The sequence below is a fragment of the Saimiri boliviensis genome, chromosome 4, assembly GCF_048565385.1.
Source record: "Saimiri boliviensis isolate mSaiBol1 chromosome 4, mSaiBol1.pri, whole genome shotgun sequence".
Lineage (NCBI taxonomy): Eukaryota > Metazoa > Chordata > Mammalia > Primates > Cebidae > Saimiri > Saimiri boliviensis.
Window position 1 is genome coordinate 164,443,206 of NC_133452.1, and position 69,479 is coordinate 164,512,684.

The window sequence follows — 69,479 nt, forward strand, 5'->3', positions numbered from 1 at the left end:
AGAAGAAACACTTGAACCTGCGAGTCAGAGGTTGCAGTGAGCCAAGATCATGCCTGGGCAACAGAGGGAGACTCCATCTCAAAAAAAAAAAAAAAAAAGAGGGCACAGAATATTCTGGAAGAGGGAAGACAAGCTCTGCTATCTGGAGGCCTGAGAGGCATTGTGGGTGGAGGTAACCACACCCATTCCAGATCAGCCTGTGGGTGGGCAGGCAGGGAAGGAGAAAAGGAAGGGAGAAAAGGCCCATGGAAGGAGGCAGGGAGACTGCCAGAGTATTTTCTTGACCAGATCAAGCTAGACCTATAGCATACTCGTAACCAGATTAAGGTGCCTAAATTGGATGCTGAAGTCACTAGGGAGACCTTGAAGGATTTTTTTTTTTTTGAGACAGAGTTTTGCTCTTGTTACCCAGGCTGGAGTGCAATGGCGCGATCTCGGCTCACCGCCACCTCCACCTCCTGGGTTCAGGCAATTCTCCTGCCTCAGCCTCCTGAGTAGCTGGGATTACAGGCACACACCACCATGCCCAGCTAATTTTTTGTATTTTTAGTAGAGACGGTGTTTCACCATGTTGACCAGGATGGTTTCAATCTCTTGACCTTGTGATCCACCCGCCTCGGCCTCCCAAAGTGCTGGGATTACAGGCTTGAGCCACCGTGCCCGGCCAGCCTTGAAGGATTTTTAAGCAAAAAGCAGTATAATCAGATTTGCATTTGGGAAAGGTCATTCTCCTGGCTGTCTGGTGGGTAAACTGGAGTAATTGTGTTTTGTCTTAATAATAATTCCAACTCAAAGATAAATAACAAAACTGGGAAGAATGTTTGTTACAAATATAATACAGGGTGTGTGTGTGTGTGTGTGTCTGTGTGTGTGATGGAGTCTTGGTCTTGCTCCGTCACCCCGGCTGCAGTGCAGTGGAGCAATCTTGGTTCACTGTAACCTCCCCTTCCCGGGTTGAAGAGATTCTCCTGCCTCAGCCTCCCGAGTAGCTGGGATAACAGGCATGCGCTACCAAGCCCAGCTAATTTTTTTATTTTTAGTAAAGATGGGGTTTCACTGTGTTAGCCAGAATGGTCTCCTTCTCCTGACCTTGTGATCCACTCTCTTCTGCCTCCCAAAGTGCTGGGATTACAGGTGTGTGCCATCATGCCTGGCCCAGGATTAGTATTTTTCAGTTGTTAAAAGTTTATACGGGGCCAGGCGCGGTGGCTCAAGCCTGTAATCCCAGCACTTTGGGAGGCCGAGGCGGGTGGATCACAAGGTCGAGAGATCAAGACCATCCTGGTCAACATGGTGAAACCCCGTCTCTACTAAAAATACAAAAAACTAGCTGGGCGTGGTGGCGCGTGCCTGTAATCCCAGCTACTCAGGAGGCTGAGGCAGGAGAATTGCCTGAACCCAGGAGGCGGAGGTTGCGGTGAGCCGAGATCGCACCATTGCACTCCAGCCTGGGTAACGAGCGAAACTCCGTCTCAAAAAAAAAAAAAAAAAGTTTATACAGATTGCTAAGAACTAGCATCAGTACCAGTCTTGAAAACAATGGGCAACTGGCCTGAAAAGCTGATATCTAGAATGTATTAAATATTAAATGTCAAATTAACACATAAAAAATATCCAGGCTCACTATCACATGAAGGCATAAGAAAATAATTTGACTAACTTGACCCATCCCAATTGTAAAGATGTGAAATGACAACTCTCATTGCTAACAGGGATTAGGTGAGGGCACTTTTTTTTTTTTCTTTTTTGTCTCGCTCTGTTGTCAGGCTGGAGTGCAGTGGCACAATCTCAGCTCACTGCAACCTCCCTCTCCCAGGTTCAAACAATTCTCCTGCCTCAGCCTTCCCAGTAGCTGGGACTACAGGCGAGTGCCACCATGCTTAGCTCATTTTTTAATTTTTAGTAGAGACGGGGTTTCACCATGCTGGCCAAGATAGTCTTGAACTCTTGATCTTGTTATCCGCCCACCTTGGCCTCCCAAAGTGCTGGGATTACAGGTGTGAGCCATTGAAGGTGTGATGGGTTCAACGTTTCAGGAAGGGACTTTAGAAATATGCTCATACCAGGCCAGACACAGTGGCTCATGCCTGTAATCTCAGCAATTTGGGAGGCAAAGGCAGGCAGATCACTTGAGATCAGAGGTTTGAGACCAGCCTGGCCAACATGATGAAACGCTATTTCCACTAAAATACAAAAATTAGCTGGGCATGGTGGCATGCCTGTAGTCCCAGCTACTAAGGAGGCTGAGTTAGGAGGAGAATCCCTTGAAGCCAGGAGGCGGAGGTTGCAGTGAGCCAAGATCTTGCCGCTGCACTCCAGCCTGGGCAACAGACTGAGACTCTCAAAAAAAAAAAAAAAAAAAAGGAATATGCTCATCATTTGATCTGATGACTCTATTTCTGAAAAATTATCAAACAGTTTTTCCAACTTGTAAATAAAGACATATATAAAGTGTATTATTTATAATAGGAAAAAAAGCAGGGTGCAGTGGCTTACACTTGTAATCCCAGCACTTTGGGAGGCCAAGGCTGGCAGATCAGGGGGTCACAAGATCCAGACCATCCTGGCCAAAATGGTGAAACCCCCATCTCTACTAAAAAATACAAAAATTAGTTGGGCGTGGTGGTGTGCGCCTGTAGTCCCAGCTACTCAGGAGGCTGAGGCAGGAGAATCACTTGAACCCAGGAGGCAGAGGTTGCAGTGAGCCGAGATCGCATCACTGCACTCCAGCCTGGTGACAGAGCAAGACTTCGTCTCAAAATAAATAAATAAATAAAATTTTTAAAAATAAAATTCAAATGTCCCACAACCATGGCAATTATATAACTATTAGCAATGTTTTGCGCTACACAAAAAGTCTAATTAATTATTTTTATGACATACATAAGCATAAAATAAATCTTGGAAGGAAATACGGCAAAATGTGAATTGAGGCTATCATTAGTTTGTAGATTAGTGTGACTTCCATTTAATAAAAATATTTTTCTATATTTTTTAATGTTTTCATAACAATGAGAGGTAGGTTTAGTATAAAATAAGGAATAGTAGGCCTCATGATGAGTTGCCTCAAGAGAAATAACTGTCAGGGAGGCAACTTTGGGGCCCTGTAAACAGAATTACACTTCATCAGCTACCCCATTCACAGCCTACCCTTAAGACTGGCATTTAATGGAATTGTGCCAACAGACACAGCACTTTCAGTGGATGCCCCAATAACGAAAAGAGCTATAGCCAGAGGCTACTGCTACCTTGGCCCCTGGGCTTTCATTTTTCAACCCACAGAAACGATAATAACAGTTTATCATCTGCTGAGTTCCTACTATGGGCTAAGCACTTTACCTGCTTAATCTCATTTAAGTCACCCAACGAAGGCATGATCAATATATATTACCGCTTTAGAGATCAGAGAACTGAGGCTTGGGGAGAGAAAATAACTGGCTGAAGCTCTCACATTTCATTTGTGTGTTTTCTTGCCTCTCTTCTTTCTTTCTCTTCTTCCCCTTTCATTTAGTCCAGCTCATTGATTTCTGAGCTGAAGACCGCAAACCCAGGTTCGCCTCTCTCTGAAAACCTTTTCTTAGGCCGGGCGCGGTGGCTCAAGCCTGTAATCCCAGCACTTTGGGAGGCCGAGGCGGGTGGATCACAAGGTCAAGAGATCGAGACCATCCCGGTCAACATGGCGAAACCCTGTCTCTACTAAAAATACAAAAAATTAGCTGGGCATGGTGGCGCGTGCCTGTAATCCCAGCTACTCAGGAGGCTGAGGCAGGAGAATTGCCTGAACCCAGGAGGCGGAGGTTGCGGTGAGCCGAGATCGCGCCATTGCACTCCGGCCTGGGTAACAAGAGCGAAACTCCGTCTCAAAAAAAAAAAAAAAAAAAAAAAAAAAACATTTCTTTCTTAAAGTGAAGATACCAGGCTTTCCTGAGAGCACTTCCCTCTTCCTTTTCCTTTTAACTTTTGCCCCTGGGGCCACAACCAGCTTTCTCACTTGGTAGCAGTGGCCTCTTGAGCCTTTTTCTCCCAGATCACCCAGGTCAGTATGTGTGGTTACTCTCAGCTCCCTGAGCAAGCGAGCAGCCAGGAGGGCAGAACACAGTTCTCTCCCTCCAGCTCCTTTCCCTTGTCCTAGGCCCGCTAGTCTTCAATCCCTTTTGCTTGATTCCGCTCCTTCTTCTTGATCCACCTCTTCCCACGTTTTCTCCTTCTCCAATTCATTTCCTTGGACTCCATTTCTCCTCTTTCCCCTTACCTTTATTATCATTGCCAAAAGCAAATACCAGATTCTTGTATTTGAAAGAAGACTTTTTTTTAGCGCAGTGATTTCAAGATTTGTTCATCTTATATGCAGCCAACTAATGAGTGTGACGCCTCACAGCAACCTTCTCCTAAGGTGTTGGAGTTAGGGTGGTGGGTGGAAAGGTGATGACCGCAGTGTCGACTGAAAATCCACACTAGGGAAGGAGGCTGAGAGGAGGTTTCAGGTGCAGATGACCAGAACGCTCCCTGCTGGAAAGCACCGCAAGAGGACTTTGGAAAGCAGAACGTTGCCAGAGCCAATAGTTGCCTCCTGTGCATTTGTCTCCTAGGCTGAAGCTCCCGAGGGGCTCACACCAGTTATCTTGCTGCCCCAGAAAGATCGGAGATGGCAGGTTTCCCAAACTGCGGCTTCCCCAGATGTCTGCTCACCCTCATTCTCCTCCAGCTGCCCCAGCTGGATTCAGGTAGGTCTCTCTCTCTCTCTGACCTGCATAATGGATACATCTCTATAAATGTAAAATAAACAGTCTCACTCGGCTCTCCCTGGAGGCCTCCACTGGATCCAGACAACCTCAGCTGTCAAAGGAGTGAGAGAGCGCAGGGCACTGCGCTTTGGCGGGAACCTGGCCCGTGTTTGTCCGCAGCTCCCACCTGCACGTCCTGGCTGACCCCGCTCGTTTTTTCGGCAGTTCCCTTTGACGTGATTGGACCCCCAGAGCCCATCCTGGCCGCGGTGGGTGAGGACGCCGAGCTGCCCTGCCGCCTGTCCCCGAACGCGAGCGCCGAGTCCCTGGAGGTGCGCTGGTTCCGGAGGACGGTGTCGCCGGCCGTGCTGGTGTACAGGGACGGGCGTGAGCAGGAGGCCGAGCAGATGCCTGAGTACCGTGGGCGCGCCGCGCTGGTGCAGGACGGCCTCGCCGAGGGGCGCGTGGCCTTGCGGATCCGCAGCGTCAGGGTCTCCGACGACGGGGAATACACATGCTTTTTCAGGGAGGACGGAAGCTACCAAGAAGCCCTGGTGCGTCTGCAGGTGGCTGGTGAGTAGACGGGTCGCGACTCGCCTGCTGTGTATACTTTTGTGTAGATCAGTTACTTTGGAAACCATCAGACTCATTCTCAACACCTCTTTCAGGTTGGTGTCGCTGGGGAGGGACAACTATCTGGGCCGGAGGCGCGGTGGGAGAAAGAATTTACCAAGATAGATTAAAAAAAGACAGATTTACTTTTAAAAGTATGAAACTACTTCGCGAAGAGGCGAAGGGCAGGATCAGCAAAAGAGAAGCTGACTGCCAGAAAACAAAGGCTGGCTGGAGAATATAGAATGGTTTTTATGCTGTCCGTAGAAGAGGGCTTTGTGCAGTGCCTGTAAGGCAAAAGTGGCCGTGAGCTAACTTGCAGGTGTTTGGTGGTAGCTGGACCCAGCAAGGGAGACTGTGAGTTATCTGCACGGAAGGACTGTGTCCTGGACCGTGAAGAAAAAGGACGACTTGTAGCTTATCTGCCTCACCTCTTTGCTTTCTCCTGATTAGGACTCCACAGCTACAAAGTACTGAGGGCCTACGGTAGGAGATCACTGGGAAAGGGTTTTGAGTGGAACATGGAGAGAGCAGTGCAATGTCTTTATGTAGAACTTTATTTCAATTATCTCCAACCCTTTTTCTATAATAGGGTAGGCATTTCCTCATGAAATAATACATGGAAAAGCTATGTAACATGCTTTTTATACCCGTACGCCATAATTTACTTCATCGAGTCCCAGAATTGTACATTTAAATTGTGAGTACTTTTCTTTTTTCTTTTTTTTTTTCCTTTTTTTGAGATGAAGTTTTGTTCTTGTTGCCGAGGCTGGAGTGCAATGGGACAATCTCGGCTCACCTCAACCTCTGCCTCCCAGGTTCAAGCAATTTTCCTGTCTCAGCCTCCCAAGTAGCTGGGATTACAGGCATGCACCACCATGCCCAGCTAATTTTGTATTTTTAGTAGAGACGGATGTTCTCCATGTTGGTCAGGCTAGTCTCGAACTCCAGACCTCAGGTGATCTGCCTGCCTCTGCCTCCCAAAGTACTGGGATCACAGGCATGAGCCACCATGCCCGGCAAAATCGTATTTTTCACCACTACACACTTGATGGCTCTGGTGAGCATACCACACACTTTAAGGCTGCTTCATGGATTAGTTTCTAAGGACTGACATCCTAAGTTTAGAGAGCATGGTCCTTTGTCACATTCCTGATTCATACAGAAAAGATTCTGCTCTTGTTTTCGTTTTTGTTTTAAGCCAGAATTCAAAGGGATTGAAAATAATACGCTTTTAGGAGAAAAATATGCGTTTAGGTCTGACTTTCTCACTTCCTAGTGAATGACATCAAGCAAATGAGTTCTGAGTTTTACTGTAAAACTGAGGAAGTGGCCGGGCGCGGTGGCTCAAGCCTGTAATCCCAGCACTTTGGGAGGCCGAGGCAGGTGGATCATGAGGTTGAGAGATCGAGACCATCCTGGTCAACATGGTGAAACCCCGTCTCTATTAAAAATACAAAAAATTAGCTGGGCATGGTGGCACGTGCCTGTAATCCCAGCTACTCAGGAGGCTGAGGCAGGAGAATTGCCTGAACCCAGGAGGCGGAGGTTGCGGTGAGGCGAGATCGCGCCATTGCATTCCAACCTGGGTAACAAGAGCAAAACTCCGTTTCAAAAAAAAAAAAAAAACTGAGGAAGTTTTTATCTAAGATGATTTTTCAAGAATAAAATAGGCTGGGAGCAGTGGCTTGCTCCTATAATCCAAGCGCTTTGGGAAGCAGAGGCAGAAGTTCCTGAGCCAAGAAGTTCAAGGTTACAGTGAGCTGATGGCTGCCACTGCACTCCAGCCGGGACAATAGAGCGAAACTCTGTCTTCAAAACAAAAAATAAAGGTGGGGTGTGGTGGCTCACACGTGTAATCCTAGCATTTTGGAGTGGATCACTTGAGATCGGGATATTCAAGACTGGCCAACATGGCAAAACCCGATCTCTATTAAAAACTTAGCTGGGTCATGCCTGTAATCCCAGCTACTCAGAGAAAATCTCTTGAACCTGGGAGGTGGAAGTTGCAGTGAGCCGAGATTGTGCCACTGCACTCCAACAGAGTGAGACTCGTCTCAAAAAAAAAAAAAAAAAAAAGAATAAAATAAAATTAGACAACACATGAGAAATAACCTTGCCAATTTTAAAAACATTATAGAGGCTGAGTGCAGTGGCTCAAACCTGTAATCCCAACACTTTGGGAGGCCAAGGCAGGTGGATCACGAGGTCAGGAGATAAAGACCATCTTGGCCAACATGGGGAAACCCCGTCTCCAGTAAAAATACAAAAATTAGCTGGATGTGGTGGCACATGCCTGTAGTCCCAGCTACTCTGCAGACTGAGGCAGGATAATCACTTGAATCCGGGAGGCAGAGGTTGCAGTAAGCTGAGATCGCACCACTGCACTACAGCCTGTCAACAGAGTAAGGCTCGGTGTCAAAATAAAAACACATTATAGACTTATTAGATACTATACTGTGCCTTAAACTGATCTAAAACATATAATATACGAACAAATTGCCTTTCTCATATAAATACATCATATATACATATTTTATATAATATCGATATACATAGGTATATATTCAGGTAAACATGAACTTTGAAAGATACTTGGATGAAATGTGGGTCCCTCTGCTTCACAATAGGGTCCCTGCTGTTACAGCATCATGTACAATTCAAATTTCGACATTTTCTCTTTAGGGGAGAAGTTATCTTAAAGGTAAAAACCTGGAGATTTGATGGCATAAAATTTGTCACCTTTTATGAGTGACAGACACCGCTGAGAATCTCCTGCAAGTGGCAACTCCTTCCATGAAAAGAATATACATTCTCATATATATACATACATTCTTGGACTATGGATTTCAACCCGTGGTTGTGGAAATGTCCTTAAGAACTCTTCTAGTCAGCTCAGTGTTTTTGTGTACCATGTGGAATTAGAGAAAAAAGTAGGCTGAACATACAGGAAAAACAGTATGTTTACTCACATTAGACCACAGTTTTGTGAAAAAAGATGAAGTTGAGACCACTTAAGAGAATTTCTGATTCACTTAAGTGGTCTCAAGTGAGTGGGTGCGGTGGCTCACGCCTGTAATCCCAGCACTTTGGGAGGCTGAGGCAGGCGGATCACCTGAGGTCAGAAGTTTGAGACCAGTCTGGCCAACATGGTGAAACCCTGTCTCGAAAAAAAAAAAAAAAAAAGGAAGCTTAAATTGTCAACTATAATCTCAGGGCAAAGAACTTCCAATCCTCAAGGATAATCCTCTGTTCATCCTTTAATACCCAGTCTTAGTTCTCCTCCTCCCCACCAAAGCTTTCTCATAGTGCTTTCAACCACAGAGCTATCGGCCAGCTCTGGGACTCTCAGCCTAGACCACTAACCAGCCTCTGAGTTACTGCTCTTAGTGTTCTTGCTGCCTGGACAAGCACCCTCATGTCTGCCCACCAAACTGTTTCAAACATTTCAAAGGCTTGATCCCAACAAGGCATCCCTTTCTGATAAGGTATATGAAATTCCTTTTATTGGTACTTCCATTTCCTTAAAAAAATTTTTTTATAAAAACAGCATCTGACTCTGTCACCCAGGCTGGAGTACAGTGTTGCCATCACAGGTCACCACACCCTTGAACTGCTGAACTCAAGCAGTCCTCCTGCCTCAGCCTTCCAGGTAGCTAGGAATACAGGCATGAACCACCATGCCGGAGGAGTTGGGGTCTCGTTAGGTTGCCCAGGCTGGTCTGGATCTTCTTGGACTCAAGCAATCCTGCCTTGGCCTCCCAAAGTGCTGACATTGCAGGCATAAACCACTGTGCCTGGTCCTCAGTTTCCTTGTGTATTGAAATGTGGAGATTAGGCCGGGCGCGGTGGCTCAAGCCTGTAATCCCGGCACTTTGGGAGGCCGAGGCGGGTGGATCACAAGGTCGAGAGATCGAGACCATCCTGGTCAACATGGTGAAACCCCGTCTCTACTAAAAATACAAAAAAATTAGCTGGGCATGGTGGCACGTACCTGTAATCCCAGCTACTCAGGAGGCTGAGGCAGGAGAATTGCCTGAACCCAGGAGGCGGAGGTTGCGGTGAGCCGAGATTGTGCCATTGCACTCCAGCCTGGGTAACAAGAGCGAAACTCCGTCTCAAAAAAAAAAAAAAAAAAAAAAAAAAAAAAAAAAGAAATGTGGAGATTAGTTCCTCCCACTACCAGTCCACTTGTGCCTTTCTCTCTCTCTCTCTTTCTCAAACTGTGTATCTCTACAGTTATAAGGCTCCCAACAGGTATCCACTAAAACATTAAGTTCAGATTCTTTCTCCATAGCTGTGGGCTCTGACCCTCACATCACTATGCAAGTTCAAGAGAATGGAGAAATCCAGCTGGAGTGCACCTCGGTGGGATGGTACCCAGAGCCCCAGGTGCAGTGGAGAAATTCCAAGGGAGAGAAGTTTCCATCTACATCAGAGTCCAGGAATCCTGATGAAGAAGGTTTGTTCACTGTGGCTGCTTCGGTGATCATCAGAGACACTTCTGTGAAAAATGTGTCCTGCTGCATCCAGAATCTCCTTCTCGGCCAGGAGAAGGAAGTAGAGATATCCATACCAGGTTAGTGAAACCAATGCTGAACTCCTATGTTGACACAGCTTCAGAGCCACACCACCTGGGACACCTGCCCAGATGCGACCTCATGGCAGAGTTGTCTGCTTTCCCCACCTACGATCTTGTCCACTGACTTGAGGGAGCCCCACCAACTTTATTAGAATTTCTTAGGCCGGGCATGGCGGCTCATGCCTGTAATCCCAGCACTTCGGGAGGCCAAGGCAGGCAGATCACGAGGTCAGGAGTTTGAAACCAGCCTGACCAACATGGTGAAATCCCGTCTCTACTGAAAATACAAAAATCAGCCAGGCGTGGTAGTGGGCACCTGTAATCCCAGCTACTTGGAAGGCTAAGGCGGGAGAATTGCTTGAACCTGAAGGTGGAGGTTGCAGTGAGCCAAAATGGAACCACTGCACTCCAGCCTGGGCGACAGAGCGAGACACCATCTCAAAAAAAATGGCTGGGCGTGGTGCCTCATGTCTGTAATCCAAGCAGTTTGGAGGCCAAGGCGGGTGGATCACCTGAGGTCGGGAGTTCAAGACCAGCCTGACCAACATGGTGAAACCCTGTCTTTAAAAAAATTTTTTTTTGGCTGGGCGCGGTGGCTCAAGCTTGTAATCCCAGCACTTTGGGAGGCTGAGGCGGGTGGATCACGAGGTCGAGAGATCGAGACCATCCTGGTCAACATGGTGAAACCCCGTCTCTACTAAAAAATACAAAAAATTAGCTGGGCATGGTGGCGCGTGCCTGTAATCCCAGCTACTCAGGAGGCTGAGGCAGGAGAATTGCCTGAACCCAGGAGGCGGAGGTTGCGGTGAGCCGAGATCGCGCCATTGCACTCCAGCCTGGCTAACAAGAGCGAAACTCCGTCTCAAAAAAATATATATATATTTTTTAAAATAAAAATTCTGAAGATACGAACCTACTGGGATCTCACATTTCAGATTATTTATTTATTTATTTTTTAGACAGAGTCTTGCTATGTTGCCCAAGCTGGAGTGTAGCGGCAGAATGATCTCAGCTCATAGCAACTTCCGCTTCTCAGGTTCAAACGATTCTCCTGCCTCAGCCTCCAGAGTAGCCGGGACTATAGATGTACATCACCATGCCCAGCTAATTTTTTGTATTTTTACCAAAGACGGGGTTTCACCAGGTCCCTCAGGCTGGTCTTGAGCAATCTGGACTCAAGCAATCTGCCTGCCTCAGCTTCCCAAAGTGCTGGGATTACAAGCCCAGCCAAATTCCAGATTTTCCATTTTAGGAGATCTCAGTGAGAAGAGAAGCTTTGTCGCTGGAGGCTTTCCTGATCCAGAGCCTTCTCTCCTCAAATAAACAAAAAGACTAAGTTATTTTTCTACTTTTGCCATTTCCACCTATAACCACTTCTCCCTCCCATCCCATGCTAGAGCTCTGTCTAGGTTTCCAGGGTCCTCAGGGTGGCAAATCCTCTCATTATTCCCCAGATACTGTCTCTGGTTTAGGCAGGAAGCTTTCCTTATTCTTTGGTCAGTGAGTCCCATTCTGTTACATACAGAGGCACAACTCTCCTTTATTTAACTCCTTCAACCTCTTGGTTCCCATTCTGCACTGATAGTTAAGGAGGAATTTCCATAATGACATAAATTGGTCCATTATATTTATTATTTCACAGGTCCTGTCCCAAAATGACTCTTCATTTCTCTCTTTCTCTGGCATCTCCAGCTCAAAGTCATTTTTTTCCTGAAAAGTTTAGAGTGACACAGGAGTGACTATTTTTTGCTCTACAAGGGATGAGAGGGGTCCAGGCTATCACCTCTTCTGCCCTCCTTTGGAATCTGGAGAGAAGGTGGACTTGCTCAGAGTTTCTCAACTAATGTCCTTCTTGGGGATTTTGTTTTAGCTTCCTCTCTCCCAAAGCTAACTCCCTGGATAGCAGCTGTGGCTGTCATCCTGATGGTTCTGGGACTTCTCACCATTGGGTCCATATTTTTCACTTGGAGACTATACAAGGAAAGATCCAGAGAGAAGAATGAATTCAGCTCTAAAGGTAAATCATAGTATCTACAAGGACTGCATGTCAGAAGTGCTTCAGAGGCAGGCTGGACCCAAGTCCTTTAGGATGACAGGAAGATACTCGAGGCTGGGCGTGGTGGCTCAAGCCTGTAATCCCAGCACTTTGGGAGGCCAAGGTGAGTGGATCACCTGAGGTCAGGAGTTCGAAATCAGTCTGGCCAACATGGTGAAACCCCATCTCTACTAAAAATACAAAAATTAGCAGAGCATGGTAGTGGGTGCCTGTAATCCCAGCTACTTGGGAGGTTGAGCAGGAGAATCACTTGAATCCGGGAGGTGGAGGTTGCAGTGAACCAAGATTGCACCATTGCGCTCTAGCCTGGGTGAAAGATAAAAAAGAAGATACTTGATTCTAGAAATCTGAAAATTAGAAGGAATCATAAGGCTCCTGAAGTCACAGATATCCAGTATGAAGAAGCACAGAGGGCATAGGCAGAGTCTAATCAAGATATCTGACCTGTTGTTTACTCACTACCCACCCTCAGACCCTACTCCGACTTTTACCTCAGTTACCCAGCACCAATCTTATTTTTTATTTATTTATGTTTTTGAGACTGAGTTTCATACTGTCACCTGGCTGGAGTGCAGTGGCGCCATCTCAGCTCACTGCAACCTCCACCTCCCAGGATCAAGCGATTCTCCTACCTCAGCCTCCCACGTAGCTGGGATTACAGGCGCCCACCACCTCGCCCGGCTAATGTTTTGTATTTTTGGTAGAGATGGAGTTTCACTATGTTGGCCAGGCTGGTCTCCCAACTCCTAACTTTGTGGTCTGCCCACCTCGGTCTCCCAAAGTGCTGGGATTACAGGTGTGAGCCACCACGCCCTGCTACCAATCTTATTATTAAAGATGTGAAGCTGGGCACAGTGGCTTATGCCTGTAATCCCAGCACTTTGGGAGGCCAAGGTAGGTGGATCACATGAGGTCAGGAGTTCAAGATTAGACTGGACAACATGGTGAATCCCCGTCTCTACTAAAAATATTAAAAAATTAGCCAGGGTGGTGATGCGCACCTGTAGTCCATCTACTCAGGAGGCTGAGGCAGGGGAATTGCTTGAATCTGGGAGGCAGAGGTTACAGTGAGCCAAGATTGCACCACTGCACTCCATCCAGACTGGGCGACAGAGAGAGATTCCATCTCAAAAAAAGAAAAAAAGAAAAAAAAGATCTGATCCCAAGCCAGTTCCAGCATGTAGGAACTTCCTGCATCATTCTTTGAAAACAAAGCAAAACAAAATCCCTGTTCTTGATTTATTGGCAGTGTTTCAATATGAATCAAACAGGTCCTCCTTTGTGTGTTTCGCACGCAAGTTTTGTCCCCTCCTTTGTGTCTACTGTGGAAAACCACTGAGACATTTTTGTTTGTTTTTCAGAGAAACTCTTGGAAGAACTCAGTAAGTTCTGTCTTCTTGTCGTTATTTCACCCACAGAGCTTTTTCTCTCTTATTACATAGCCTGTCAGTGACTATCTTTCTCTTTTGTTGCAGAATGGAAAAAGGCTACGTTGCATGCAGGTCAGTGGCTCTGAACTTCTGGGGCTCTATCTCCTAGGAATTCAAAGTGCTATGATACTTGCCAGTGTATCACTAACACAGTTTAGTGATGAGGACAGGAAGGGAAACGGTGATGACGAGTGGCCTCAACAGTTTCTGTGAGTCACGTAGAGAACCCTCAGAAGATGGCCAGGAGAAATCCCCTTCCGGCAGGGTTCCTTTAGGCTCTAGGCACAATCAGCCCTTACATCACCCTCTGGCTGCTGGTCAGTGTAGACCCCTGAGCAGACCAAACATCCCCTACCTCCAGGAGTCCTATCAACTCCAACAACAGTGCTCTGTTTCTTGGGAAAGGAAAGATAGTCCTGCAATCTGTAACGTTCACTGATGTCAGATCTGCTGTTGATCTCTCTGCAGTTGATGTGACTCTGGACCCAGACACAGCCCATCCCCACCTCTTCATTTATGAGGACTCAAAATCTGTTCGACTAGAAGATTCACATCAGAAATTGCCTGAGAAACCAGAGAGATTTGACTCCTGGCCCTGTGTGTTGGGCCGGGAGGCCTTCACGTCAGGAAGGCATTACTGGGAGGTGGAGGTGGGAGACAGGACTGACTGGGCCATCGGCGTGTGCAGGGAGAACGTGATGAAGAAAGGGTTCGACCCCATGACTCCTGAGAATGGGTTCTGGGCTGTGGAGTTGTATGGAAATGGGTACTGGGCCCTCACCCCTCTCCGGACCCCTCTGCCATTGGCAGGCCACCCCCGCCAGGTTGGGATTTTCCTGGACTATGAATCAGGAGACATCTCCTTCTACAGTATGAATGATGGCTCTCATATCTACACTTTCGACAATGTCTCTTTCTCCGGCCCACTCCGGCCCTTCTTTTGCCTGTGGTCCTGTGGTAAAAAGCCCCTGACCATCTGCCCAGTTGCCGATGGGCCTGAAGGGGTCACAGTCATTGCTAATGCTCCGGAGCTTTCTAAGGAGATCCCGTTGTCCCCCATGGGGGAGGACTCTGCCTCCGGGGATGCAGACACTCTGCATTCTAAGCTCATCCCTACCCAGCCCAGCCAAGGGACATCTTAAAAAAAATCCCAGCTCATCTGTTTTCCTTTGCTCTTCTAACCCCTCTCCTCCGCAGTCTTCTGAAGCTTCCCCTGCCAGCTTCACCCAGCCTGTTTCTTCCTGTTGGGTGGTGGTGAATTAATCCTGTGAAGGTTGTCTTGCTGCTGCTATAGAGGAAGAGGATTGCACCTTCCTAATCTGTTTCTGTACCAATATTCGGGGGATGGAGGGGTAGATGACTCAAAGTGCTTCCAGTGTTCTCCTCATCCCTTAAGGATAGAACCTATAGTAAACTACTTGGAGCAAACTCAAAGGACAGTTTAGGGATTGAGATGGCGTCAGGTTAGCTTGGGGCTGTGGTTGAAATGTCTTGGTATCCAGGATAAGGATATGTGGAAAAACGGGCTTTAGGCAAGTGGAAAACTCAAAATGTGCATCGGAAGGACAGTGTTAGGCTGAAGTCCCGCAGAGGACCTTGGAGGAAACTTGATGCAGGGAAGTGATGAACATGATGAACACCCACCCACGGAGTTTTTACAGCCTGTGTCTCAAACTTTCTAAGCCATATCCTAGAGGATAGAAGAGACTGGCCCTACTTCTATGGGTGCTAAGCTGTGGAAAAGGGGGAGCAGAGAGGAACAGACGAGCAGGGATGAAGGGTCAGGCAGAAGTGTGATAGACGAATTTCTGACAAAACTCAAAAGCTGTTTGCACAGCTGTCCCTGTGTCCCTTTCCTTTCCCCGCACCCTCCTGTTGCTCCCTTGCCTGGAGGTCATTCCACCCTCAGTCTGTTGACTCCGCAAGTTTCCAGTTGCCCTCTTCTTTTTGATACAGATCTCTGCATTTCAAAGGCATTCCTAGGAATCATTCTTCAGTGACACCATCACTTGATCAGCCACCATCTCAGCCTTATGCCCCCTCAGCCTTCATCCCAATGCCCGAACCCCTTACACACACCTTCGGTTAGCTTCAACCGCCTCCAGTTCCACTCCTTGCCACCTTTCACCCCATCTGGCTCTCCTACATGCTGCCTCTCCTCGGGGTCCCCTGAATGCTACATCATTGTGCTCAGCACAGCTGGACTGATTGCACCTCCGTATTTGTCCCTGAGCATGTTCCTGTATACACGTGGCTTTTCTTGCCAGTGGACTCTAGGCTCACACCTTCCGTTTCCATCATATTCTCCAGTCTCCAGGGTAGATATTGCTCATTGTCTTTACCTAATAAATAAGTCTATCTGACTGCTGAAAGCAGCGTCTGCACCTTTCTTTTTTTATCCCAACTGAAACAAAATAAAACATAGGGAAAGAAACCGGCATGGGAATGCAGCCGTCCAAAGCTTTTGCCATTGAATGTGGTCTAAGACCCGTCTCTAGGCCCGACAGCAGTGGGCTCACCAGGGCAGGTGCACATGGGAGCTGATGCCTCATAAGGGAGCAACTACCTACTGAAAGGCCACCGTGCCAGTGGCTACCTACCCTGTGCCCTTGTTTGAGCGGTGACCCCATTTCTACTACTGTAAAGGTAACCTGGGCAATGGTGTAAGTGAAGCCACCTCTTTAAATTAACAGTACTTTTCCAAGAGGAGAAAATATTTGGGACATCTTTGATGGTAATGCCTTATAATTAAAAGAAAAAATGGGGTGGGTGATCTTTGGAAATTATTTGATACAGTTTGGGTCTGTGTCCCCACCCAAATCCCATATTCAGTTGTAATCCCTAACGTTGGAGGTGCGTCCTGGTGGGAGGTAATTAGCTCATAGGGGCAGTTTCTCATGAATGGTTTTGCAGCATCCCCTCAGTGCTATTTTTTATTTTTTTGGAGGTGGAGTCTCGCTCTATCACCCAGGCTGGAGTGCAGTGAGTGGTGCGATCTCAGCTCCCTGCAACCTCCACCTCCCAGGTTCAAGCGATTCTCCTCCTTCATCCTCCAGAGTAGCTGGGACTACAGGCATGAGCTACCATGCCGGACGAATTTTTTTGGTATTTTTAGTTGAGACAGGGTTTCACCTTCTTAGCCAGGCTGGTCTTGAACTCCTAAGCTCAGGTGATCTGCCTCCCTTGTGTTGGGATTATAGGTGTGAGCCACCACACCCAGCCAGTGCTATTTTTGTTATAGTGAATGAGTGAGTAATTATGAGATCTGATTGTTTAAAAGTGTTTAGCACATCCCACCCTCTGCTGTCTTCCACCATGGCACATAAGACGTGCCTGCCTGTTTATCTCATGATTAAGCTAAAAAATAAATTTTCTACCTACCTGCAACCCTGACAGAGAATTATGAAAAAGGGAGAACTAATCATTCTCTCTTAGGCAAAAATTCTGAACACCAAACAAGTCTGTTATCACATTTACTATAATTTCAGCAAAACGTGAACCACCATCTACTCCATTGCCCACTTTCTGTCATTGTCCCTCTCAGGCCCCACATCCATTTATGTCTTCATTCTGGTTTTAGTGTCTTCCTACTGACTTAGGTTTAATAGTCATGTAACAATGCTTGTATAATTACATTTCCATAGGTGTATTACAAGATTATTTTAAAATAAACCTGTGGTCGTCATGGTGGCTCACGTCTGTAATCCCAGCACTTTGGGAGGCCGAGGCAGGTGGATTACCTGAGGTCAAGTTTGAAAGCAGCCTGACCAACATGGTGAAACCCCCTCTCTACTAAAAATACAAAAAGTAGCCGGGCATGGTGGTGCGTGCCTGTAATCCCAGCTACTTGGGAGCCTGAAGCAGGAAAATTGCTTGAACCCAGGAGGCAGAGGTTGCAGTGAGCCAAGATCGTGTTGTTGCACTCTAGCCTGGGGCAACAAGAGTGAAACTCTGTCACAAAATAAAAAAAATAAGCCTACATACAGGCTTGTAAATCAGGAGATCATAGCGGTTTTACTCTGGGAAGGAGCTGAAAGAAAAACGTAATGAAACTTTAGGGTGACTTTTGACATTTACTCCTGTCCCCTCCTTTCAGAGATGAGGAAACTGAAGTCAAGATACGTAATGTGACTTGGTTAAAGGCACATGGAATCTGGGCAAGTAAGTATCCAAGGGCAAGTGTCCTTGCCATAGGTGTTCAAGATGTCATTTACTGAGCAAAATCGCAATTGGGTAGGAGGAGAGATTAAGTTAATCTAGGGGGCTGGAGCTTCAGAAAACTCTTTAGAGTTATCACCAACGTAGAATCCATTGGCTCAAGAGACTTTTAGGCATAGGGAAAGACAGGAGAAGAAAAAAGCAATTTAGCGTGCCACCTTCTACTGAACCAAGGGATTGCACCTGGAGAAGCAGCCAAAAATAACTTCTTCCTCCATCATTTAATGGATCCCCTGTACCCAGTGTCCTCCTCTCCTTGACCCCTCCTCAAACACTACCTAGTCCACACTGCTCATCCCACATTCTGCTCCTGGGAGGGGAATATTATTTATCCCTGCTTCTAAACTGTTTATTTGTATCCAAATTGTACTTTAAGAAACTAAAAAAGAAAATGCAGTTCAAACTTCTTTTAAAAATACTTAAAGGAGCTCTTGGATAGCTATGTGAGCACTTCTTTCCTGCTTTACCACTGACTGAGCCATCATCATTTCTTACCTGGATTTTCGATATAGCATCTTCTTCAATCCTTGCCTCTATGGTCAGCTACCCACAATGACCAGAGTATTGTTTTGTTTTGTTGTGGTGTTTTGTTTTGAAATAGAGTCTCACCGTCAGGCCTGTAATCCCAACACTTTGGGAGACCGAGGCGGGTGGATAACGAGGTCAAGAGATGGAGACCAGCCTGGCCAACATGATGAAACCCTGTCTCTACTAAAAATACAAAATTTAGCTCAGCTTATAGGATTGCACCACTGCACTCCAGTCTGGTGACAGAATGAGACACTGTCTCAAAAAAAGAAAGAAAGAAAAAGAAATAGAGGCTCGCTCTGTCGCCCAGGCTGGAGTGCAGTGGTGGGATCTTGTCTCACTGCAACCTCCGCCTCCACCTCCTGGGCTCTAGACTCCCACCTCAGCGTCCTGAGTATCTGGGACCACAGGTGGCTATTTTTTTTTTTCCGGAGACAGGGTCTTCCTATGTTGCTCAGGATGGTCTCAAACCCCTGAGCTCAAGTGATCTGCCCTTCTAGGGCTTCCAAAGTGTCCAGCGTGCTGGGATTACAGGTGTGAGCCACCACACCCTGCCCAGAGTATTGTTTTGAAAGACAAGTCAAGCAGGACGGTGGCCATGGAAGCTGGAATCCGCTAAGCAGTTAACAACTCACCTGCCGAAAACATAAAAAATAAATAATAAATAAAGACAAATCAGATTGTGTTATTAAAATTCTCCAATGACTTCCCAATGCAGTCAGGATTAAATGCAGGCCCTACTAACACTATCTGGCCTTGGCTATTTCTGCAATCTCGTGTCTTTCATTCTCTTATACTTGCTCTCCAGACACAAAAGGCTTTTGCTGCTCCCCCGGTTCTTTGCCCTTGCTGTGCCCTCTGCGTGTCCCCTGAATATGTGTGTGTAACACCCCTCATTTCATTATTCAGGTTTCTGCTCGAATGATGTCTCTCATCACCGTCTGTCAAAGAGCACCCCAATCCCAATCCCGCTTTTCTACTTTCTGACCCTTCACCCTGCACTACTTTTCTTTTGGGAAAACTGCGCAATTTAGTAGAAACGGGGTTTCACCTGGGAGCGACTCGGGGTTCACAGGGGAGACGCTGCTCTGTGGCCGCGGCAACCCGGTCCTGTGCAGCGCGTCAACCCCAGGTCGCCGTCCGAGGCCGTTCGCGGAGCGGCGGCTTAGGTTTTAACATGGAAATGCCCCTATCCTGAGAAAAAGAGAAACAAGCCGGGCGGGGTGGGCGGGGAACTAGCAGCGTTCAGGTGCAGAGAGAAGTAAGCTCTGAGCGAACACGGCGACGAGCTGGTCAGGATGGCCGAGCGGTCTAAGGCGCTGCGTTCAGGTCGCAGTCTCCCCTGGAGGCGTGGGTTCGAATCCCACTCCTGACAGTTGATGCTTTTTCTCGCTCCCAAATCGCGAGCTATGCTACATTTTCCTACCTGTTCTTTGTGGCATGGCCTTTCTTTTTTTTTTTTTTTTAAATAAATGTTCCGAGTTCTGGAATGAAAGTTCTGGGGCGCCCTTTTACAGACAGTGTTTAGAGACATCATTTGAGCAGAAACCTGAATGAAATGAGGGATGTTACACACACATATTCAGGAGACACGCAGAGGGCACAGCAAGGGCAAAGCACCTGGGGAGAGAGTGAAGGGAGTTCTCTTTGTTTTCATTAGCCACTCCAAGGACAGCAGAAAGTACTCTGTACTCAGAAAATAATTTCAGAACCTACCGGTGTTTTGAAATCTCATCTCCTTTCTCTGTTTCTCCTTTGTCTCTAGTTCTTTCCCTCTCCCTCATTCACACGCAGAGTTAAATGCAGGTTATTCTTCAGCTCATTATCATTACTGCAGAGCTCCTTTTTATTTAGTTACAGATTTCCTTCTAATCCCCTTTCCTCAGTCTCATTCCCCAGTAAGAAATCACTGGAAAATGCATCCGTTTCTTCCGTTTGTTCTACAAAATATGCTTTTGTAGAACAGGTATGATTGGTTTAGGTGAATGTGTTTTTAATTTACATAAGTGACACTGTATCATCGATCTCATTCTTATTCCATTGGCACCGCAGTTTTGAGCTATGTTGCTGTGTGCGCATCTAAACCAATTGTTTTAATTGCCGCATCGAGGTCTGCAATGTGAAGTCACCTACTCTCCCAAGGATGGTTCTCAGACTGGGTTCAATGCTTTGCCACTACAAATAAGGGTTCCATCAGTGAACATCTTCCTACACTTTCAGTTACGAGGCTGTGTAAGATTTTCCTTGAGATACAGCAGGAACACATTGCAGGTCATGAGATCTGACAATCTACTAATTTTGCAGTACAGAACAGGACCTGGGACCCAGGGAGGATGATGCAGACACACCAAAGTTCATGTTTAACGACATCTCCAGAATATTCCTCAAATTCAAGTTTCCTGGTGTCTGGCCTGATCCTCTTGAGCATTAATAGCTATAGTTACAAACATGAATAGGCAGCGTTTCTATTTTGAGCTTGTAATGTACTGCAAAGCCCCAATTAACCAGAAATCTCAGATGACTGGAATTTTCTCCTCATCATTCCTTTTTAAAAAAGAAATTCAGTCCAATTAACAAGTTACCAAAGCAGAATACAGAGTGAATCTGTTTTATGATCATTTATATTCAAAAATTTCCTGCCCTCTTTCTCTCCCAAAATTCTCAAAATTCACAAAAAGATTCATGGATGCACTGAAAGGAAAATGAATTGATGTGTGTTAGAAAGGTCATCATCAGCAAGGCTAGAAAATCACAAAGTTTCCCCTTATTGCCCAAGTATTCACTCCACATACTCACTCCATTTCTGCCTACCCTGACATTCTGATCAAACACGGCTTTGAGTTCCTCCTTCAGAGGTGGCACCCTAAGATAAAGGAGGAAATGGCAAATAGGTGCACCCCCTAGGGTAGTAGAAAAAACACGTAGAGGTGCTTGGAAGGCCAAGAGATTGGTTGAATTCAATTCAGGCCCTTCTATTTACAATGGAGCGAAGAATTACACCTTTCCTCATAACTATGCAGTAAGGATTGCATAACTTGGAATATACAAAAACCTTAGAAGAGTGCCTGGCAAATGATAAATGCCTGATACGTTGTCTTTTTCTTTTCATAATTGAGTACCTGCTTGTATTAGTCAGGGTCCTTCAGAAATACCAAACTAATAGTCTATCTAGCTATCTATGTATCTATCTGTCTATCTATGTCTGTCTGTTGAGAGAGAGACAGTAATTTACCATAATAAATTGGCTCACACAATTATGGAGGCTGAGAAGTCCCGCAGCCTGCCGTCTGCTAGCTGGAGCCCCAAAAAAGCAGGTGGTATAATTTAGTCTGGGTCTGAAGGCCTGAAAGCCCTGGGAATCAGCAATGTAAACCCCAGTCCAAGAGCGGGAGTTAAAAAAGGAGACGACTGAGTTGGGGGAGAAGAGGTGAATTCCTCCTTCCTTACCCTTTGTTCTATTAAAGCCTTCGACGAATGGGAGGATGCTCGACCATACCGACCATACCGGGGAGGACAATCTACTTGACTGAGTCCCTGATTCAAATGATGATCCCATCTGGAAACACCCTGAGATAAGGTCTCGCTGTCACCTAAGCTGGAGTGCAGCGGCGCGACCAGGGCTCACTGCAGCCTCGATCTTCTGGGTTCAAGCACTCCTCCCACCTCGATCACGTGAGTAGCTGGGACTACAGGTGCGTACAACCACACTTGGCTAATTTTTAATTTTTTAAAAAAATTCTCTTCCTCGCCGGGCGCGGTGGCTCAAGCCTGTAATCCCAGCACTTTGGGAGGCCGAGGCGGGTGGATCACAGGGTCAAGAGATCGAGACCATCCTGGTCAACATGGTGAAACCCCGTCTCTACTAAAAATACAAAAAAGTAGCTGGGCATGGTGGCACCTGCCTGTAATCCGACGTACTCAGAAGGCTGAGGCAGGAGAATTGCCTGAACCCAGGAGGCGGAGGTTGCGGTGAGCCGAGATGGCGCCATTGCACTCCAGCCTGGGTAACAAGAGTGAAACTCCGTCTCAAAAAAAAAAAAAAAAAAAAAAATTCTCTTCCTCACTTTTAGTTACACATTCTTCCGTTTGCCCAGAGCATCTATTCCACTCCTTCCCCACGTCTACCCTCTGGCCTTGATAAGTTCTACATCTCCCTCATGGCTCAGTTGGGGTGTCACTTTTTCCATGAAGTCTTCCTTTCACCTTTGTCCAATCAGGATTTTTGTTTGTTTGTTTTCTATTTTGTTTTGTTTTTTTCAGTCTCGACCGCCTAGGCTCAAGAGATCCTTCCGCCTCAGCCTCCCGAGTAGCTAGGGCTGCAGGTACACACCATTATGCCAGATTAATTTCTTTTATTTTATGTAGAGACGGGGTCTCGCTACAGACTATGTTGCCCAAGCTGGTGTTGAGCTACTGGCTTCAAGTGATCTTCTCACCTTGGCATTCCAAAGTGCTGAGATTACAGAGGTGGTCCACTGCATCCAGCCCCACACAGACAGGCTTGTTCCCCAATGTAGCTGCAGGCCTGCGCAGTGGCCCATGCCTGTAATCCCAACACTTTGGAAGACCTAGGCCAGAGTATGGCTGGACACTGGGAGTTCAAGAACACCCTAGACAATATTATGAAACCCTGTCTCTACAAACAAAACACAAAAATCACCTGGATGTGGTGACACACACTGGTAGGCCTAGCTACTCAGGAGGCTGACACAGGAGGATTGCTTGAGGCACGAGTTCAAGACTGCAGTGAGTTAGGATTGTGCTACTGCACCACAGCCTGGGCAACTGAGCCAGACCCGGTCCCTAAAAAAAATAAATAAATAAAATAAAAATTAATAAATAAGCAAAGTGGGGCCAAGTGTGGTGGCTCACATCTGTAATCCCAGCACTTCGGGAAGCCGAGGCAGGCAGATCACTTGAGGTCAGGAGTTTGAGTCCTGCCTGGCCAACATGGTGAAATCCGTGTCTACTAAAAGTACAAATATTAGCTGAGCGTGGTGGGCACCTGTAATCCCAGCTACTCTGGAGGCTGAGGCAGAGAATTGCTTTAACCCGAGAGGCAGAGGTTACAGTGAGCTGAGATTTCACCATTGCACTCCAGCCTGGGTAACAGAGTGAGACTCCATCTCTAAATACATAAATAAGCAAGCAAATGTGGCTCTAAGCACCCTGTACTCCCAATGGTATTATATGTCACTGTAACTGTTTTCCCCTCCCATCAGCCTCTTCACCCGTGTGTGATTAGCATGGTAACTGCCACATAATAATGGGCCATTGACTAGACAAACAAGCATCTGATTGCAAACCATTTCCACTTTTACACCAAATTATTTTCATAATTTGTCCATATATGGAAAGCTGGGAAGACATAGGCTTTTGGGAAAGATAATGAGACTTATCACCTGGAATATTCTATAGCTTCAGTAGCCAGTATCACTACCACCACCTTAGTAGTATAGACCATGCATCTGTTGGGGGCCACTTGGCTAGAAGCATCCTATAAAGGTATTTCTGAAGCTGATGGATCAGGAGAGCAGAGATGAGGCAGGTTTGGGAAGGGGAGGAAGCAGCGATTTGGTGTTGACATCTGTACCAGTGACCCAGCCTGTCTCATGGTTTGAAGGAAGTTAGTATCTGGGACTAGAGAAAAAGAACAGAAGATGGAAGGCTCTAGAGAAAAAAAAAAAAAAAAAAAAAAAAAAGGATCTGCCTTTCCATCGCTGCCTGATGTTTATCCGGAAAAGTGGGGAATTAAGCTGCAGAATGGGAGCAGAAAATCTCCATCACAGTAGAGTTGTTTCTGAGCTGTTCCTCCAAGTATTGGTGCATTTTGTCTCCAGCGCTAGAACAGGAAATTATATCTCAAACCTTGAAAATCTGCATAAAAGAATATGTTCTGAAGGCAAAAGCCAGGGAAGTGGAGCTTTCTGTGCCAGGTGGGCTATGTCTCGGGGGATGGGTGAGAGGGTTGGTAATAGTTACAGTGAACTTACATTTCCTTGGTCTTGTGTTTTTGTTTTGTTTTGTTTTTTGAGACCGAGTCTTGCTCTGTCACCCAGGCTGTAGTGAAGTGGCACGATCTTGGCTCATGGCATCCTCTGCCCCCCAGTTCAAGCGACTCCCCTGCCTCAGCCTCCTGAGTAGCTGAGACTACAGGCCGGCTCCACCATGTTCGGCCAATTTTTTGTATTTTAGTAGAGACTGGGTTTCACCATGTTGGCCAGGATGGTCTCTATCTCCTGGCCTCATGATCTGCCTGCATCAGCCTCCCAAAGGGCAGGGATTACAGGCCTGAGCCACCTCGCCTGGCAAGTCTCCTGTCTCAGCTTCGTGAGTAGCTGGGATTACAGGTGCGCACGCTGCCACACCCGGCTATATTTTTAGTAGAGACGGGGTTTCACTGTCTTCCCCAGGCTGGTCTCGAACTCCTGCGCTCAGACAACCCACCCGCCTCGGGCTCCCAAAGTGCTAGGATTACAGGCGTGAGCCATTGCAACCGGCCTGGTCTTGTGTTTCTATGTGGAGAACTTCTGCTTAGAGTAAAACTGACTTCTTTCCTACTTCTCAATTTCTCTTTCTCCCTCTTGGAGTGTTTGGGAGAAGGCATCTCAACCGTTCCTAGACTTCAGGTCTGCTTGTTCTAGTGGGGCCCTATAAGCAAATGGAGGCTACTCTGACAGCTTCTTTTCTCAAGTCTGGCTGACACATATTTGTTGATGCTTTGGTTTGTTCTTTTCCAAACAATTCTGATCACAATGCAATCTTTTCAAACAGCGAACCACAGCTTGTTTTATGTGGCCAAATCTTACTGTCTGCTATGAATTCTCAGAGATGCTACAGCCTTCTCAGCAACAGATTTATCAATTATTCCAAAGACTGACCTTCCAAAAACATTACCTGGAGATTGTAGCAATGACTCTCTTTAGGATTCCCCAGGAAAGCAAATAGAATGATTAGAGATTATGATGTTGCTTGTAGTTTTAATTTGGTGTTGATATCTGCACCAGTGACCCAGCCTATGGTACAAGTTGTAAATTTGCTTTCCGTAGTTCCTTTTGTACAAGTTGTAGAAATATAACAAGTGGAAGAAAAAAAAATGTAAGAAAAACAAGAAATTCAGAATTTCTTTATTCTAAAAAAAAAAAAAAAACGGGCCAAATTTTTCTTTGCCTCTTTTTCGTAAACAAGGAGGTTTTACATCGGACGCATATAAAACACTTTTGAGAAAGTCCCAACGGGGAAAATTACCTTGAAGGTTACCCTGTAACGGTTCTGTGGATACTTTGAAGGCAGGAAAACTACGACAGGCCCCACTGGGATTCGAACCCAGGATCTCCTGTTTACTAGACAGGCGCTTTAACCAGCTAAGCCACGGAGCCACCATGCTTGGCTCTGCCCAAATGAGCTTAGAAAAGAGACAATCTTTGCTTTTGTTGTGTGTCTTTCCTTTTCTGTTACTGAGGTTTGAAAGCAGCCAGACACTTCTTCCGACACTGAAGATTAACCTTGGCTTCGCCCCAAAAGACCTAAGTCTTCAGGAAAACGAAGTTTTTCGCGCGAGGGTACGGGGGTTGGGGGAAATGCTGGCGATAGCCTGACCCCCAGGGGCGCACAGGGGAGTCCTCTGAGAAACTGCCTCAAAGAGCAAGCAGCTCATCCTAACGTGGGTAAAGTATGACCTCGGGCGTCAGGGAGGAGGGTTGGAGAGCGGGGAGCCGGCCACATTTGCAGAACTCTCCTCCAGGTCGTGTAACGCATTTACACCAGAACACTTCCGGCACCAAGAACTGATCCTAGCAGGAAGCAAGCTGGTTGCTTCTTATTTCATCGCTTTTAAATTAAACTGGAATTAAATTAAAATTCCAGGCATTCCTTACCCCATTTCTTTCCGTTAAAATTGTGCTCGACCTACCTGCTTCTTGCTTATAAGTTTAACTAATGGGGTTCCAGAGTGGCTCCTTAAAAACGCAAGATTTAACAACTTAATCTTGGAAAGAGATACAGAAGTCCCCTTCCCTGTATAGTTACAGAGAGATAAGTTTTTTGTCCTAATACTGTCCAAAGGATCTGATTTGATGTGTCAAATTAGCATTATATGTATGTGTATACAGACATGAGCGCGTGCACACACACACACACACACACACACACACAGATAGATAGATAGAGAGAGAGAGAGAGAGATTTCTATATTGTCATGGGGGCTTATGTGTTTCTAACTCATTCTGTTCTCTATTAAAATAAATCTGATCTTGGGAGTATAATTTGAACAAAGGGGTTTAATGAAATTCTGAAGAGTTTACAAATTGTTGACACAGCTGTGAAAGTAACTTCCGAAATGGAACCTGTATTAATGTTTGGCTGTTTTACCTGAAATTTGTTGTCCTGAATGGACATGAAAGTATTTCTTAGCTGTATCAATATTTGGAGGATTTCGCTGTCACTCTCCAAGGCAGACGTTGGCATGTACCTTTGCCTATATATGTGATGGGGAGAACGGTAAAAGGCCACACTGACTAGAGTTTTCATTTATATAAAAAGATGCAAGTCTATGAACTCAGCACTTACTTTGATTGAGACTTACGGAACAAGCACTTATTATTTTATTATTAGAAGATTAGCCATCATATTATTAGCGTGCTTGGAGCCGATATAATCATCATAAACAGCACAGTCACACCTCATATGGCTTTAACCAAACTGTGGCAGACACCAGACAGCAGGGCCAATAGTATTCAATTTCGGTTTTTCCTTCGGCAGCTGACGAAGTTTGCACAGAATTTCTAGGATGTCAAAGGAGCTGTTTAGCCAGAGATAAGCGTTGGAAGCAGATTGAGACTTTGAGTAGTCATTTACAGAACTTGGATCTTCTACTCAGTTCCCACTGTGATCAGGATGAGCCATGGGACCCTCACACTGGCTCCGCTCCACACCTCTGAAATTGGAGAGAATGCAGGTCGCTATGCCACAGACTGCTGACAGTCACGTAAAAAAAGTGTGACAGCCGAGCGCGGTGGCTCAAGCCTGTAATCCCAGCACTTTGGGAGGCCGAGGCGGGTGGATCACGAGGTCGAGATATCGAGACCATCCTGGTCAACATGGTGAAACCCCGTCTCTACTAAAAGTGCAAAAAATTAGCTGGGCGTGGTGGCACGTGCCTGTAATCCCAGCTACTCAGGAGGCTGAGGCAGGAGAATTGCCTGACCCCAGGAGGTGGAGGTTGCGGTGAGCCGAGATCGCGCCATTGCACTCCAGCCTGGGTAACAAGAGCGAAACTCCGTCTCAAAAAAAAAAAAAAAAAGTGTGATAAAAAAAAAAAAAAAAAAAAAAAGTGTGACAGTGGCAGACGGTGCAGTTTTCCATATGCCTGGGAGTGAAACTGAAAAACACTGCACTGAAACACGGAGGAGAAGAGTCCGCCACTGTGATAGTTTTATGTGTCAACTTAGCGAGGCTATAGTACCCGGTTATTCAATTAAACACCAATGTGCATGTTGCTGCGAAGTTATTTTGTAAATGTGGCTAACAATCAGTAAACCTTAAATATTCTCCTTTATGTAGATGGGCCTTATCCAACCAGTTAAAAGGCTTTGAGAGAAAATCAGAGGCTTCCCTAAGGAAGAAGAAATTCTGTTTCAAGACTTCAGCATCAGCTTCTGCCTGAGAGTTTCCAGCCTGCACTGCAACCCTACAGGTTTCAGACTTGACAGTCCTCACCCAAGATCACAGATCTAGATCTAGCTATATATCTAGATTTATATATGTGGACTCTGTTTCTCCAACATATGCTGAAGAAAAGACTGAAGCTGAAACTGGAACTGTCAGAAAAGACGTAGGGAGATTTCCAAAGCAAAAGCATTGCTTTTTCTTTTCTTTTCTTTCTTTCTTTTTTTTTTTTTTTGAGACGGAGTCTTGATTTTCTTGCCCAGGCTGGAGTGCAATGGCACGATCTCGGCTCACCGCAACCTCTGCCTCCCGGGTTCAAGCGATTCTCCTGCCTCAGCCTCCCGAGTAGCTGGGATTACAGGCATGCCTGGCCAATTTTTGTATTTTTAGTAGAGAGGTGTGTTTCTCCATGTTGGTCAGGTTGGTCTCGAACTCTCGACCTCAGATGATCCACCTCCCTGGGCCTCCCAAAGTTCTGGGATTACAGGCGTGAGCCACCACACTTGGTCGAAGGTATTTCTTGTAGTGAATATGGCTAAGCAATTTGAGGCGCCCAAGGGAAGTCTTCAAAGCCTGGAAAACACAGATAAATTTATAAAAATTTGTTTGTCGCCGGGCGCGGTGGCTCAAGCCTGTAATCCCAGCACTTTGGGAGGCCGAGGCGGGTGGATCACGAGGTCAAGAGATGGAGACCATCCTGGTCAACATGGTGAAACCCCGTCTCTACTAAAAATACAAAAAATTAGCTGGGCGTGGTGGTGCCTGCCTGTAATCCCAGCCACTAAGGAGGCTGAGGCAGGAGAATTGCCTGAACCCAGGAGAACCCAGGAGGCGGAGGTTGTGGTGAGCCGAGATCGCGCCATTGCACTCCAGCCTGGGTAACAAGAGCGAAACTCCGTCTCAAAAAAAAAAAAAAAAAAAAAAAAAGTATTATTCTGAGATGGAGTCCATAATCGCCAAGCTGCTGTAGGGGTCCATAGCACAAAACCTAATGAGAAGACCCCTATGCTATTATTGTCTAGGGAGGAATGCAAAACTAGGTCTACCTTAATGTTTATGCAGAAAGAGCAGAATATCTTCTGTAAGATCTGTTGAAACCTTATGAACTGAAAACAAATATTTTCTAATCTCAACGTGTATATGCTCACATTAGGCAGTTTTACTCCTGTTGAGCAGGCCTCAACTTATTTAAAACGCTCACCAGGCATTGGGATGATTTGTTCTCAGAATTATGGACAAACTAAAACACATACGAGATTTTGTTTACTTTCAATGTGAACAAGTGAACATTCACATGTGTGTCCGGGTTGCTGATGCTCCTCATAAAGCTGTCAGATTCTGAGGTGAAGGCCTTGAAGTAGAACAGCATGCTGTGAGGATGCCTAGCACGGTTTTGCATAGTAAAATATTCGAATAATAACTTAAAAAGGCTCACAGATAGACAAATACAAAGTCAGACCATGCCACCGTACAATGGCTTCCAGCTTCCTGCAGAATACCAGCCAGAGTCCTTACAAGCGTCTCCCTGGGTCTCCTCTTCCTCTGCACTGAGCACGCGCCTCCTCAAAACAACCCAAGCCTGCCCCCACCTCCAGGCCTTTCCCCTGGCGGGTTTTCCCCGGTTCCAGATCACTCTTTTCCCCTGATACCAGCATTTATCTCTCCTTCATCACTTTCACTGCTGGGCTTTCCTATCCCCTTTCCCCGTTTTATTATTATTTTTCTCCAATAGCTTATCACTATTATTTCAATTATTTAGTGCTTTACTATCCACTCCGCCACTGCCATGTAATCTTGAGGGCAAGGGTCTCTCATGTTTTCTTCACTGTTCTCTACTGTGTCTTGAACACTAACATTGGTTGAATGAACGAAGGCATGAACAGGGCGGTGATACGGGGGCAGGGAGGATCCAGGCCTTGCTTTCCACTGCCATTTTCAGCGGACAGACAGGCCGAGAAAGGAATGAAGACCACGCGGCGTGTGCGAAGTGGCTGCGGTGGAGTCCGTGCGCTGCGAGCCTGCACGTGCCGGGCAAAGGGGACTTCAGGCCCTCGCCCCGGCATAAGGGTACAAGCTCATTCCTTATAAATACCCGCCACGCACACACGTGGAGGGCCAGTGGCGCAATGGATAACGCGTCTGACTACGGATCAGAAGATTCCAGGTTCGACTCCTGGCTGGCTCGGTGTGTAGTGGTTCATTTTACAACTTTCCGACTCCGCAGCAGTTCAATGGGGTAAGGAAATTCGTGCAGAGTAAATTTGCCTGGAAGGCTCGTAAGCAAGAAGGGCCGCTTTTGACAACGGATGGGGTCGCAAATTCTGCCACTGACCACACGGTAGCGCTCTAGCCAGGTCGTGCCCAGCCTCGCCTTCGGTTTTGGCCGGAGAACGAAGGACGCTCAGAGATTAATATTAAAGTCTCTGTTGTGTTCTTCCCCATTCAGTCATCTGTAGACTAAATTCTTAAGGGTATGGCTTCAGTTTGAATTCCGGAGGAGCGGGCTCCGAGCTTTTCATTGGGTTTTCTGGTTGGAGAAGCCGGTAGAGAGACGCATGCGCACATCAGCAAAACGGGCGCTTCGAGGGGACAAAGGGCCCGAGTAGTCACTGAGGAGGGAGAACTGCCAGCTCGGAGACCCCGTCCCTAACGGGTTTCCGTAGTGTAGTGGTTATCACGTTCGCCTCACACGCGAAAGGTCCCCGGTTCGAAACCGGGCGGAAACACGCCCCCTTTTTTTTTCTCTTAGTACGAAAATTCCTACGGTGTGTATCTTTTAAGGATTTTTCAGGCAATCATAAATTTCCTCTCTTCCTTTTTCCGTCTTGCCAGCTCGCGGCATTGGTGCTTAGGACAGGCCTCAGGCCCACACGTTGCTGCCAGGGGGAGAACCGGCTCTCTCCGGCTGGGACTCGGGGCGGTTCCCGCCTGCAGCCCCGGAAGCGCATCCCCGCCTTCCCTCGCCTTCCTGTGCGCGGCGGTGCCCGGCTGCGGTCGTCTTCTCTCTCTCGGGGCGGGTGCTGGCCCTGCCCACGCCTAGGGCTCAGGTGCTGCCAGGGCCGCAGCTGGGGTTCCCGCGCCTCTCGGACGCTCACGAGACTCTGGTAAGTGCCTCACAGACTTTGTGCGCCACCCCGGAAAAGGAAGGGCAGCGTGGGGGTTCCGCGCCCTTCAGATGCCTGGGACCCTCCCGCGCGCGGCCCCGTCCTGATGAGGGGCCTTGGGCCGGGTCACCCCGCCGGGCCTCCAGTCTCCGGGGGAGTCGCTGTGTCTCTCCTGCGCTCCGCGCGGGAATCCCTGAGAAAAGCGGCATCAGAGGTGGGTCACAGGGAGCCGCAGGCCGGACAGCAAGGAGAGGTCCTGATCGGAGCTCTGGGACCAGGACGAGAAGGAAAGGAGGGGATGGGGAAGGATTGCTCCCGCGGGGCCGTGGCCGGGAAGACGTGGTGACCGGCAGCTTGGACTGACTTGCCGTGCGCGCGCCCTTCCTCCCCAATTTATCTTCCAGAAACCCTCGTTAAAGAGACACCCAAGGGCTCAGTTTTCCTCCACTTTGACCTTCTGCTATCCCATCAAAAAGAAAAAATGGATCCCAAAGTTAAGAAGCAGACCAACTGTGGATTCTGCGTCTTGCGTTGCAGCTCAAGAAAAGTCATTGGCAGCACTTGTTTAGAATCACGGCTTGTGCCTTGGTGCTTGGCCACTTACCTCTGCCTGCCATGTGGCTTGCTTACAAGTTAATTGGATTAATCAAACGTTTTTATGAGAAACTTGTTGTGCGGCCGGGCAGCCTCAGGTGTACCCGCAGAGGGTTTTCTTTCTTAGATGTATTACTACTTTTTCTAGGGATTAGCCAAGCCTAGCCTCTCGGATCACGTTGTCCAAGTTCCCTCAACTAACTGATTCGAATGTGATGTGTTTGTTTTGTTTGTTTTGGCTGGAGTGCAATGGCGCCATCTTGGCTCACTGCAACTTCCGCCTCCCTAGTTCAAGCAAATCTCCTGCCGCAGCCTCCCGAGCAACTGGGATTACAAGCGACCACCACCACGGCTTGCTAATTTTTGTGTTTTTAGTTAGAGATGGGGTTTCACCGTATTGGCCAGGCTGATCTCGAACTCCTGACCTGAAGTGATCTGCCAGCCTCAGCCTCCCAAAAGTGCTGGCATTACAGGCGTGAGCCACCGCGCCTGGTCGAATGTGGTATTTTTATGACCACGAGAAAAGAAGCACTTTGGTGGGTCCACAAAATTAAAAAAAAAAAAAAAGAAATAAAGAAAAGGACAGTTTTAATGAGTACCATTTTCTTAAACAGGCTGCCTTGGATACAGGTTGACTTGAAAGGCCCATTCTTTTGTCATCTTGCTGGTTCCCTTAACAAGACAACAGCTTGGCTAGCAAGGTAATGTCTTGGTTAGCAAGACAATAAGCTTAGGCATGTGCTCAACAGCAATCTAATACATTTTCATTTAAAATCCCCTCTGTACTACCCAGAAATATAAGCAAGTTATTGTGGTGCCCTGAGAGGAGGCAAAGGTTTCAGGGTCCTGGGAGATAACAAGGATTTATCCTCTTCATCTTTCTGTGATGCCAGCTAGCAGGAATACTTTGGCCTGGAAGCTGAATGTGCCCCTAACCAACCTGTACAGATGGGTGACTGGGAGCTTATGGGTTACTCCTCTTCAAACCAGATGGATTCTGGCAAGGTGCAGCAGCAAACCTACCGTTTTAGACACCTACCCTTTTCTCACCTTTCTTTCTCCCCCTGCCTCTCCCAGTCTCTCTCACTTAACCCTGGGTGGAAGCTGGTCCTGCGCTCTGCTACTTTGGAAGATGAAGAACAAACAAGCCCTGGAGAGTGACTGACACCCTGTGACCTCTTGCTTCTATTTCTATAGCGCACTGCATCTTGCCCGTGAATTTTTTTTTTTTTTTTTTTTTTTTTAGTGCGTGGTCTTACTCTGTCACCCAGGCTGGAGTGCAGCGGTGCAGTCTTGGCTCATTGCAACCTCTGCCTCCCAGGCTCAACTGATTCTCCTGCCTCAGCCTCTCAAGTAGCTGGGACTACAGGCATGTGCCACATGCCCAGCAATTTCTTTTGTATTTTTAGTAGAGATGGGTTTCACCATGTTGGCCTTGCTGGTCTTGAACTCCTGACCTCAAGTGATCCATCCCCTCAGCCTCCCAAAGTGCTGGGATTATAGGCGGCAGCCACCGCATCCAGCATCTGCCTGTGCATCTGTTACTGTATTTTAATGATATCCTTTATTCTCTCCTTCCTAAACCTGGTGTTGATAACCTTCTTCCAGGTCTTCCCTCCAACCCCCAAACACATTTTTTTCTTAAGTAAGAGGCAGGGAGGAAGAGGGGAGCCTTCTGATATTGGGGTGGGATTGAGGCTAAAACCCAGGTTTAAACTGCCTCCCAGAAACCCAATTCCGTATACATCAAGAGAACAAAAAGATGCTGCTAAAATGTGACTTGTGTTTGCTAGGGATGAGGTGAAAATGAGTATTGAATGAGGTGGCATTTTGGTCTGTGGATTTGCTTGCAATGAAAGAGAAGAAACATAAAAATAGACATTTTGAGGGCTGAGTGAGACCCCCAAATTAATCTAACCCAAGATATATCCCAAGTCAAAACACTCTTCTTCTTTTTTTTTTTTTTTTTTTGAAACAGAGTCTCACTCTGTTGCCCAGGCTGGAGTGCAATGGTGCGATCTCAGCTGACTGCAACCTCTGCCCCCTGGGTTCAAGCACTTCTCCTGCCTGAGCCTCCTGAGTAGCTGGGATTATAGGGGCGTACCACCACACCTGGCTAATTTTTGTATTCTTAGTAGAGATGGGGTTTCACTGTGTTGGCCAAGCTGGTCTGAAACTCCTGACCTCATGATCCACCTCCCTCAGCCTCCGAAAGTGCTAGGATTGTAGGCTGAGCCAACGCCCAGCCCAAGTCACTAAATTCTTACACTGTTCTCTTCTGTTAGCTGCTAGCGCTACCAAAACAAGGTACCACAGACTGGGTGGCTTAAACAACAGAAATTAGTTTTCTTTGACTTCTGGAGGGTCGAAGTTCAAGATGAAGATGTCAGCAGGTTTGGTTTTTTTTTTTTTTTTTTTTTTTGAGACGGAGTTTCGCTCTTGTTACCCAGGCTGGAGTGCAATGGCGCGATCTCGGCTCACCGCAACCTCCGCCTCCTGGGCTCAGGCAATTCTCCTGCCTCAGCCTCCTGAGTAGCTGGGATTACAGGCTCGTGCCACCATGCCCAGCTAATTTTTTGTATCTTTAGTAGAGACGGGGTTTCACCATGTTGACCAGGATGGTCTCGATATCTCGACCTCGTGATCCACCCGCCTCAGCCTCCCAAAGTGCTGGGATTACAGGCTTGAGCCACCCGCCCGGCTATCATGATCTTTTTTTAATGAAAAAATGCAAGTCTTCCTGCTAACAAAAGGATTGGAAGAAAGATGAAGTACTGTGGCTCACGCCTGTAATCCCAACACTTTGGAAGTTCCTTCTTTCCTGTAGCAATCTGGTTAAAGAAGGAGTTAAGTTGAGAACTTTCATGAGAATTTCAGTCCAGTTTTGTGCAAGGAAGATAAGTGATTCAAAACTTTCACTAACTTTCTCTGTTCTTTGTTGATACAGTGTTACTGGAAGAGTCATTTTAACAAAGGGGAATTGTTGTATTTCTAAAACTTTTTAAATTGTTGCCATGTCTTGGAAAAATAACTTCAGTATCTGTCTTGATAATTTCTTTCTGGATGATACCATTGAAAGTCATTTCTCTATGTTTCCAAAAAGTTATACAATTACTAGTAAGATTTATCTGCCAGTTAATCATTTTTCTTTCTTCCACATGCATGAAGAAGTATTTGAAATGACTTTTTTTTTTTTTTTTTTTTTTTGAGACAGAGTCTTGCTCTGTTGCCAGGCGCCAGGCTGGAGTGCAGTGGCACGATCTGGGCTCACTGCAACCTCTGCCTCTCTGCCTCCCGCGTTCAAGCAATTCTCCTGCCTCAGCCTCCTGGGTAGCTGGGACTACAGGCACGTGCCACCATGCCCAGATAATTTTTTTTTTGCATTTTTAGTAGAGATGGGGTTTCACCATGTTGGCCAGGATGGTCTCGATCTCTTGACCTCATGATCCGCCCACCTCAGCCTCCCAAAGTGCTGGGATTACAGGCTTGAGCCACCCCATCTGGCCTGTAATGACTTCTATATTTGATCGTTAACTTTATTTTTTTGAACTCTTAAAATGTGTATTTTTTTTACATTAATAGACTTCCTTTTTTAGAGCAATTTTTGATTTACAGAAAATTGAGCAGAAGATACAGCGTTCCCATGTACTTCCTTTCCCCTACCTCAGTTTCTCTTAAGTTATTAACAGCTTGCACTGGTGTGGTACATTTGTTACAAATGATGAACCAATATTGATAGCTTATTATTAACCAAAATATGTAGTTGACATCAGAGTTCACTCACTGTATGAAGTTCTATGGATTTTTTTAAATGCATAACATCTACCATTATGTAATATATACTCTTACAGTAGCATACAAAAGGATTTCATTGCCCTAATAATCTCTTTTGCTCCACCTTAAATAATTACTTGTAAGTACCACTGTGTGGTGAGAGCTTCTTCCTTTTCCAGCCCTCCTTGTCCTTTATGGAAATGATAAGAGCTTTTACCCATGTCTCTGGCCCCTTTTCATTTTGTGTGTATCTGTCTCCTACATTTGTAAGGTCGCTAGAGAGTCAGCGTCACCTGGTTTCCTAATCAGATTCCTAAAGGAGAGTTTCAAGAATTAAATCCCGCTAGGCATGGTAACTCATGCCTGTAATCCCAGCACTTTGGAAGGCCGAGGCGGGCGCATCGCAAGGTCGGAAGATTAAGACCATCCTAGCTATAATCCCAGCACTTTGGAAGGCCAAGGCGGGTGGATCGTGAGGTCAGGAGATCAAGACCGTTGTGGCTCACGGTGAAACCTCATCTCTACTAAAAATACAAAAAATACCAGGCATGGTGGCAGGCTCCTGTAGTCCCAGCTACTCGGGAGGCTCAGGCAGGAGAATCACTTGAACCCGGGAGGCAGAGGTTGAAAAAGAAGAATTAAATCCATATTCATATACTCAGTTACAGCATCCAAGCAGTGGCCTATTTTCCCTGATTTTATTTTGTCACCTGCTGTATTTTGGCCTCTGACATGTGGAGATCATGGCCCCCCTACTTGGCATGGACTGCAGTGGATCTAACTTGAAGAGTATTGAACTTAGGAAAAGAGACTGTGTGAGCATTCCCACACCAGGAAATGGGCTGAGAAGCAATGATGGAGTGAGATGGAAGGAGAATGGTGTGGCGTGTCCATTCTTAGCGAAATGTGTGCTAGGCCAAAAGCTCACTCTTCGGTTACATACTCTCATTCTCTCGTAACTTAAAGGCCTGCAAAAGTATATGCAGAATAAAAGAAAAAAGATGTTTTAAAAAGTATATGCAGAATATTTGGAGTAACCTTATTCATTGCCCAAGTTGGATCGCTTTTCAAAGTAAAAGAGAACGTTATGATTAATTATACTAGGGCCGCAGGTATAAATCAAGTCACGCGACTGTTAGATCAAATGATTTTCACTGGTTTTTTCGTTGTAAGAGTAGCTGTCTTTGTCTCACCATTCCTTTCTGGTCACACTGTTCCCATACCCAGAGTTGACCTCTGTGATCTCTGGCATTCGTCTCAATCATTTTTTCTTATTTGTGTCTGATTTGTATTTTTTTAAAAAAAAATTTTGTTTCCTAAAAATTGTTAAATTTTTTTTTTAGTGTTGCATTTGAGAGAAAGGAAAAAGGACAAAAGTTATCAATAAATTCATGTAATGTCTAAGCAAGGATTTCTTCAGAAGAGAATGGATCAGGTGTAGTTGTATCAGTAGAACTGCAGTGTGCCTCAGTGGCACCAACACTTTATTTATTTATTTTTTTGAGACAGAGTCTCACTCTGTAACCCAGGCTGGAGTGCAGTGGCGCTGTCTTGACTCACTGCCCACCTCCCAGGTTCTAGCAGTTCTCAGGAGGATCGCCCGAGGTCAGGAGTTCGAGACCAACCTGGCCAACACAGTGAAACCCTGTCTCTAGTAAAAATACAAAAATTAGCTGGGCATAGTAGTGTGTGCCTGTAATCCCAGCTACCTGGGAGGCTGAGGCAGGAGAATCTCTTGAACCTGGGAAGCAGAGGTTGCAGTGAGCTGAGATCATACCACTGCACTCCAGCCTGGGTGACATAGCAAGACTCCAAAATTCTGTCTCAAAAAATAAAAGTAAAAAAATAAAACTGGAACAATTTAGAGACAAGATTAAAAGAATAATAACATTGTGAAGTGGGGGCCACTCACGAGGTTACAGAATTTCCCAGAAAATGTTTCCAAGAGTGGGACAGAAGGTATGAATCGCTAGTCATAGTCGAAAGCTTTAAAAAAAAGACAGTGGCCAGGCATGGTGGCCCAAGCCTGTAATCCCAGCACTTTGGGAGGCCGAGGTGGGTGGATCACCTGATGTTGGGAGTTCGAGACTAGCCTGACCAACATGGAAAAATCCCGTCTCTACTGAAAATACAAAAATTAGCTGAGTGTGGTGGCACATGCCTGTAATCCCAGCTACTAGGAAGACTGAGGCAGGAGAATCGCTTGAACCTGGGAGGTGGAGGTTGCAGTGAGCCGAGATTGTGCCATTGCACTCTGGTCTGGGCAAAAAGAGTGAAACTCTGTCTCAAAAAAAAAAAAAAAAAAAAAAAAAACTCACACAGTGCCCATGAATGCCAGCCCTAGGCTGGAGTGCAATGGTGCAATCTTGGTTGACTGCAACCTCCGCCTCCTGGGTTCAAGCAATCCTGCTTCAGCCTCCCAAGAAACTGGGATTACAGGTATGTGCCACGATGCCCAGCTAATTTTTTGTATTTTTGGTAGAAACAAGTTTTCTCCATGTTGGTCAGGCTGGTCTCAGAATCCCGACCCCAGGTGATCCACCCACCTCGGCCCCCTAAATTGCTGAGATTACAGGTGTGAGCTACCACGCCCAGCTAGGCCTAAATTTTAACTGCCCAAACTGAAATCCTTTTCCATTTCCTACTTGTGTGGCTCTCAGTCTGTGTTCTGAGCTACTCACATTTTAATTTTTGAGCAGACACATGTAATTTTTCTATGTAAGACATAGATAATGCTCCAGCCATGTGCTTCCCCTACAATTTAAAGGAGAGAATGAGAACGCAATGTCCCCCATCTCTGGACTAACCTGCATACCTTCTCCAACCACATCCCTTTCCCAACTCACAAAAGATGACCACTGTTCAATTTATTTATCCCCTTTGTGTGTGTGTGTGTGTGTGTGTGTGTGTGTGTGTGTGGAACTATGTTTGTGGCCTCAACATGTCATAGTTTTACACGTACAAATGGATCTGTACTGTACATGTTCTTCTTCAACTTGCTGTTTTTGTTCAGCATTATATTCTTGACATTCATCCTTATTTTGGAACCTAGCTATAATCTATTTGTTTCAGTTGCTGAATAGTAGTATTCCCTTTTATAGATACTACCACAATGTATGTGTCCCTTCTACTATTGAAGGACATTTGAGTGATGTACCGGTTTTTGAAGTTACAGTGTTGCTACAAACATTCTTGTAGGGATCTCCTGTTCACACCTCCAAGAATCCCTTTAAGTAAATACCTAGAAGCAAAATTGCTTTACATAATACCACTTTTTCCAGAGTACTTTACAAATAACCACTCTTTCCAAAGGCAAATACACTAATTTGCGCACACACACACACACACACACGCACAGAGCAGTTCATAAGGGTTTTGATTGCTCCCTATCAGCTGAGCCCTTGATATTGTCAGATAACTTGTTTTTTCTCAATTTGGTGGATATGAAATGTTATATCCTATGCTTTTAGTATGTATTTCTCATATATTTTTATGTGCTTATTCCTCACTCATGCTTCCAAGAAGTACCTGTTAACATTTTTTGCCATAGTTTAAAATTTTTTATTTTGGCCTTTTCTCATGGATCTATAGGAAGGCCTTATGTATTCAGGATTCTAACATTTTGCCTGTTATGTGTGTTACACATAATCTTTGCCAAGCGGGTAACTTCCTATTGAAATTTTATTATGCTATATTTTTTTGATATACACAAATTATTAACAATCTAGTCAAATTTGATTTTGAATGTTTATATTGGTCACTCTTTGCCTTTATGGTTTACACTTTCTGTGTCTTGTTAAAGACATCTTTCCAGGCGCAGCGTGAGGCAGACAGACGCACCCACTAGGACGTCTTAAGCTGCCTGTCATCACTGCTGCCACCATGCCCAAGAGAAAGGCAAAAGGAGATGCTAAAGGTGACAAAGCAAAAGTGAAGGATGAGCCACAGAGGAGATCAGCGCGGTTGTCTGCTAAACCAGCTCCTCCAAAGCCGGAGCCCAGGCCTAAAAAGGCCCCTGCAAAGAAGGGAGAGAAGCCGGTCAAAGGGAGAAAGGGGAAAGCAGATGCTGGCAAGGATGGGAACAACCCTGCAAAAAACCGAGATGCCTCCACACTCCAGTCCCAGAAAGCGGAAGGCCCTGGGGATGCCAAGTGAAACGGACAGTTTTGATAGTTCTGTACTTACAGTGACTCTACTGTTTGAAATACTATTTTTTTAAATCAAGTTTTATAAAACTGTAGAAGTTTGGCTCTCTTTTTTAAGTTATGTTGTTAGCACACAGGATACTTCACTGTTGTCTTTTTGTGGAAAGGGCAAATACCACTAACAGGGTGTATCTCAGAAATGGAATTAAAATAGGGGAAAATAAGATTTTTCTGTCCCACTTTTTGAAGATTGTTCTTGATTCCCAGGAGAAATTCTCTGACATTCCCATGTCAGCCACTTGGGCACAGAAGCCTTACAGTGTAGGGAAGCAAAACGTCACGTCTTCTCCTTCCCTGATGCCATCAACATAGACTTAACTTCCTTAAACCAAGAGTCTTGACGTAGCCTTGGCAGCCCGAAAATCAACTGTTAGGTAACAAAACTCAGGCTCTCCGGTGATGACATCGAAATGGTGTCACCCGAAAGAGCCAGGATCCCTGTTTTTAGTTTGTGGATTCATCCTGCAGGTTTTACTTTATTTCCTCCATATCAAAGTGGGCCTGTGAAAAGTTCATACATGCCTCATGTGAAGCGTCCACCCTTTCTGAATATCTTTCTCATTCACAGCAGCAACAAAATACGTTGTTAACTTTTACAGTGACTTTCGGAGGAGGGGAGTTTGGAAATTTTAATATGTTGACTATTTCCTGCTGAAAATAAATGTTTTTAAAAAGTATAATATAAAGCTGAATACTACTTGGTTTGTTGGGAAATCCTTTCCTACCCAAAGTCATAAATCCATTCTTTACTGCCTTGTAGAAGTTTTATAGTTTTTTCTTTCATATTTGTCTTTAGTCTGCCCTGAACTGCTTTTTTGTGAAAAGTAAGAGTTAGAAATTCAATTTAATATTTTTCATATGGCAAAGTGGTTGTCTCAGCACAATTTACTGAAAAGTTCATTCTTTCTCCAGTGATTTGTAATACTGCCTCTTTTTCATAAATTGTTTGTGTACATGTTTGGGTATTTTGATGGTTTCTATTCTGACTTATGTCAATTTGTCTTATCTTGTAGCAGTATAATACAGTCCTGATTATTACAACTTTAGAAAAAGGTCTTGATAAAAACCAAGATGCCTCCACATTTTGTCATAATTTTAACCAGTCTCACCTCTGTCTCCAGTATCACCACAAATTTTTCCTTCCTTGGAGTGTCTTGGCTATTCTAAGTCATCTGCTCTTCTATATAACTTCTAGAAGTAGATCAACAAGTTATAAATCAAATCAACCCAAGAATGTTGAAATTTTGATTGGATTTGTATTGAATGTATAGATTACTTTGGTAAGCCATGTCATTTTTACAATGTTGTCTTCCAATCCATGAATATGGTACAGCTGTCCATTTACTTAGACCTTTGACATATCTTTCAATAAAGTTTATAATTTTCTCCATAAAGGTCTTGTAATATTTCCTAGGGACTTTATGCTTTTTAACACTACTTCCTATGGTATATTTTTAGTTGTTACATTTTCTGTTTTTAGCTAATGTTGGTTTTAGTTTAGTTTAGTTTTTTTTTTTTTTTTTTTTTTTTTTTGAGACGGAGTTTCGCTCTTGTTACCCAGTGCAATGGCGCGATCTTGGCTCACCGCAACCTCCGCCTCCTGGGTTCAGGCACTTCTCCTGCCTCAGCCTCCGGAGTAGCTGGGATTACAGGCACGCGCCACCATGCCCAGCTAATTTTTTGTATTTTTGGTAGAGACGGGGTTTCACCTTGTTGACCAGGATGGTCTCGATCTCTTTTTTTTTTTTTTTGAGACGGAGTTTCGCTCTTGTTACCCAGGCTGGAGTGCAATGGCGCGATCTCGGCTCACCGCAACCTCCGCCTCCTGGGTTCAGGCACTTCTCCTGCCTCAGCCTCCTGAGTAGCTGGGATTACAGGCACGCGCCACCATGCCCAGCTAATTTTTTGCATTTTTAGTAGAGACGGGGTTTCACCATGTTGACCAGGATGGTCCCGATCTCTCGACCTCGTGATCCACCCACCTCGGCCTCCCAAAGTGCTGGGATCACAGGTGTGAGCCACTGCGACCGGCCTGGTTTTAATTTTTGTATTCAGGAACCTTGCTGTCTCTCATTCTTGTATCCGCATATTGTTGTGGGTTTTTTTTGTAAACATAGTCAACCATATATTCTGTGTGTACAGACAATTTTGTTTCTTCTTAGTCCTTATATCTGTAATTTTTTTCTCTAATGCTCAGCATAGTTTAGATTTTGGGGATATGGTGTTAAAAAAATAATAAGTCTCTGCTTTTTTTTTTTTCTTCCTCACTCTGTCTCCCAGACTGCAGTTCAGTGTCACAATCTCCGGTCACTGCAACCAGCACCTCCTGGGCTCAAGTGACTCTCCTGCCTCAGCCTTCCATGTAGCTGAGATTACAGGCATGCACTACCATGCCTGGCTAATGTTTATATTTTTAGTGGAGAGGGGGTTTCACCATGTTGGCCAGGCTGGTCTCAAACTCCCGACCTCACGTGATCAGCCCACCTCTGTCTCCCGAAGTTCTGGGATTACAGGCATGAGCCACTGTGCCCAGTTGTCTCTGCTCTCTTTCTTTCTCTTTCTTTCTCTCTCTCTTCCTTCCTTCCTATCTTTCTTTCTTTCTTCTTTTCTCTCTCTTTCTTCTTTCTCTCCTCTCTCTCTTTCACTTTCCTTCTTTATTTTCTTTCCTTCTTTCTTTTTTTGTTTGAGACAGTCTTGTTCGGTTGCCCAGGCTGGAGTACAGTGGTGCCATCCCTGATCTCAGCTCACTGCAAGCTCCCCCTCCTAGGTTCAAGCGATTCTTCTGGCTCAGCCTTCTGAGTAGCTGGGACTACAGGAACAGCCACCATGCCCAGCTAATTTTTGTATTTTCCGTAGAGATGGGGTTTCACCATGTTGGCCAGGCTGGTGTCAAACTCCTGACCTTGTGATCCACCTGCCTCAGCCTCTGAAAGTCCAGCCTCTGAAAGTGCTGGAATTACAGGCGTGAGCCACCGTGCCCAGCCATGTGTCTACCTTTTTATAGCTTATATTTTAGATGCAGTCAAGGGGCATAGGTAATATACAAAGGTATGTGACAAGCGGCCTTAAGTAGAGATGTATAGGTGGGTGCTCTCCAGACAGGATGGTTAGGGGTGTCCTCTGATGAGATGACATTAAAGCAGAGCTCTTAATGGAGTAAAAGAATCAAAGATGTTAATCTGAGAAGAAAGCATTTCAGCACAGGGAATACCAAATAGAGATGAGGTGAAAATGTGCTTGACATACTCAGGAAGAACAAGGAGGCAAAAATGGCAGAATTAGAATTAGGGTGAGGTAGAAGGATTGTGGATATAATTGCAGAGATAGGGGCCACAAAATAAAGGATTTTGCAGTTTGTAAGTTTTCTCTGAAAGTAATGGGATGCCATTAGGGTTGGGGTTTTTTGTTGTTTGTTTTGTTTTTTTTTTTCCCCTTGAGATGGAGCCTCTGTCACCCAGTCTGGAGGGCTGTGGTGTGATCTCCGCTCACTGCAGCCTCCACCTCCCAGGTTCAGGTGATTCTCCTGCCTCAGCCTCCTGAGTAACTGTGGTTACAGGTGCCTGCCACCAAACCTGGCTAATTTTTGTATTTTTAATAGAGAGGGGGTTTCGCCACGTTGGCCAGGCTAGTCTCAAACTCCTGACCTCAAGTGATCGGCCCACTTCGGCCTCCCAAAGTGCTGAGATTGCAGGCCTGAGCCACTGGGCCCGGTGCCACCAGAGTTTTGAGCAAAGAAGTGGCACAATCTAAGCTATTATATGGGGAGTGTGTGTGTGTGTGTGTGTGTGTGTGTGTAGATACGTGCGTGTATGGCTGCTGCATGAGCAATAGACTGACTACAAGCTGTCACAGCCATCTAGGCAAAACATGTTGATGATTTGGACCTGGTGTGGAACCGTGAAGAGGTTTAAGAGTTGGCGGTAAATAATGCCAAGCTTGGATGATTGCTTAACCTTCCAGAGCTACAATTTCCTCAGTAGCAAAGCAAGAACTAATATCGATTTTCCAAGGTTTTTAAAAGAATTAGAGATACTTTATGGAAATTACTAGTATTGCAGTTTACCTAATTAGCATATTGATGCATAAAGCTCTTGGAAATTTGAAAAAATAATTCGTATTTCCCAGAACCTTAAATTCGCCACTGAAAAACTGAAAAAACGAAAAAACACGATTCAATTACTCCACAAAACTGAGGCCCAGGCCACTCCATATGGAACCCTTGTTAAAACCAGTAAGTAGCATATATAGTAAAACTGGAATTACACAATAGCATTTTTTCCATTGTAATAGTGAATTGCTGACATTTCTACTTTGTTGTGCTGTATTACCAGCTTTCATCTGCTCAACTCTTCCCACTCCATTTTATTTGATAAAAATGTATCTGCACTTTATGCCTGACGACAGATCAGAATCAAGGCTACAAGAAACATTCCCTGTCCTCAGCTCAAAGTTGAATGGGGACCGGGTGCAGTGGCTCATGCCTGTAATTCCAGCACTTTGGGAGGCCGAGGTGGGCAGAGCATTTGAGGTCAGGAGTTTGAGACCAGCCTGACCAACACGGTGATACCCCATCTCCTACTAAAAATACAAAAATATTAGCAGGGTGTGGTGGCACATGCCTGCCTATAGTCCCAGCTACTCAAGGAAAATCCCTTGAACCTGGGAGGCGGAGGCTGCAGTGAGCCGAGATCATGCCACTGTACCCCAGCCTAGGCGACAGAGTGAGACTTATCTAAAAAAAACAAAATTTAAAAATAAAAAAAATTGAATGGGATAGAGAGATAGGTCACCATACAGTAGTGTGCTTTGCGTTATGACAACACAGCAAGAGACTTAAACCCTGATGCCAGGGCATGAAAGAGTCTTAGGAAGGACATCCTGGAGCATGTTGACATGTGACCAGCAAAATGGAGACACAAAAGAGCTGGTCAAACAAGGAATGGGGAAAAGGCTTTTAGTAAGAATGATAACATTTACAAAGACGTTAAGAAAATATGGTGCATAGCAGATGTTCACTTATTATTCTTTTTCTTTCCCCCTGGCCCTTGCTGTCATCCTGGGTGCATAGTAGTAGATATTCAATACATTATTGTTGGATCAAAAAATAATTAAGATGAAACCCAAATTATATTAGGCTTTTCACTATAATAAAAGAGTGGGCCCAGTGATTTACATGAATAATTTTATTTCGAAAACCCTATAAGCTGAGGAGTATTAATGTTCTCATTTAACTTTACATTTAGACAAACAGAAATTTAGACATGAATCAGCCAGAGTGATCTACGTTTTTAATAACCAAATTTCTGACCCTCACATTTGCGGCACTGAGCCTGGAAGAATTGGAAAGAGGGAGGGAAACGTATTTTTCTGTATCCACCCTTGTCCCACTACCTTCTTTTCTCAGTAGTGGTTATTGAGGAAGGAGACCGGGATCACCTCCCCTTTGACCTCCACACTGCATTTCAACAGAAGAAAAGGCTGGCCTACTGGCGCCTCCTAACTCACCTTCCTATACCCAGGCGTGGTATGGAGGAATCTCTCTGGAAGACATTGTTTTTACTTAAACAAGATCAACCCCCACCCCACTCCTCCATCCGGAGACCAGAACCCTTTCACATGTAATTCCTAGAAGTGTAAACCCAAGACCCTTTCATATGTGATTTCTAAAGCTGTAAAACCAATTACCCTTTGTAATTTCTAAGGCTGTGAACCTAAGATCCTTACACGTGTAATATCCAGAGCTTAAGCCTGTATAAAGGCAGAGCTTCTCTTTGTTAGGGGAGCTTGGCCGTTTGGACAAAATAGAAAGCCTTGCTCCTGGGTCGTAATAATAAAACCCCTTCTTTTCTAGTTCGGTGTCCGAGAGGTCTTTTCTCCCGGCCCCTCCTGCTTCAGTTATGTTACAGGAAAGGCGTCCCAATCTAGACCCTATCGAAGAATTCTTGTATCTCAGGTTAGAAAGAAATCGGGGCGAGTCCCTAGTGCAAAGTAGAAGCAAGTTTATTAAGAAAATGTAGTAGTGAAAGTACAGCTACTCCATAGACAGAGTAGGGCGTTCCTGAAAGTAGAGGAGGAACGCGTCCACCCTAGGTACAATACTCAATATATGCGGAGATGTGCTCTGCTACAAGCGTGTGTGATAAAGGATTAATTTTCTTAATTACTGTGTTTTGTAAGAATCATATTATTGTCTTTAAAGCAAAATTTAGGAATGCCTTTGTTCTCCAGATACGGGAACATCTGGACACTCCCAAGTCTAGGTCTGTTTAGTAAACATGATTAATCTGTTCCCTTAACCATAGACACCTAGAGGCGACAATGCCTGACTTTCTGGGAATGCAGCCCAGCAAGGCGCAGCCTCCTTTTCCTAGCCCTCACCCAAAGTGGAGTCGCTCTGGTTCGAGCGCCTCTCACAGTTACAGTGATCCTGGTAAAATGTGCCTCCCTCTGTTGGAGTGAGCCCAGATGGCGCCATCAGAGGAAAAAAAAAAAAAGTTCCTCCCTCTTGTCTCAAAATTCTCCAACGGCCTCCGCCGTGGGTCGTCAGCGTGGCCTGCAGGAGCCCTACTTGGAGTGGCCCGAGGGCGCGGCCTCAGCGCCCCGCAGCCGCACTTCCCGCGCCCCTAGGCCTGGGAGGTCCGCGCCTCTGGCGGTCGCCTGGCTGGGGCCAGCTCTGGTTGACGCCCAGTTTCCAGTGGGGTGGGAGAGGCTGGACTGAGCGCCCTGCCGGAATTTCACCTCGGACCTTTGCTCTGGTCTCTCGCCCCAGCGCAAAACCCGACATCTCATTAGCGGCGTTTCGGCTGAAGGGGATGGCAGGCACCCGGGGGTCTCAGATATGGCGAATTTCCGAGGGCTTCTTCACCTTTTAGCTGCCAGGAAGCCCTCTGGCCCCAGCGTGAAGCCCATGGACCCCTTCTCAAAATTGTATTATTATTATTTTTTTTTAAAGATTGAGTTTTACCATGTTGGTCAGGCTGGTCTTGAACTCCCGAGCTCAGGTGATCCGCCCGCCTTGGCCTCCCAAGTGCTTGGATTACAGGCGTAAGACACCATGCCCGGACCAAAATTGTATTTTTAAAAGCATTAAAAAATACATAGGATTTCAAAGAAAGCCAATTATACTAAAAAAAAGCTATCAAAGAATTAAAATAATTTCATAATGTGTGCGTCTCATTAATACATTAAATATTAAATATCAAATAGCTAATGGGCCAGCATCCAACAGTTTTCACTGTGGAAAATCTTCTAGCCATCAGACACACTTGTCCAATACTTAACTTACTGACTCAGGGATAGAACTATTAATAACTACCTGAAAATCTGACAAGAAAAAGGAGAGTGAGAACACTTCTTTACAAACGTCTTTAATTTCTTTTTCCTTATTTCAAATAAACTAAGCACTGAAAATCAAGCCAGGTGAAACCAAGCACTGCTAAATCAAACGGTTTTCTCTATCCTCGGGCACGTGGAAGATTTCATGACGCTACTGAGAAAGGGGAGTTATTTGAAACATCAATTTTTTATTACTTGAATTTTCATTTAATATTTTTGGACCGCGGTTGAAGGGGGTAAGTGAGACGGCGGAAGTCGAAACTACAGACAAGGAGGGAGAGGTTACTGCAGTTAGAGGGAGGAAGGTAAGGTCAAGTCACAGGCTGGTATCACCGAACAAGTGAAGGACTCCTGAGCCGACCATAGGCCTCATAACCGAGGAGCTGTTTAGAAAATAGTTGGACCTTTTGGAAAGGGAGCCACAGCGCACAAAGCTTTTCATCCGGAATAGGAGTAAAAGTTGCAGTAACAATGGTTACAAGTTGTTAAAGGTTAAACTCCTGAAAAGCAACAAAAATGCACAGGCTCCGTCTTTTCTCCATTAGTGTGCTCCTTTGATCCCCTCCTCTGCTGAGCCCTGGGGCTGCTCAGGTAAACAGACACGGTTTGTCACCCATATGTCATACATAGGTAACAAAAACACCTATATGTCATACATATGTAACAGAAACAAAAGTTGCATGAACTATCCCTTTTACCACACACACTGCATTCTGATTATTTCCTATTCTAGTCTATTCTAACTGAAATCTAACATACGTTTCATTTACGAATATAGGTAACAAACCACAGGCGAAAGAGAAGTACCTATGGCTCTGTCACCAAGAAAAATCACGTATGTTCGTATCACAGTACAGTTGTTACAAATATCCAAGACAATTGGTTCAAAATCACAGCAGTCATAAGCCGGCCCCTGCCAGCTTAATTACCATTTCAAGATTTTGTTGGACAAATAAAAGAGAATTTAGCTTTAGCAGTCGGCAAACCTTAGAATTTGGGGATGGGGATGGGGATGGAGACAGGTAGGTGGGTAACAGAAAATTCTTACAACTAGGGAAAGCTGCAAGGAAAACTATTCGGGCTTGGGGATGTAGCTCAGTGGTAGAGCGCATGCTTCGCATGTATGAGGCCCCGGGTTCGATCCCCGGCATCTCCAAGTGCTTTTTATCTTGTCTGCCCAATAATCGAATCAGAAACTATTTCAAAATGTCAAGCAACATTTTTTATCCTCCACTTCATTAACTCCCTATGGTGTTCTTGTTGCCACTATATGTAGACTTGCATATGGAGCACGGGGAACAAGATTGCTTTGAGGTATTTTGAAATATCTATGTGGAACATGGAATTGAGACACGGAGAAACATGCCTGATGGAGAGATGACAGAAGATAAGAAACCTGAAAGTTGTCCGGAACCCATTAATTTGCTCTATTTGTGGTATATGGTTGGCCTTTAGCGCAGAAATAATCTTGGCTTGAGAACACTAAAAGGAGAGGAACGACGGAGTATTGTTAGTCCTGTGCGTCATAGGATGATGAAAAAATAGGACAAATATCGAGAGAAGGATGAAGCTCAGCTCAGCACTGGTGACTTTGGCTACTCTAGTACACCGTTCTTCCGTAGCGGAAAAACCAAACCAAACAACCACCACCACCACCACCACCACCACCACCACCACCACCACCACCCCCATCCCACCCTCGCCCAGTCCGGAACACGGATGCACTTCTTGAGGTCGTTTTCAAAGCCTGTAAAACGTGGGTGGCCGGTTAGCTCAGTTGGTTAGAGCGTGGTGCTAATAACGCCAAGGTCGCGGGTTCGATCCCCGTACGGGCCAGCCTCCTTTTCTTTCATCTCACAACTTGCCCGTGGAGAAATTAAAAACAAATTGAGAACTGTCATGACAAGAAACACCGCAGACCTTCTGTAACTAGTAGTACCGAAAGTCCAAATCATCCGAGTGAGTCCGGAGGTCCCTTTTTTTTTTTTTTTTTTTTTTTTTGAGACGGAGTTTTGCTCTTGTTACCCAGGCTGGAGTGCAATGGCGCGATCTCGGCTCACCGCAACCTCCGCCTCCTGGGTTCAGGCAATTCTCCTGCCTCAGCCTCCTGAGTAGCTGGGATTACAGGCATGCGCCACCATGCCCAGGTAATGTTTTGTATTTTTAGTAGAGACGGGGTTTCACCGTGTTGGCCAAGATGGTCTCGATCTCTTGACCTCGTGATCCACCCGCCTCAGCCTCCCAAAGTGCTGGGATTACAGGCTTGAGCCACCGCGCCCGGCCGGAGGTCCCTTTTCTTAAGTAACAGTGTCCAAAATGTTTGCACAAGGGAAGCAGAAAAGCAGCATGACAGGAATTCCATTCCGAGAGAAACATTTTCTCGTTACTTTGATTTCCCAAGAAAAAACTAAGCCCCTTTTCAACGTCTACCTTTCCCACATCAGCAACCCGGTGGTCCAGGTTGGCAACTCTGCCCGTTCCGCTTCTTGATGTTAAATATCCCCCCTGTTCCTTGTACAACGAATATCCGCTGTTTATTTACGACCTCACAGCTGTATATCCTGTCGAGTGAATTTTCACCTGTGTTACTGTTTTCTGTGGAAAATGCTGATCTCAAGCCACGAGCTCCACGTGGGCTTTGTTAGCCCCACACTACGCCTGTGGTTGAGGTCGAAAACTTGTCAAAAACGAAACTCACTGGGCCTCGGCTCCGGAGACATCGATTCAGATTTGAGAAGGAACCCAGATTTCTGCGTTTTAAAAAAACGCCACAGCTCTTTCTCTTAGAAAGGATGGGGCAAGAGCCCTTTGAGAAAGCAGTCCTTAGGACTGGACTGAGGGGAAATTGAGAGCCTCGCTGACCTGATAATTTCTTAAACAAAATGGATTTAAAGGTATTATCCATGACAATTGCATAGAACTACGCGTACATTTACAAAAAAGAAATTTTGTAAATATTTAATATATCTAAAATAGCGTTTTCTCAGGTGGCTCGTTGGTCTAGGGGTATGATTCTCGCTTAGGGTGCGAGAGGTCCCGGGTTCAAATCCCGGACGAGCCCAGGTTTTCTTCCTTAGTTCTGAATCTGGCTCCTTTCACCCCACCTTAGTTTCGTAAGTTAGAACTTTCCAGTTAAATATGCCCGACAGTTGTGGTATCGATATGCGTTCGAACCCGACAAACGATTTTAGATCTCTAATTAAGGACTTTTTTTTTTTTTTTGGCTTCTCTTCGGTTTTCCATCCGCTCTACAGAGACTCGCAAAAGCAAACGTTTCTGAATCTTCTAGAAGTTCCGACTCCATGATTGCGTTCATATGAAATACGTTAGAAATAAAATGGTCACATCTTAATTCAATGCCATTTATTATTAACTTATTACATCAGAGGATGGATTTAAACGGGAAAATCAAGTGCTGAACTATAGAGTCAAGGTGTTAGGAACCTTTGAGTTAGTTATTTCGGCTTTCCTCCTTGCTAACAGCGTCGAGTACTACTACCATCTCACAGATCAGCGTTCTGTTTTCTTCTGAGAAGGAGCATTTTATCTATCCTCCTGGAGCGTACGGTTGGTATACTCATCAGGTAGGGTTTTTTGTTTTGTTTTGTTTTGTTTTGATCTATTGGGCTGAATCTACTTTTGCGGTTGGTGGTAAACACAACATATATTGCACTCCAGCCTGGGTAACAAGAGCGAAACTCCATCTCAAAAAAAAAAAAAAAAGAAGAAAAAAAAAATCACTGCATCCTATAATAGCGGTTGTCACATACTTTATATTAAAGTATAATTGCAACACTCCCCCCTTTTCTATGTGTGCCTTGATTATGGAGAACAACAAACGAGCAAACATATGGGTCCTGTAAAGGAGGGAGAACACAGCAGACATTTTCTTGAGGGCCACATCCACAAGTAGTGGCAGGAGGGGCAAGAATCAGTGGGTTATGAGAACAGGAGAGGAACACCTCATTGGGCCACAGAAGAGCACCCAGGATAGCGTTTGGGCTCGAGGACCGAGTCTCCTTAGGACTATGCTTGGAGCCAGTTGGTAACCGGGTCTGGAGTTTTGGGAGTGCCAGTGTAGGAGTCACTGTCAGCATCCGGTGGCACTAACTCTTAGGTCCTGGAAACATTATGTTGTCAATCAACACAAATTGGTGAGAATGGGCAAAGGAGGAAAGATGTAGAGAAAGTTGGTGGAGTGCATGTTATTGATTCAGGTATGTTTATGTCCTGTGAGTTTCATTTCATCTTACCTATAAAACCGAGATAAACATAAAATCCAGAATCTTGAGCATATAAAAGAAGTTATGTCTTTTCTTATTACATTAGGGAAGACCTAGTTACAGAGGAGCCCGGCTAGCTCAGTCGGTAGAGCATGAGACTCTTAATCTCAGGGTCGTGGGTTCGAGCCCCACGTTGGGCGTTCTGTTTTAGTGTTTTCGATTTCCCTATTGCTGTCAGATTTCTCACTGCTGAAAAAAAAAAAAAAAAAATAAGGCATACTTAAAGCTCATCACTCTTGAAGAATGGAATCATATAGTCATCCTTATCAGTTTAGGCTTACTGAGTTGACTGACTTATTCCAGCCCTCTCTGAAATTCTAGCTAAACTTAGTCTCAGCGCTCCCTGGTGTGAATACACTCCTCTGGCCTAGAGGTTTTGTAAAACCAGAAACGCTTAAACATAGGTTATGTAGGTTGGTGGTAGGACATGAGCTCTTGTATATTTAATAAATTCCTGGACTGATTCTGAAGCACAAATCCGAGCAAAAAAGGGTTAGGAGGCAGGAAGAAGGACCCATGACCACGAATAAGAAAGCATACCATACACCTCTTTGTTGATTTCAAATGGCCAATTAGCCACTTACCTTCCTCTCACTTCACTAACATAGTTCTCTTGTCTTCAGGTCTCTGGCTCAGGCATCCAAGACTGACTCATCAGCTGAAACACCTGAGGCGCTTCTGAAGTTTTAGATTCCTGGGCCCTGACTCAGACTCACAGCATCTGAATCTCCAGTAACTTAGAAACCATTGCTTTATAAGGTCCTTTTGTATTTTATGATACATATAGCAAGTTGGCTGATTATTCAGTCTAGGAAATCAACGCCTTATGGAAAGCACCATGTTTCTATAATAGGTGTAAGGTATTAGCTTTTGGGGTTGAGAAACTTGATGTCGTATATTTTCCTGACATTCTCTCCTCCCAGTTCAGGGAGACTCCAGAATGATGAGCTTCTGATTCATAAATGTTTCATGCATAAATGAGACATGCTTTTCTTTACACTCATTCCACACGTTTATTGAGAACCACTAGGTGTTAGGCATTGCTATAGGTGTTGGAAATCCATCGGTGAACAAAACCAAGATCTCTGACCCTCACATTCTATGAAAGGAGGCTAACAATAGGTAATAAATATAGAAGTAACAAATAAAACGGTAAGACGAGGGCAGGGCGTGGTGGCTCGGGCCTGTAATCCCAGCATTTTGGGAGGCCAAGGTGGGTAGAGCACCTGAGATTTGGAGTTCAGGACCAGCCTGATCAATATGGTGAAATCTTGTCTCTCAAAAAAAAGAAAAAGAAAATAAAATGAAAAAGGTAAGAAGAAAAAAAAAAAAGTCTCCATAGGATGTTACGATGTAATTGGTGGTGCTAGGAATGCCGCAGTGTGTGGTGCAGTATTGGCTAGGGTAGAGCTGATGGACGCCACGTTTGAGCAAAGACAGTCAAAAAGTATTATCAAAGAGTTTCTGCCGGGCGCGGTGGCTCAAGCCTGTAATCCCAGCACTTTGGAAGGCCGAGGCAGGTGGATTACGAGGTCAAGAAATCGAGACCATCCTGGTCAACATGGTGAAACCCCGTCTCTACTAAAAATACAAAAAATTAGCTGGACATGGTGGCACATGCCTGTAATCCCAGCTACTCAGGAGGCTGAGGCAGGAGAATTGCCTGAACCCAGGAGGCGGAAAAAATTTCTTCTTTAGCCAGAGTAATGGAAAAAATAAATTTTTAAATAAAATAATAATAACAATAGTAAACAGAAAGAGTTTCTGCGCTGGGTGAGGTGGCTCACGCCTGGAATCCCAGCACTTTGAGAGGCCGAGGTGGGCCGATCACCTGAGGTCGGGAGTTGGAGACCAGCCTGACCACCATAGAGAAACCCTGTCTCTACTAAAAATGCAAAAATTAGCTGGGCCCAGTGACACAGCCTTGTAATCCCAGCTACCTGGGAGACTGAGGCAGGAGAATCTCTTGAACCCGGGAGGCGGAGGTTACACTGAGCGGAGATCCTGCCATTGCACTCTGGCCTGGGCAACAAGGGCAAAACCGCCTCAGAAAAAAATAAAAATTAAAAAAGTGTTTCCAGCTGGGTGCGGTGGTTCAGGCCTGTCATCCCAGCATTTTGGGAGTTTGAGGCAGGTGGAATATTTGAGATCAGGAGTTCAAGACCAACCTGGCCAACCGGATGAAACCTTATCTCTACGAAAAATGTGAAAATTAGCTGGGTGCAGTGGCATGTACCTGTAGCCTCAGTTACTCAAATCTTCTTCCTCTTCTTCTCCTCCTCCTCCTCCTCCTCCCCCCTCTTTCTCTTCCTCTGCCTCCTCTCCCTCCATGTTATAATAAACCTTACCAGGGAAATTTCACTATATTATTTTGGAGGTCGGTATGAAAGATTATAGCTGTGACGATTGGGGATAATCAGAAAACAGGCTATCTCACTCCGCTTTCTTCCTGTTTATTTACTTAAAAAACAGGGTCTCCCTCTGTTGCCCAGGCTGGAGTATAGTGGCATGATCTCAGCTCACTGCAGCCTTGACTTCCCAGTGAAGCAGGAAAATAGGGTCTGGAGGCAGGAAACATAAGGACAATTCACACTTCAGTTATAGCAGGAAATATCCTCTCCATAGGGCACACGCGTTGTAAATGACTTTGTAACTTTTTTTTTTTTTTTTTTTTTTTTTGAGACGGAGTTTCGCTCTTGTTACCCAGGCTGGAGTGCAATGGCGCGATCTCGGCTCACCGCAACCTCCGCCTCCTGGGTTCAGGCAATTCTCCTGCCTCAGCCTCCTGAGTAGCTGGGATTACAGGCACGCACCACCATGCCCAGCTATTTTTTTGTATTTTTAGTAGAGACGGGGTTTCACCATGTTGACCAGGATGGTCTCGATCTCTTGACCTTGTGATCCACCCGCCTCGGCCTCCCAAAGTGCTGGGATTACAGGCTTGAGCCACCGCGCCCGGCCGACTTTGTAACTTTACTTCATCCTCTTCATTTACAAAGGGCGTACCCCAAGCAGATGGTATTTAAACTCACAAAAACTCTGTAACAGGACCTTTGAGCCCTCTGCTCAGGCCACTCCCACACTGTGGAGTGTACTTTCATTTGCGGTAAATCCCTTCTTTCCTTTGTTGCTCTGTTTGTGCGTTTTGTCCATTCTTTGTTCAAGACACCAAGAACCTGGATACCCTCCACCATTAATACCAGGCTCAAGTGATCCTCTTCCAATCTCAGCCTCTTGAGTAGCTGGAACTGTAGGCACATGCTACCACTCCCAGCTAATTTTTGCATTCTTTGTAGAGAGGGGGTTTTGTCATATTCCCCAGGCTTAATTAATTAATTAATTAATTAAGATGGGGTTTCATCATGATGGCCAGGCTGGTCTCGAACTCCTGACCTCAGGTAATCCACCCACCTCGGCCTCTCAAAGTGCTAGGGTTACAGGTGTGAGCCACTGTGCCTGGCCATAATTTTTTTTTTTTTTTGAGATGGAGTCTTGTTCTGTCACCCAGGCTGGAGGGCAGTGATGTGATCCAACGGTGCCGCACAGGTTCAAGTCATTCTCCTGCCTCAGCCTCCCGAGCAGCTGGCATTATGGGCATGCAACACCATGCCCAGCTAAATTTTGTATTTTTTAGTAGTGACAAGGTTTTACCATGTTGGCCAGGCTGGTCTTGAACTCCTGACCTCAGGTGATCCGCCTGCCTCGGCATCTCAAAGTTCTGGGATTACAGATGTGAGCCACCACGCCAGACCCAAAATTTCTTTATTAAGCATTAATAACTTATCATTTATTAAAACCCTGCCACAGTCAAGCAAAGCCCTATGCTATATGCTTGAGGGGTAACTGAACACAAGGCGGAAAGTCCTGACCTCAGTGAGGGCTACATAAGTGATGGATGCCTAAGTGTGTCAGGTACTTTGAAATCTTAGATGTTTTCCTGACAGTTATCTAATGTCTAGCAACATTTGACGAACTTCACCTTCAGTTGTCCTACTTTCCTAGCTCTGTTGGTTTTTCCTTTTAAAAAATCTTAACACTTCTATCATGGAACACCTTTAATCAAAAGTCATGGGGGAAGGAGAAGTTATGAATCAATTGAAAAAAACTCAAGGAAAAAAAAAGTTTACTCTGAAAAACTTCTGGAAATACTGATGTCTGTTGGTATAGATAAGGCGTATTCTGACCATTTTATGGCATTCTTCATGTTAGATAACTTAGTCAACTGAGGTTGGAGAGGAGATAAAATATTACATTTAATTTATCCAGACTGGCCCCACTCAAATAAATGTTTCATGGACTTGAGGAGATTAACAGCCAAGTTAAATGTACTTTCAATTCTTGTTCAGAAAAGAAAAAAAGTCTGTGTGCCATAAAGGACTGAAGAGAGGAGTGAACCCTGGGTTCAATGGCCTACTTGCACAAGGGGGATCATTTGCCCTGTGCGTGGTATCTCATTATATGACAAGGTAATGGTCTTTAATGGAACATGAAGAATGAAACAGATTTCTTTTTTTCTTTTCTTTTCTTTCTTTCTTCTTCTTCTTCTTTTTTTTTTTTTTTTTTTTTTTTTTTTTGGACAGAGTCTTGCTCTGTTGACCCAGCCGCAGTGCGGTAGTGCCATCTTGGCTCACTGCAACATCCTCCTCCCAAGTTCAAGCGATTCTCCTGCCTCGGCCTCCCAAGTAGCTGAGATTACAGATGCCTATCACCACACCTAGCTAATTTTTGTAGTTTTAGCAGAGACAGGGGTTTCACCATGTTGGGTAGGCTGGTCTTGAACTCCTGACATTAAGTGATCTGCCCATCTCTGCCTCCTAAAGTGCTGGGATTACAGGGGTGAGTCACTACACCCGGCCAGAATGAAACAGATTTCTGATGCCAGATGCCACCACAAGTCTATTTCTTCATTAACAAGGGAGGATAATAGCTATTCTGAGCTTTAGAGTTATAGAAAACTAGACAAGAATCTTAAACTTTGCAAAAGTAATGTTTGAAATGACATTACCTTGTGTTACAGTTGATCATTTTAAAATGTATCCTTTTTTTGGTCAGGAAGGGTGGCTCACGCCTGTAATCCTAGCACTTTGGGAGGCTGAGGTGGGTGGATCACCTGAGGTCAGGAGTTCAAGTTCAGCCGGGCCAACATGGTGAAACCTCATCTATTAAAAAAAATATTATAAAAAAAGTATCATTTTTGCTCTTCCATGGATAGGTTTTTGCTGAGATAAGAATTAATATGATGGCCAGGTGTTGCTGGCTCACGCCTGTCATCTTAGGACTTTGGGAGGCAAAGGCGGGAGGATCACTTGTGGCCAAGAGACCAGCCTTGTCAACATGACAAAATCACATCTCTACTAAAAATACAAAAATAAGCCAGGCTTGGTGGCTTGCACTTGTAATCCCAGCTGCTCAGAGACTGACGCGGGAGAATCACTTGGACCTGGGACGCGGAGGTTGCAGTGAGTGGGTATCGCACCACTGCACTCCATGCACTCCGGGCTGGGCGACAGTGCGAGACTCTGTCAAAAAAAAAAAAAAAATGGTATCCGTTTGAAGTTTTATTATTTAACCTGCTATTCCTTCTCCTCCTCCTGTCAATTACTTCAATAAAATCTCGTTAAAATTACAGTGTTAAAGTGTGCTTCAAATTCTAATTTTAGGTGGGGGTTGAAATTGGTTATGTAATTCATTCATTACAAGAAAAAATGATCGTTGCTAAATTCTTATCAGTTCCTTATGTCCTCCTAACATTTTATGTTTCTTTTTGTGAACTAGTGAGGGAGGTGCTCTCATTTTCTCCCTGGTTCAGAGAAAAGAGCCTCTGAACGTCAGTCAGTTCCGAAGGGGTACTGGATGCCAAAGGAATATAAACGCAGGTAGTTAAGACGGCAAACAGCCGCGATTGCCCAACCTCGCGCAGAGATGGCTTCCCCAGCGGGTAGGGAACGTTGTGTGAATCCTTCGATAGCTCAGTTGGTAGAGCGGAGGACTGTAGTGGAACTTCCTCGGGGATCCTTAGGTCGCTGGTTCGAATCCGGCTCGAAGGAATTCGCAACTTTTTTATTTTTACGTGCGTCAATTTTAAAATTCACTCACAGAAAGGCATATTCCATTTACACTTTTCCTCGATGAGAATCTATTTAAAAGTATTCTGGCTATGCAGTGAATCTCTAATTTTTTATTATTCTCCGTAACAGTTTTTAACCCTTGATCAAGACTTCATCCCTATAATTCACATAATCCAAGCCTCTTAGAAGCCCTGGCCACTGATGAAGTGAATTCGACACTGGTCCGCTGGGCTAGGGATCCAGAGAGGCATCTCCACCCCTCAACGCTGGATCCACAGCCTTGGTGAAACGGGGGGCTGGTGGGAATTAGGCGGAGCAACCGGTAATTGGTGGGGCTCGCGCGTCCCCTGGTGTTCAGAGTTCTGAATCGTTGAGACTCAGTTACATATTAAACCACCAGTAGCTCCCTACAACGTCTGAAGCCGGGATGAAATTCAGGGGGTCTATTCTTTTAATTGTCACGGTGGTGGGTTACCACCCTAGCTGAGAATATGTGCTTGATATCAGAATCACATGCAGAGATTTTGCAAAGCATCTATGATTGGAAGATTCAGGTATTGTAGTTTACAAAGCTCACCAGGTGATTTTCACGTACTGCAAGTTTTGAAAAACAGGTAGAAAATAATCATTTTAGGAGAAAATAATACGTAAGGGGAAAAATGGACAAAATTTCCTACTTAGGCAGGGAATTAGCTCACTAAGTAGAGATCTGGCATAACAGTAGTACATATTTGCTAATTTTGTGTCAATCTCATTAAAATATATTAATCCTATGGTACCCTTTTGTGTCTCAAAAATGTGATCCCAGATACCTATGAAAGAAAATGATTCTCAAACTTGGATATGGATCAGAATAACCTGGAAAACTAAATTAAAACAAACAAAAAACCCACAGAAGCCCAGGCTTATTGAATTAGGGTAGTGGTTCAAGAGCCCTGCCCGAAACGCATTGGAAGCCACTTCGTTAAGAGCTGCACATGGAATCTAAACTTGCTTTTTGAAAGCTGATTGAGGGCAAAAACTTTTTTTTTTCTTTTTTGAGACGAAATCTCGCCCTGTCACCAGGCTGGAGTGCAGTGGCTCTATCTCTGCTCACTGCAGCCTTCGCCTCCCGGGTTCAAGCGATTCTCCTGCCTCAGCCTCCCGAGTAGCTGGGATTAACAGGCGTCCGCCACCACGCCTGGCTAATTTTTGTATTTTTATTAGAGATGTGGTTTCTCCATTTTGGCCCGGATGGTCTCGATCTCTTGACCTCGTGATTCGCCCGCTTCAGCCTCCATATGTCCTGGGATTAAGTGCTGGGATTATAGGCAGGAGCCACTGCACCCGGCCAGAAAATGGTCTTTTCAAAGGTAATGTTTGGGCCTTGAATCCAACACTTATTAAGTAGTCCTGGACTAAGCTTCTTGCCAAAGCACAGTGGATTTCAGTCTAGATAGATTCTCTGCCACAAATTCTCCTCCCATATGCCAGCACCGGTAACAGCAGCAGACCCTCCACCCTCACCCTCCGGCAAGATACAGCAAGATGACATCAGAAGAGTAAGGGTGAATGTTAAAACAAAACAAAAAAACCCTCAGACATACCTACACATGCTTTCGCTCTCCACCATCTTATTTTTATTTTAATTTATTTTATTTTTTTGAGACAGTGTCTCACCTGTTGCCCAGGCTGAAATGCAGTGGCACAATCTCGGCTCACTGCAACCTCTGCCTCCCGGGTTCAAGCGCTTCTCCTGCCTCAACCTCCCGAGTAGCTAGGACTAAAAGCGCACACCACCACGCCCAGCTAATTTTTGTATTTTTAGTAAAGACCGGGTTTCACCATGTTGGCCAACATGGCCTTGTGAACCGCTTGCCTCGGCCTCCCAAGTGCTGAGATTACAGGCGTGAACCACCATGCCCGACCCATCCACCATCTTGTTAAGAATTCTAAGAATAAATATGTAATTTTAAAAATCTTTTAAAAATTTATAATACAAGGCCAGGCGCGGTGGCTCACGCCTGTAATACCAGCACTTTGGGAGGCTGAGGTGGGCGGATCACCTGAGGTCAGGAGTTCAAAACCAGCCTGGCCAACATGGTGAAACCGCATCTTAAAAAAAAAAAAAAAAAAAAAAAAAAAAAAAAAAAAAAAGCCGGGCGCGGTGGCTCAAGCCTGTAATTCCAGCACTTTGGGAGGCCGAGGCAAGTGGATCACGAGGTCAAGAGATCGAGACCATCCTGGTCAACATGGTGAAACCCCCGTCTCTACTAAAAATACGAAAATTAGCTGGGCATGGTGGCGTGTGCCTGTAATCTCAGCTACTCAGGAGGCTGAGGCAGGAGAATTGCCTGAACCCAGGAGGCGGAGGTTGCGGTGAGCCGAGATCGCGCCATTGCACTCCAGCCTGGGTAACAAGAGCGAAACTCGGTCTCAAAAAAAAAAAAAAAAAAAAAAAATTTGGGCCGGGTGTGGTGGCTCACGCCTGTAATTCAAGCACTTTGGATGCCAAGGAGGAGGGCGGATCACCTGAGCTCGGGAGTTCAAGACCAGCCTGACCAACATGGTGAAACCCCGTATTTAAAAAAAAGAAGAAGAAGAACCGCCCGGTCTACGAAAGAACAGTCTGAGGAGGAGGGAGCCACAGAGTGGGTGGGTCTCCTTGGGTGTGAGGGAAAGCCGAGCTCAGAGTTCTTGAAGGAGAGACCACCCCCATCATGATATGGTAGCGTGTTAGCCACTTTTGTGTCATTGAGGTATTCATGGAAAGATAACAAGTATGGGCCAAAGGGTAAAGCGGGAGAGGAAACTACATAAAACTGGAGAATGCGGGCATCGATCCCGCTACCTCTCGCATGCTAAGCGAGCGCTCTACCATTTGAGCTAATTCCCCTCCCACATAACCACTTTTCCATCCTTTACCCTCTTTGATATCTGGAAGAAATTCAGGACTCGCTGCTATTTCGAGTTTCGTCATTAGCTAATGGGGGACGGGGGGGCGGGGGGAAGAACTGTAGATCAGTGGTGACTAAAGAGCCCTAGCAGGACTTCCGCCCCTCAGGCTCTCTTTAACTTGTTCTGCTGGCTCGGAGCCCGTCGGGAGAAGACCACAACGTGCAGGTGAACCAGCGAGCCCGAGTTCACAGAAACAGCTGTCCTGCGGGTCCGGGAAGAGTTTAACACCGGAATCACATCGGCGGAAACCGGGACCTGGCAGCAAATTGAGGATGCACCCAGAAGGGAAAAATCAAGTTAATTAAGCAATGAGGTTCGGCCTTGGCCTACCCCGAAGTTTCTACCACACTCCGCACCCCTAAAATTTCTACCTATTGGCCGGGCGCGGTGGCTCACGCCTGTACTCCTAACACTTTGGGAGGCCGAGGAGGGCGGACCACGAGGTCAGGAAATGGAGACTATCCTGGCCAACATGGTGAAACCCCGTTTCTACTAAAAATACAAATATTAATTGCGAGTGGTGGCACGTGCCTGTAATTGCAGCTACTGGGGAGGCTGAGGCAAGAGAATCACTTGAACCCGGGAGGCAGAGGGTGCAGTGAGCCGAGATAGTGCCACGGCACTCCAGTTTGGCGACAAGACAAGACTGTCTCAGAGAAAAAAGATAAAGAAAAAAATCCCCTAGTCATTTGGTTCTAGAAACAGATTATCCAGCGTCTCTATGGATCTATGAATGTCCCTTAAGTCAGGCGCGTTGGTTCACACCTGTAATCCCAGCACCTTGGGAGGCCGAGGCGGTTGGATCACTTGAGGTTAGGAATTCGAGACCAGCCTGCCAATATGGTGAAACCCGGTCTATACTAAAAATACAAAAAAGCCGGGCGCGGTGGCTGTAAACCCAGCACTTTGGGAGGCTGAGGCGGGTGGATCACTAGGTCAATAGATCGAGACCATCCTGGTTAACATGGTGAAACCCCGTCTCTACTAAAAATTAGCTGGGCATGGTGGTACACGCCTGTAATCCCAGCTACTCAGGAGGCTGAGGCAGGAGAATTGCCTGAACCCAGGAGGCGGAGGTTGCGGTGAGCCGAGATCGCGCCATTGCACTCCAGCCGGGGTAACAAGAGTGAAACTCCGTCTCAAAAAAAAAAAAAAAAAAAAAAAAAAAAAATTAGCCGGGCGTGGTGGCGTGCACCTGTAATCCCAGCTGCTCTGGAGTCTGAAGGAGGAGAATCGCTTGAACCCAGGAGGCGGAGGTTGCAATGAGCTGAGATCGCGCCACTCCACTCCAGCCTGGGCTGCAGAAGCAGGGCTCACTCTCGGTAAGAACAGCAGCAGCAGCAAGAAGAATCCGCTTTTTGTCTGACTTTGTCGCTGCCGGAGGACCTGTAGCCACGAGGGGGCGTGCGTCCCATTTGATTTCTCTATTTTGGCTTCTGCAGTCCTGATTTCGATCAAGGGGTGTACGAATTATTTTTCTAAGGTAAATATTAGGAAGAGAAGCGAATATACCTATGGTTACAGACTCAAAGGCAGAATCTTTGCACAAAGACAAATACTTTAGTTGCCGCTTTTTCTTCTGGACCTATTGCGTACCAGGTACTGTGACCGGTGCTAGGTGCTAGGTACTTTTCAGCAGAAGTTAGTTGAGAAGAGATCCGTTGGCCACCCGTTGGCCATCCGTTGGCCTACAGTCTCAGGAAAGCCATAGGACGGCCCTCACCCAATATCTGCACCTTCAACTGCTTCTTTTCCAGAAATCCCATCATTAGAAACTTCCTCTTTTTGGCCGGGCGCGGTGGCTCACGGCTGTAATCCCAGCACTTTGGGAGGCCGAGGAGGGTGGATCACGAGGTCAAGAGATCGAGACCATCCTGGTCAACATGGTGAAACCCCGTCTCTACTAAAAAATCCAAAAAAATTAGCTGGGCATGGTGCCGCGTGCCTGTAATCCTAGCTACTCAGGAGGCTGAGGCAGGAGAATTGCCTGAACCCAGGAGGCGGAGGTTGCGGTGAGCCGAGATCGCGTCATTGCACTCCAGCCTGGGTAACAAGAGCGAAACTCCGTCTCAAAAAAAAAAAAAAAAAAAAAAAAAAACACGTAAACTCAGGCCGGGCGCGGTGGCTCAAGCCTGTAATCCCAGCACTTTGGGAGGCCAAGGCAGGTGGATCACGAGATCAAGAGATCAAGACCATCCTGGTCAACATGGTGAAACCCCGTCTCTACTAAAAATACAAAAAAGAAAAAAGAAACTTCCTCTTTTTATTTTCTAGTCTCAATGAAATTGGGGCAAGATGCTACAAACTGAAAGTGGAGAAGACAAAATAACTTTATTTAAGAAGGTGACTACGCTGCACAGGGCATAGAAGGTCTTTTAAGACCTTTAGACAGCCTTAAATATTTGTCCTTCTCTTTTGCTTTTTCATTCCAGTTAGGGTGACAAAACGTGGTTAACTCCTTGGGAAGAAGGCCTCCCAATTTCCTGCCCCCACCATTTTAGACAAGAGAGTTCAAAACTCAGATGTTAGCCAGGAGCAGTGGCTAATGCCTGTAAATCCCAGCACTTTGGGAGGCTGAGGCTGCTGGATCACTTGAGGTCAGCAGTTCGAGAACAGCCTCACCGACAAGGTGAAACCCTGTCTCTACTAAAAATACAAAAATCAGCTGTGAGCAGTGGCAGATGCGGGTAATCTCAGCTACTTGAGAGGTTGAGGCAAGAGAATTGCTTGAACCTGGGAGGCAGAGGTTGGAGTGAGCAGAGATTGCACCACTGCTCTCCAGCCTGGGCGACACAGCGAGACTGTCTCAAAAACCAACAAACAAAAAACTGACTCAGATGTTATACCTGTGTGTAGAAACCAACCATTCCTCTGCAACTTGGCTCAAAGTCAGCCTTGCTTTGAGGTTCATGCCACCTAGGTGTTTTCTCTTTATTCGACTCTGGGCAGAATTTTCTTTTTCCTTTTTTTTTTTTTTTTTTTTTTATGTTTTCACTATTTATGACAAATATTCCACATTCGTGATTCTCTCCAGTCAAAAGTTCTTTGAGACGATGCCATCGGCCTTGGACAGTCGGGAGAATGGAATCATCTGACTCACCCATCCTACGAATGGCCCCGCAGAGGACATAAGTTTTAAACTGGCCGTTAAACCTGCCTGTGACTTTGTCAACCCGGCCACGTTTATCTGGATGGATGTGTGGTCCTGGGCACCGATGCTGGCGGAGCATGTCCGCGGCAGGTGCAGGTCCACGAGCTCCCCGGCATCGCTCTTCATCTCGAGGCTGCTCCTGCTGCCACCGCACCGCACGTGAGCCTTCTGTTTATTTTCTATGACTTTATTAGGAGTGCAGGTGTGGAAACGAGGTGAAGGAAAATTAGCCCAATCCCATAGTTCAGAGGCACAGGTTGTGTGTTGCCATGAATGTAAACTGGGAGCAATTGGTTGGCCTGGGCCTTTTGAATTGGAAGTTCTGGTTTCCAGCAACGTTGGATTAGGTATTAAATTTTACAACTTCTTAGTTATCACAGAAGTAAATTAAGATCAAGAAGCCCAGGCCAGGCGCGGTGGCTCAAGCCTGTAATCCCAGCACTTTGGGAGGCCGAGGCGGGTGGATCATGATGTCAAGAGATCGAGACCATCCTGGTCAACATGGTGAAACCCCGTCTCTACTAAAAATACAAAACATTAGCTGGGCATGGTGGCGTGTGCCTATAATCCCAGCTACTCGGGAGGCTGAGGCAGGAGAATTGCCTGAACCCAGGAGGAGGTGGTTGCAGTGGGCCGAGATCACGCCATTGGACTCCAGCCTCGGTAACAAGAGCGAAACTCCGTCTCCAAAAAAAAGATGAAGAAGCCCTATCTCTATTTAAAAATAGAAAAATTAGCCAGGCATGATAACGTGTTTCTTTAGTAGTCCCAGCTACTAGGGAAGCTGAGGTGGGTGGATCACCTGAGGAGCCTGAAGGTGTGGAACTGTAATCATGCACTCCAGCCTGGGCGACAAAGTGACAGACTGAGACCGCTTCTCAAAAAAAAAAAAAAAAAAAAAAAAAAAAGGCCGGGTGCGTTGGCTCAAGCCTATAATCCCAGCACTTTGGGAGGCCGAGGCAGGTGGATCACGAGGTCGAGAGATCGAGACCATCCTGGTCAACATGGTGAAACCCCGTCTCTACTGAAAATACAAAAATTAGCTGGGCATGGTGGTGCATGCCTGTAGTCCCAGCTACTTGGGAGGCTGAGGCAGGAGAATTGCTTGAACCCAGGAGGCAGAGGTTGCGGTGAGCCGAGATCGCGCCGTTGCACTCCAGCTTGGGTAACAAGAGTGAAACTCCTCTCAAAAAAAAAAAAAAAAAATGCCTTAAAGTTCAGATGGAAGTTTTAGCAGTTGTTATAAACTATTGACTCTCAACTCCAAACACACTGCTATGGACTGAATTGTGTTTCCTTAAAATTCTGTGTTGAGGCTGGGTGCAGTGGCTCACACTTGTAATGCCAGCCCTTTGGGAGGCTGCGGTGGGAGGATCACTTGAGGTCAGAAGTTCGAGAGCAGCCTGACCAAAATGGAGAAACCCCCCGTCTCTACTAAAAAAAAATAATAATAAAAATTATCTGGGTGTGATGGCACATGACTGAAATCCCACCTACTTGGGAGGCTTTCTGTCGCTTGAACCCAGAAAGTGGAGGTTGCAGTGAGCCGAGATCAGGCCATTGCACTCCAGCCTGGGCCACAAGAGTGAAACTCCGTCTCAAAAAAGAAAAAAAAAAAAGAAAAAGAAAAAGAAATTGTATGTTGAATCCCTAGCCCTTAAAGTGGCTTCATGTCCTTATAAGAGGAGACAGAGTACTCAAACCATGTGAAAACACAGCAATGAGGTGGCCATCTTCAAGCCAGGAAGAGAGCCCTTACCAAGAACCAAATCAGTTGGCAACTTGATCTTGGACTTCCTAGCGTCCAGAACTGTGAGAAAATAAATCTGTTGTTTTAAGCCACTGAGTCTGTGGTATTTTGTCATAGCAGCATGCTGTGGTTTGAATGTCTGTGTCCTTCCAAAATTCATTATACTGAAATCTAAGACCCCATAAGATAGTATTAAGAGATGCGGACTTTAAGAAGCCATTAGGCCATCAGAGCTCTGCCATTTTTGTGTGTGTTGGGGGGAGGGCTTCTCTTTCTTCTGCGGTATGAGAACACAATGTTTCTTCCTTTGTCCTTGCATGTCTTCTGCCACGTGAGAATAAACAAAAGGGCCCTATCTTGGAAATAGAAAGCACATCTCACTGGACACTGAACCTGTAAAACTGAATCTGCTGGTACCTTGATCTTGGACTTCCCAGTCTCCAGAACTGTGAGCAATAAATTTCTACTTTTTTTTTTTTTAATTTCTTGCCTGGCAGCTGTGAAAAATTTCTACCTATTTTTTTTTTTTTTTTTTTTTTTAAGATGGAGTCCTTCTCTGTCACCCTGGCTGGAGTGTAGTAATGCAATCTTGGCTCATTGCAGCCTATGCCTCCCAGGGTCTCCTGCCTCAGCCTGCCCACTGTCTGGGATATTATAGAACCCCTGACCTGAGGTGATCCGCCTGCCTCGGCCTCCCAGAGGGCTGGGATTACAGGTGTAATCCACGGTGCCCAGCAAGAAGACTGCTTTAAAGCCGATTGTGGTTTAAAAAATGAACATCAATATAATTAAAACCAAGTCTCCTTAATACAACAAAACTTGGAAACCCAGAAACTTTCAGGACACACATGATTTTAGGCATTCTGGAGAACAGAGACTCATGTGTCCTTTGATAGCTCAGTTAGCAGAGTGGAGGACTGCTGATTCCTTAAGCCAAGACATCCTTAGGTCACTGGTTCAAATCTGAATGAGACTTTTGAATTCTCGGAAATAAAAACTTTACAAAAATAAGGATCTACAAAAATAAAAATAAGGATCTAGACAAGAAAATGTGTTAGATCACTCTTTATGCTCAAGCATGCATAAGTAGACCACTTATGAAAATAAAGATCTATATAAGAAAATGTATGAGATGGCTCTTCAATCCCCTTTGTGGTACAGGAAATAGGTCTGTTAATCATGTTGCGTTTTACCCCTTGATCCTATGGGTAAGACTTGCCAAAAAGGAGGCTAGAGATTCCAAGGCTGGAGATGGGAAAGTAAACTTGTTCTTTCTTGTTTCCTTTCCGGGGTCTTCCTGTTTCTCCAGGTGTCACCCCACTAATCCTAACAGAGAGAACAATTTTGTAGCAGCCCCGGCTTGAAATCTCACTTTTTATTGGCATCTCTGTAGCTTTTCCACCTGCTGTCCAAGGCACATAGAGGACACACAGTAATGTCAAGAGAGATTGTCCACATCCTGGGATCCCTCCTCTCTAGCTGCTAGCTGTGTATGAGGTTAGAAACACTGAAAGTTAGCATATACTATTTTCGTAGTTACTCATGGGAGGGGCTTAACTATGGTGTTCAGTATCAACTCGATGCTATTAATATTTCTGACACTTCAAATGGCACTAGCAGTTGCCGTTTGAAGAAAATCTTGGAATTTTTCTTTTTAAAGCCTTTTCCTGCCAGATAGTTTAAACATGTTCCCCATTGTCCTAAGGGACATCATAACTCTGTCCCATAGGTACAAGGAAGCTGAGAAGACAACAGTCTCCACAGAACCTCTTCTTTATGTTGGACAATTTACTTTGAAAAAGGAATATTTAAAGCCGGGCGCGGTGGCTCAAGCCTGTAATCCCAGCACTTTGGGAGGCCGAGGCGGGTGGATCACGAGGTCAAGAGGTCGAAGCCATCCTGGTCAACATAGTGAAACCCCGTCTCTACTAAAATACAAAAATTAGCTGGGCATGGTGGCGCGTGCGTGTAATCCCAGCTACTCAGGAGGCTGAGGCAGGAGAATTGCCTGAACCCAGGAGGAGGTGGTTTCGGTGGGCCAAGATCGCGCCATTGTTCTCCAGCCTGGGTAACAAGAGTGAAACTCCGTCTCAAAAAAGAAAAAAAAAAAAAAAAAAAGAAAAAGGAATATTTATATTTCCACTTAAAGTTTTCAAGAGTTTTTGCTTCATTTTAACTGCTTCACCATGATTATGTAATATACACTCAAATTTACTCATACATGCAGAAATGACCCTTGACGTTTCATCTCTGCAGTTAGGAATATACACAATTTACCGTTCGACTTTCAGAAAGGAGAACTGCAGTGATACCAGAATGCTTTGTTCACAACCCTGGGATCCTCGTCAACCCAGTTGTCCGTGTTTAGGGCAACCAGGGCATTTTTCAAGCAAATCCAGACACTTGTAAGAGAGAAAGGAGCCGGCCGCGGTGGCTCACGTCTGTAATCCCAGTACTTTGGGAGGCCGACGGGGGCGGATCACCTGACCTCAGGAGTTTGAGATCAGCCTGGCCCACGTGGAGAAACCCCGTCCACGCTACTAAAAGTGAAAAATTAGCCGGGCGTGGTGGCAGGCGCCTGTAATCCGAGCTACTTATGAGGCTGAGGCAGGAGAATCGCTTGAACCCTGGAGGCGGAGGTTGCAGGGAGCCGAGTTCGCACCTCTGCACTCCAGCAGAGCGTGACTCCATCTCCAAAAAACAAAAACAAAACAGAGAGAGAGAGAGAAAGAAGAAGGAGGAGGAGGAGGAGGAGGAGAGCGGCGTAATCTGGGGGATTGTACACATCTTGTACACATCTAGCAGAGGAGGACAGGGGATTTCAGTAAAGTTTTTGTTTTGAGCTATACGTAAATATCCTGTTTTCAATATAAAACCCAATGCCTTTTACATATTTATAAACCCATGAAGCCAACTACCTAGATGATTATACAGAATACTTCCAGTGTCTGAGAAGACTGCTTTAAAACCGATTGTGGTTTAAAAAAATGAGTATCAATATAATTAAAAGCGAGTCTCTTTAATACAGTAAGACTTGACAACCCAGAGACTTTCAGGACACACATTATTTTAGGCATTCTAGAGACCACAGAGTCATGTGTCCTTCGATAGCTCAGTTGGTAGAGCGGAGGACTGTAGGCTTCTTGAACTGAGACATCCTTAGGTCGCTGGTTCGAATCCGGCTCGAAGGACGAGAGTTTTGAACTACGTACTCCAAAAATGCGAACTGCACGAAAATAAGGGTTTAACAAGCAACTGTGTTAAAGAGAAAACCGTTTTTGGTTAAGTGCATAAAATAAGTTAGTAATAAACAGAAACGTGGTTGATTCACCCAAGGGCACCTGCATAGATCAAAAGTAGCGTTTCCAGGAAGTCTGAGGGTTCACTTTTCCCTTGTGAAATTTGCACCTCGCAACACTCTTCACCTCCACGCCCTCCCCGAGTCTCCTGCTGGCTCCTGGTTTCTCGATGCCATTCTTATTTCCCGTTCCTGATCATCACATGCAGCGTTTATTCCCACTTCCCCTCCCTCTCCTCAATGCGAGTTGAAGCTGGACCGGCAAGCCACAGCCAACGCCCGCAGCGGACTTCAGTTAAGAAGGCGCGTGGGAGGGGTGCGGAATGCCAGGAGCGCCCTGCCCCCGAGGTTTTCACTTCAGCTTTTATTGGGGGTTAGGATTTGCGGTCCTCTGCTATCTTGTTTCTTCTTCTTTCTTCTTTCTTCTTTCTTTGTTCTTCAGACAATCTGGCGCGATCTCGATCTCGGCTCACTGCAGCCTGGACCTCCCCTGCACAAGCCATAGGGGTGTGGTGGGAGGGGTCTCGTCATGTCGGCCAAACTGGTCTCGAACTCCTGGCTTCAAGCAATCACCCTGCGTCGGCCTCCCACAGTGCTATTACAGGAGTGAGCCGCCACTCCTGGCCAATAATTTTTTATTCTTTAGGCACAGAAAATGAAGAATAAAAATTGAGAACTTATTTTATTTATTTATTTATTTATTTATTTATTTATTTATTTTGAGATGGAGTTTCGCTCTTGTTACCCAGGCTGGAGTGCAATGGCGCGATCTCGGCTCACCGCAACCTCCGCCTCCTGGGTTCAGGCAATTCTCCTGCCTCAGCCTCGTGAGTAGCTGGGATTACAGGCACGCGCCGCCACGCCCAGCTAATTTTTTGTATTTTTAGTAGAGATGGGGTTTCACCATGTTGGCCAGGATGGTCTCGATCTGTTGACCTCGTGATCCACCCGCCTCGGCCTCCCAAAGTGCTGGGATTACAGGCTGGAGCCACCACGCCCGACCAAACTTTTTTATTTTTAAATTTTAGGTTCAGGGGCTGCTTGAGCAGATTTGCTAGGTGAATAAATTGCGTGCCGCTGGGTTTTGGTGTATGAATGATCCCATCACCAAGGTAGTAATCATAGCACCCGACAGTTTTTCAGCGCTCATTCTCCTTCTGTCCT

The 69,479-nt window shown here is 45.6% G+C and overlaps 2 protein-coding genes, 11 non-coding genes and 1 pseudogene across 15 annotated transcripts in view; 11 read left to right on the top strand and 3 right to left on the bottom strand.

Annotated features, from left to right (window-relative positions):
* BTN1A1 (butyrophilin subfamily 1 member A1) overlaps positions 1–16,378 on the top strand; it is a 22,544-nt gene extending 6,166 nt beyond the window's left edge. For both annotated transcript variants that reach the window (XM_010337982.3, XM_074398558.1), the window contains 7 exons: positions 4,590–4,724; positions 4,950–5,297; positions 9,634–9,915; positions 11,789–11,935; positions 13,336–13,356; positions 13,450–13,476; positions 13,873–16,378. In XM_010337982.3, coding sequence (XP_010336284.2) covers positions 4,646–4,724; positions 4,950–5,297; positions 9,634–9,915; positions 11,789–11,935; positions 13,336–13,356; positions 13,450–13,476; positions 13,873–14,546 — 1,578 coding nt within the window. In that variant the 5' untranslated portion in view covers positions 4,590–4,645 and the 3' untranslated portion in view covers positions 14,547–16,378. The remainder of the gene's footprint in view (positions 1–4,589; positions 4,725–4,949; positions 5,298–9,633; positions 9,916–11,788; positions 11,936–13,335; positions 13,357–13,449; positions 13,477–13,872) is intronic.
* A 3,064-nt stretch (positions 16,379–19,442) lies between these two features.
* TRNAL-CAG (transfer RNA leucine (anticodon CAG)) lies at positions 19,443–19,525 on the top strand. The gene has a single exon. It is a non-coding gene; the product is annotated as a tRNA-Leu (tRNA).
* A 5,930-nt stretch (positions 19,526–25,455) lies between these two features.
* TRNAT-AGU (transfer RNA threonine (anticodon AGU)) lies at positions 25,456–25,529 on the bottom strand. Its single transcript has one exon. It is a non-coding gene; the product is annotated as a tRNA-Thr (tRNA).
* A 4,399-nt stretch (positions 25,530–29,928) lies between these two features.
* TRNAR-ACG (transfer RNA arginine (anticodon ACG)) lies at positions 29,929–30,001 on the top strand. The gene has a single exon. It is a non-coding gene; the product is annotated as a tRNA-Arg (tRNA).
* Positions 30,002–30,469: 468 nt separating this feature from the next.
* Positions 30,470–30,542, top strand: TRNAV-CAC (transfer RNA valine (anticodon CAC)). The gene has a single exon. It is a non-coding gene; the product is annotated as a tRNA-Val (tRNA).
* Positions 30,543–30,610: 68 nt separating this feature from the next.
* HMGN4 (high mobility group nucleosomal binding domain 4) lies at positions 30,611–40,887 on the top strand. Of its 2 annotated transcripts, none has more exons than XM_003927257.3 (2): positions 30,611–30,920; positions 39,091–40,887. In XM_003927257.3, the coding sequence occupies exon 2, from the start codon at positions 39,171–39,173 to the stop codon at positions 39,441–39,443; it is 273 nt and encodes a 90-aa protein (XP_003927306.1). In that variant the 5' UTR covers positions 30,611–30,920; positions 39,091–39,170; the 3' UTR covers positions 39,444–40,887. The 2 variants fall into 2 exon arrangements, with proteins under 2 accessions (XP_003927306.1, XP_010336283.1); XM_010337981.3 differs by lacking the exon at positions 30,611–30,920 and adding an exon at positions 30,957–31,134.
* Positions 40,888–47,912: 7,025 nt separating this feature from the next.
* TRNAA-CGC (transfer RNA alanine (anticodon CGC)) lies at positions 47,913–47,984 on the top strand. The gene has a single exon. It is a non-coding gene; the product is annotated as a tRNA-Ala (tRNA).
* A 606-nt stretch (positions 47,985–48,590) lies between these two features.
* TRNAI-AAU (transfer RNA isoleucine (anticodon AAU)) lies at positions 48,591–48,664 on the top strand. Its single transcript has one exon. It is a non-coding gene; the product is annotated as a tRNA-Ile (tRNA).
* Positions 48,665–49,817: 1,153 nt separating this feature from the next.
* On the top strand, positions 49,818–49,889 carry TRNAP-AGG (transfer RNA proline (anticodon AGG)). Its single transcript has one exon. It is a non-coding gene; the product is annotated as a tRNA-Pro (tRNA).
* A 1,289-nt stretch (positions 49,890–51,178) lies between these two features.
* TRNAK-CUU (transfer RNA lysine (anticodon CUU)) lies at positions 51,179–51,251 on the top strand. Its single transcript has one exon. It is a non-coding gene; the product is annotated as a tRNA-Lys (tRNA).
* A 5,818-nt stretch (positions 51,252–57,069) lies between these two features.
* Positions 57,070–57,158, top strand: TRNAY-GUA (transfer RNA tyrosine (anticodon GUA)). Its single transcript is given in 2 exon segments — positions 57,070–57,106; positions 57,123–57,158. It is a non-coding gene; the product is annotated as a tRNA-Tyr (tRNA).
* Positions 57,159–59,981: 2,823 nt separating this feature from the next.
* On the bottom strand, positions 59,982–60,054 carry TRNAA-AGC (transfer RNA alanine (anticodon AGC)). Its single transcript has one exon. It is a non-coding gene; the product is annotated as a tRNA-Ala (tRNA).
* A 3,066-nt stretch (positions 60,055–63,120) lies between these two features.
* Positions 63,121–63,393, bottom strand: LOC101045040 (small ribosomal subunit protein eS21 pseudogene; annotated as a pseudogene).
* A 4,725-nt stretch (positions 63,394–68,118) lies between these two features.
* On the top strand, positions 68,119–68,208 carry TRNAY-GUA (transfer RNA tyrosine (anticodon GUA)). The gene is given in 2 exon segments: positions 68,119–68,155; positions 68,173–68,208. It is a non-coding gene; the product is annotated as a tRNA-Tyr (tRNA).
* Positions 68,209–69,479: the final 1,271 nt, after the last annotated feature.

Coding starts and splice junctions, on each gene's coding strand:
- HMGN4 (XM_003927257.3), top strand. CDS start 39,171: ATGCCCAAGAGAAAGGCAAAAGGAGATGCTAAAGGTGACAAAGCAAAA.